Consider the following 72,089-nt stretch of genomic DNA (forward strand, 5'->3'; position numbering starts at 1 on the left):
CCTTTCTTAGACACGTGGTGTTGTCGCTTTTTAAAGCCCTACTGTGTAAAGATGGTGGTGACCATGATTAGCTGCTATTTGTATTTTGTGATAGCAGTTTGAAATGTAGGGCACTGATAATATACCAGGGGCAGGGACATCCTGAGCATAGAGCTCACGGGAAGGGGCAAGTGGCATGTCTACTAAGCCAGCCCTGGCTGCAGGACAAGAAACTTGAATGGATTGTAGAGTCTTCAGGCAGTGGGCTTTGTGCAATTTCCATGGAACTGCTGGGTGTCTGACATTTGCAATGTCTCCTGCAGGAGTTACATACATGCATTGACCACTAGAGTGCACCTCTGGAAGACTTCATTCACTAGAGAAAGAGGAGTCAGCAAGAAAAAGGTTTTCCTTGCACTTCCTCAGCTGGAGAGGTCACTGCTCAGTAAGGAAACGTTCCCCCATGCCAGAGCTGTGAGGGATTTCACAAATAGGTCTGAAAACAGCCTGGTGGCTCCAGGGCTGAATGTACAGTCAGCAGGCAGAAGCCAAGATGTGGCTTCTTAGTGACAGAATTAAAGTGCTACTCTTTACCTAAGAGAGTGTGCTCTGGATTATGCTCACTGTTAATAATAAAGCTAATTGGCTGATAGCTGGGCAAAAAGAGATTGAGTGTAAGAATCAGACTAGGAGAATTCTGGGAAGAAGAATGGCCAAGTTCCAGTTGCCAGCCAGATGTAGAGGAAGCAAGACGAGAATGTCGTACTGAGAAAAGGTACCAAGCCACGTGGCTAAATGTAGATAAAAATGATGGGTTAATTTAAGTGTCAGAGCTAGTTAGTGTATTTATAATTATTATAAGCCTCTGTGTGATAATTTGGAAAGCAGCTTCGGGGTATCTGAGAGTTGCTGGTGAGACAGAGGACTTCCATTTACAAGAGCGTTTTGGTTTGTGTCTTCAATGTCCCTCAAAGGGCAGTGTGAAGAAGGATTGGTCCCTACTGGGAGGTGGTAGACCTTCTAAGAAGTGATGATTTGGGTTGGAGAGATGAACTTGGAGTAGAATTTAACTTAAGGGAATGAGAGGGTTTTTTTTGTTGTTGTTGTTGTTTTTTTTTTTTTTTTTTTTTTTTTGTGTGTGTGTTTTTTTGTGTGTTTTGTTTTTGGTCAAAGAATAAAATAAGCAGAGAGAAGAATTCAAAGCTCATTTCTAATTTGGCTCCAAGAATTGGATTTGTAAATAATTCTAAACCAATGACACTGAGTATTTTGAGAATTGGCAACATCATTTCCATGGAGACCATAACAGTGAGTGCATATGGACTCTGTTGGCATGTTTAAGTCAGAAAATGTTCTTGGAGTTTCTCTCTCTCTCTCTCTCTCTCTCTCTCTCTCTCTCTCTCTCTCTCTCTCTCCTCGTGTGTGTGTGTGTGTGTGTGTGTGTGTGTGTGTGTGTGTGTGTGTGTGTGTTGTACATGCACGCGCTCGTATGAAGGCCAGAGGTGAATCTCAGATGCCATCTACCTTGTGTCTTGAGATGGGGCCTCTCATTGGCCTGGAGCTTGCTAAGTAGGCTAGGCTGGTGCCGAGTGAGTCCCAGGGATCCACATGTCTCCACTTTCCCAGAGCTAGGATTACAAGCATGCTCCACCACTCCTGGCCTTTTAGTGTGGCTTCTGGAGACCTAACACAGGTTCTTATGTTTGTGAGGCAAACACTATACTGACTGAGCTCTCATCTAGCCTGAACAGGTTTCTTTAGGAACCAGGATCTTGGCGTTAGCAAAAAGCCTGGAGTTTGTTATTCTAGACAGGTGACATCCCTCTCCAGAGATGAGCAGCTCCTTGCTCATATTCCCATGATGACCTCTGTCGAAGCCTTGACTGAAGCTTGATTGCCTGATAGCCCAGCACAGAACACCTAGAGCACATTGCTACCCCATTCTTTCCCATCTCGCTGTCTGACAGACCATCACCCCAACATGAATAAAGGATTTGGGTTTTGTTTTTGTTTTTAGAACCTTGTCTGTGTCGGACACCCAACAGTGCTCTTAGGCAGGGAATTATCACTCCATTCCACAGATCATAAGGTCAGGGTGGGGCTGGAGAGACGCTCAGTGGATTAGTGCACTGGTTGCTCTTGCAGAGGACCTGGGCTCAGTTCCCAGCAGCCACATGGTGGCTCACGCCATCTGTAACTCCAATTCCAGGGGATCTGATGCCTTCTTCTGGCCTCTGTGGGCACCCGCAGTTATGAGCACACAAAGCCACACACATAGACTTAGAAAAAAAGAAACATCTCAGGATTTGAACACAGATCTGGATTTGAACACAGACGTGCTAACCTCCAGATCTCCTGTGTATAAGAATACCAGACCTTGCTTCCTTTTGTTCCAGCTTTTCCTCCTTCCCCTGGAGTCCCCCAGGAGCTTAGCATATCCATTCCCAGCACAGGGCACATTCCATTGAAACCCATCTTCCATCCAGCTGGTCACTTCCCCTCTTTCTGTGTTTATCAACACAGATACTTGTCCTTCTGCCATATTTGTTTTATTGGAGGCCTACCTTGACCAAGCCCCTGAGGGCCCTGCCTCCATCCTGGAGGGCTTCCTCAACTTCCCCCTTCACACAGCCCCCAGCAGAGCCCATCTATAAATGCGTCACTCACTTGTTTACTGGCTTTTCCTGCCTGGCCCAGGGTTCCGCTGGCGGTTCTTCCCTGAGAGGTTCTCCTGAGGTAAGCTTTGATCTCCAGAGGGAAAGAGTGATGCTTAGAGTCAGTCAGCCTGTGACTCACCCTGTGAAAGAAACCAGAGAGGATGCCTGTGGTCACTGCATCCTTCCTTTCCTAGGGTCAGAAGTGTGACCGAAACAGAAACCCCACAAGGCAGAGGTGACTGCCCCCGGACCTTTCTCCGCGGTCTTAGGAGAATGAAATGTGAAAAGAATGTGAAATCAATGGGTAGACACTGCACAAAAATCCAGAGTTAAATCTTGAAGTGTTTTGAGTTGCACTATTGAAATTCTGTTGCCTCCTGACTATGTCACCGAAAGACAGAACATTCTCATGGCCCTTCTCTTAATTTTTCCTTTTCCACACAAATGTATATTGTTGATATATGTGCATGTTGATATGTGTGTGTGGCACACATGAGAGGGTATGTGTTCCTACATGCATATGGAGACCCAAGGTCGATTTGAGAATTATACTTAATTGATCTTTCACTTCATTAATTGAGGCTGGGTCTTTCAATCAAACCCAGAACTGACCAAAATAGCTACTCTCTAGTCAGCGTGCTCTGGGGATCCTTTGTGTCCCATCTTCCCAGGCTGGAATTCCAGGTGGGATGTCACACTCTCCTAGTATTTACATGGATTCTGGTCTCTTTGGCTCCCTGCTTGTGTCTCAAGCAAGCACTAGCTCCCTAGACCTGCGCCCTTTTCTTATTGCTGGCACGCCTGAACACTCCATCTCATTACTGAGCAAAGCGGCCTTGCTTTGGTGCCTGTTTGCTGCAAACATTTTGATTGTTAACTGTTCTGCACCGATAGTTAATTGCTCTATGTATAGAATACTTGAAACATACACAGGCTGGGGATAAAGTCCATTTGGTCCTTATGTACTTCCTACATGTTAAGGAACAGAACATTCCCCTAGGGAACCTCTCGGAATAGATCTCTAATTCAAACTTTCAACCTCCTCTCCAGACGCAAGTGGCATCTTGATGTTTGTGCCAATCCGTAAACGTTAGCCTTACCACCTGTTCCCAAAACAGCATGTTTCGAGTAGAAGCACAAACACAGCTAAGCATAAAGAGGTAATGTTTTAATAAAAGTACTCAAAAGTGTGTGTGTGTGTGTGTGTGTGGTGTGTGTGTGTGTGTGTGTGTGTGTGTGAGAGAGAGAGAGAGAGAGAGAGAGAGAGAGAGAGAGAGAGAGAGAGAGCCTGAACAGCCTCTGGGTAAATTGATTTCAGCTTCCATAAGGACACCTTCTGGGGTAGCATATGAATATGGTCATAAGCAATTCATCATAGTTGTGCATCTGGTAGGACTCTAGTGTAGGTCGGGAACTGAGAGTCTAGGGGGAAAATATAGACCCCAAAGCATGGCTCCATCTGTCCCCAACTTTTTTCTTTTAAGTTTTATTTTTAAATTATGTGCGTGCTTGTACATGTGGGTTTTTGCATGCTACGCCATGTCTAAAGAGGCCAGAAGAGGTACCAGCTTCCCCAGAGCTGGAGCTTCCAAGGTTGTATACTGTCCAACATGGGTGCTGGCAACTTGAACTCAGGCGCTTTGCAAGCACATTGGATGCTCAGAAACCCCTGAGCTTTCTCTCCAGCCTCAGCTCAAACTTCACTCAGCCCATTGCAAACTTTTGGAGCAGAGCAAAGCAAAAACACTTCTGCAGGGTGAAATGGGATCCTCTGATGGGACGGAAATCAAACCAGAAGTTGAGAAAAGTGGCAGCCTCATCAGGTAGACGGTGGTAAATCAAACCCTCTCAGCCAGACTCACCCAGGAATCCTGATCTGAAGATAACAGTAGGATCTGGGTGGTGACAGCTCTCCAAATATCTGCTTCTGAAATCTTGACAACTTGACCTTTATGGTGTGGGCAGCTGCTCTCACCATTACCATCCCCTGGGTATTTCTTTCTGGTGTTGAACTTGTGTATTCTGTATCTAATGACTGTCGTCTAGTCCTTGATTTATCATCTGTTTGTTGTGGACGGCATCCTCCAGTCATTTCCTGAGGAAGGGTGCGAGAGGAAATTAACCTGCTAAGACTCTGGAAATCCAGAGCTGTTGTTATTCTGTGGTGCTTGTCTAAGCACAGAGCTAAGTCAGGTGGGTCCCTTGTTCTGTTGGGGTTTTGAAGGCATTTCTCTATTTGTTTCTTGCTCCAGGGATTACCATTCTGATTCTAGACACCTGATATTCTCCCTGGTCATGTGTAGAACTGCTTTGCTCCCTCCAATCTGGAATTATACAATACTGTATGCACCCTCTAAATTTTCTTCTGTGTTTTATTAAGCCGAGTACTTAGTGAGTTCTATTCCGGGAAAATTCACGAATTATTTTTAGGATATTTTTTCCTTCCCCCTCTTCCTACCCCCTCCTTCCCTTTCTCTCTCCCTATCTTCCAAACAAGGTCTCATTATGCAGTCCTGGCTGTCCTGGAATTCACTGTAGACCAGGCTGGCCTCGAACTCACAGAGATCTGCCTGTTTCTGCCTCCTGAGTGCTGGGATTAAAGATGTGTGCTGCCACATCTGCCCCCTCCTTTCTCTCTCTCTCTCTCTCTCTCTCTCTCTCTCTCTCTTTCCTAAGCTTTTCCACCATTTTAGTATTTGTCATTCATGATTTGCCTTGCATTCTTTCAAATTTGTTTCCCCTTAGTTTCTTTCTAGATATTTTTGCTCTTTTGTGGGGTGGCAATGGGTGGTGGTGAAAAGGAGGTGAGATTTCTCAATGCTCTGCCTTCTCAGTTAGAGCTTTTCATTTCTCTTCACGTCCAAGTGTTCTGAGTAGTCTTTGAATGCTCCTGTTAAGATATGTCATTGTGGGGCTGGAGAGATGGCTTAGATGGATCGCTGTTCTTGCAGAGGACTTGAGTTTGGGTCCTAGCACCCATGTTAGGTGACTTGTAACCTCCTGTAACTCTGCCTCCAGAAGGAATGGGCACCCTCTTTAGGCATCTGTTCTCTCTCTCTCTCTCTCTCTCTCTCTCTCTCTCTCTCTCTCTCTCACACACACACACACACACACACACACACACACACACTAAAAATAAGCTGTGGTGGTGCATGCCTTTAATCCTAGCACTCTGGAGGCAGGAAGATCTCCGTGAGTTTGAGGCCAGCCTGGTCTACATGGTGAGTTCCTCAACAGCCAGAACTATGTAAAGAGACCCTGTCTGAAAAACAAAGCAAACCCCAAAATAAATAAATGAAATAAAAATTAAATTTTCTTGCTGAGTGTGATGGGGCAGACCTTTGATCCCAGCACCTGGGAGGCAGAGGCACAGATCTCTGAGTTCTAGGCCAGCCTGGTCTACAGAGCTAATTTCAGGGTAGCCAGGGCTACACGGAGAAACCTGTTTTGAAAAATGAAACGAAAGATACGTTATCTTGTTCTTGTTCCATGGCTGTTCTTCACTCTCTTAAGAATACTAATTGTAGGATTTTGTTTGGTGGAATTTTGCTTCCTTACGTAGCCTTTGCTTTCTCCAGTTTCTTTCTTCTGTTTGATGTCTAGTTTCACTCTCCCGTGTTAGAGCCTTGCCTCAGACACACAACTTGGCTACACGCTCTTGACAATGAATGGTAAACTTTAAGACGGGACTGGAAGTCCTGGGCAGGTAGGTGGGAGCCTGTCAGCTTTGAGCTTCAAAGCAGGGCACCTTGCTGGGCCTCAGGTTGAAAAGAGCACCTCACATCTTTAGGTGCTGTTATCCAGGTGGTCAGAAAAGCCAGTGAACGACTTTTCCTTATCTTACCATGCAGTAAGGGGCTAGAGGCTAAGGTCCCGGGAGCTGGGAGGAAATGGCATTCCAAAGAAGGAGCCCTCAGAATCAAGTTTATTTCATACACTGTTTCTTTTTTTCTTTTTGTTTGTTTTTCTAGACAGAGTTTCTCTGTGTAGCTTTGCGCCTTTCCTGGAACTCACTCTGTAGCCCAGGCTGGCCTTGAACTCACAGAGATCCGCCTGGCTCTGCCTCCCGAGTGCTGGGATCAAAGGCGTGTGCCACCACCGTCCAGCTCATACACTGTTTCTATGAGAGCCACAAGAATGGGAGGTGGGAGGGAACTGTTAGCCCATGCTTACAAGATGTGTTGTGGTGTTAGACACTAGCTTTTCCCTCGTGCAGCAGAAGACTGAGTTTACCGTGGTGCTGTAGGACTTGTTGCGTGCTTCTATTTCTTACCAACACAACAGTGCACACCTTGCCTTAGCTCATTTACCATTCCCAAGATGCCAGCACATTAAGCACTGGGGAGTTACTGGAGATAGGACCATCTTTTAGTTTATCAGTTAAGTAAATGATATCCAGAGACATTCAATTAACTGACTGAGGCCTGACAGTTTTGAAGTGGTATAGTTGGGGTTCAGATCCTATTTGGTTTCAAAGCTTTGCACAGTTGCTTTGTGTGTGTGTGTGTGTGTGTGTGTGTGTGTGTGTGTGTGTGTATGTATATATACATACATACATATATGTATATATACATACATACATACATACATACATATGTATATGTATATGTATATGTATATGTATATATATATATGAGACCAGGTCTCACTATGTAGCCCTGGGTGACCTGGAACTCCATATGCAGACAGGCTGGCCTCAAACTCACAGAGATCCACCTGCTCTGTCTCCCAACTGAAAGCTGGAACTAAAGCTGTATGCTACCACACTGGACCCTAAATGATCTATTTTTTTCCTAGTAAGGAAATTCATGCTTATTATGCAGAGGTAGAAAATATGTAAATTTTCAGTTAAATATTTAAAAAACAACCACCAGGCCACAAAAACCCTGGACCATAATTTGCAATTCATGGCAATACCAATGTCTTCGTGATTCTTCCCTCATGTAGCTCATTTATGTCGGTGAAGTTATTTCCAACTGCAACTGGAATGCTATCTCCAACTGCACAGCACCAAGCCAAGGGCGACGGGCATAGTCAGGCGCCTGGGTGGAGCCCTGCTGATTGAAAGGGGGCGTCGGACTGTGCAGAGAAGTCGTTCAGTACCACGGAGAGTTCCTGAGCATCTCTGGCTGGGAGCTTTTCCGCATTCTGAACGCTTCCCCTCTGGAATATTAAGAGAGAAAACACGGCTGGGGTTTGGGGTTCAGGGGTAGTCTTTCTTTGTCTCTGGGGATTGATCCTGACTCAAGAGCTCTGTGGGAGTGGACATGGGTCTCACTACTGTGCCTTTTCTCACACAGCCTTTCTCAGTACCCCTCCTCCCCCAAGGTGGCTGGGGATGCTTGGCTGTCTGTATTTACTCTTTAATCTATTTGATCATTACTTTTTTTCTAAACGCTTTCTGAGCTCTATAGACCTTCATCTTCAAAAACCCTCTACCATTCCTCTGCATCTCTCTCGACATTCTATGTACCACATTACGTTATAATCATCTGATTGTTCTAATTAGCCTACAAATTTCTCGAGTCAGGGACAGTGTCTCAATTTCCTTTGGTTCTAGTAAGTGCTCAACAAATAAAATAAAAAAAATTAAACAAGGTCAGGTCTGGAGCGATGGCTCAGTGGTGAAAAGTGGCCTTGTTGGAGGCGGTGTGGCCTTGTTGGAGGAGGTATGTCAGTGGGGGTGGGCTTTGAGGTTTCAAAAGCTCAAGCCATTCCCAGTTAGTGTACTCTTGCTCTGCCTCATGCTTGTGTAAAGCTGTGTAAGCTCCCAGCTACTGCTCCAGTGTCATGCCTGCCTGCCTGCCTGCCACTGTGGTCCCAGACACAGTCATGAACTCCTAACCCTTCGGAACCGTGAGACCCAAGTTAAATGCTTTCTTTTATAAGTTTCCTTGGCCATGGTGTTTTGTCACAGCCAAAGAAAAGAAACTAAGACGGTGTTCTTGTCATTGCTGCTGTGTTAGTTAGAGGGTGACTTAAGGGAGTCCATTGTTTACTTCCATCACATGGGTCCTGGGGACTGAACTCAGGCCATCAGGCAACCATCTTTACCCTCAGAATCATCTCACAGGCCCCAGTTATATTTCTTTTCTGTCCTTCAGATTCCTTATCGATAAACTGGAGCCACTAATCTCCAGCTTGCCAAGGGAGTTTATGGGGAATGATGTATGCAGAGTACATGGCTCACAGAGGCACCAAATAAGCATTCTACTATTACCATATGGTTTAGTCTCTGCCTGGGCAACTTCTGAAGACAGAAAGCTTTGTCCAGGGAATTAGTGGACTCAGTCAAGGGAGATGAATGATTGAACTGAAGAATCCACTTCTCTCAAGGTCCAACCAAGATCTAATGACTTTTTTCCAGACCCTTTACATGATGCACTGTGGTTGGGTTTGTGTAAAGCCTTGAGGTGCTCAGCTATGTGTTTAATCTTCAAGAGAGTGGAAGTGCTCTCTGTCACTGAGCAGCTTGGAGAAAGTTTCAAGCTTTTTGGCCTTTGCAATAACATGGGGGATTAGAATTTAGAGAGAATCACCCTACCTCTAATCCAAAGAGAGAAAATTCTTTCACTAGGTGCAGAGGGCATGAGGTCCTTGTGTTTATGGGAAACCAGAAAAGTTAAACATGCAGGGCTGTCTTTTCAAAGGAAGAGATATATAACCTGTTTTCCACCCAGAAGTCTGGGAATGGACGTAGTTAATAGCCTGGTGACCTCTGTGCTATCTGTACAGCCAGGCCACACCTGGCTCCCCAGACTCTTATGTTGATCCCCGACTCTTCCTCCCCAACCTTTGTCTCAAGCATTGTTTCTCAGTCAATAGAACCATCCTTATGGGGGATGTCACACATACTTTACAATGGAGCAGAGGTAGTTGATAGCCTGATGACCTCTGTGCTATCTATACAGCCAGGCCACATCTGGCTCCCCCTTCTCCCTAGATCCTTATCCTGAGTATTGTTTCTCAGTCAATAAAATCCATCTTTATGGAAGAGGTTGTATGTACTTTGAAAGGGTTTCAATGCAATCGTGTTTTAGCTTTGTTGTACACATGGGACTGAGTTAATTATCATCAGGAAACTATTTCTCAAAAATTTGCCATGCTTGAATATGCCTAAAATAAACTTCCCAGTGTCAAGACTCTAGAAGTTTGAATCAACAATGACTACTGAGTTGTGCTGAACCAGATTTTCTTCTTGCCTCATGAGGACTGTTATTCTGCTGGCCCTGGTGTTTACAGAGAACCTCCCCTACAACTAGAAAAGTTTAGTTGGTGGATCTGTAAATGAAGGGTGATAATAGATCTCTCTCTCAAGAGAGAATGGGGTCACAGCCAGCTCTCTGTCAGAATCACTGTAAGAATTTGCCACATGTAGGTCCCCTCTGTCTAGGCTCTGGCAGAGGCCTCGGGATAGTGTTTCCCTTTTCAAAAATTAAATTTTTATTTTTTATGTGTGTGTGCGCATATTTAGCCCATGAATGGTGGTCAGAGGGTTCCCTTCTTCCACTATGTGGTTCTTGGTGACTGAACTTGGGTTGTTGGGCACCTTTACCTGCCGAGCCATCTCACCACTGTGACTCTCTATTTCAAGTTAAAGTGTCAAGGAGAAACAGTTCAATGGTAGCATGCTTGCCTGGCATAGTGTAAAGCCCTATCTGTATTAGTTACTTGTGGGGTGATACTCACACTGAATATGGGATTGAGTTGTGGGCCTTGTATACTTCCTACTTCACAAATGAGTCTGTCAGATACGCTAAGCCTGTATGCCAAAGATGATGCCCCAACACTGCAGAGAAACCTCGGGTGACTGTCCAGGCAGCTGGCTGTTTCTGTCATAACTCATTTTTTGGAAGTCACTTGTTTGCATTTCCTGTTTTGCTAGGTAATATTATTTCCTTCTCGGGTCTCTGAGGGAGTTGAAGACTAGGTAGTTATAGTTACAGTTTTCCTTTTTACAAAATTCAGAAAAGAAACTAAGAGGTGTTAAGTGTATAAGTTTGAAAGACATCATAAGATAGTTTTCTAATGGTAATATAAGTTAGGATAGAAAGTGAATTAGGTACATGTAGATGTAACCGTCTTGTTAAATAAGAAACACAGAACCAGTTGCAGAGTTAAAAACCACGAGGTCAGAGCAAGAGCAGAAAACCTTACCCTTCACTGCTTCTGCTGTCCTTCCTCTCTGCAAGAGAGCTACTTCTGTGTGTCCTGTCTATTTATAGACTTTCTGTTCTGTTTTCTTATTGGTTGTAAACCCAGCCACATGACCTCCTCGTCAGTGCCTGTTTGTACAGACCTCCAGGTCTTCTATGGTTGGTATTGAGATTAAAGGTGTGTGTCGCCATGCTGGCTGTATCCTTGAACACACAGAGATCTGCCTAGCTCTGCCTATCAAGTGCTGGGATTAAAGGCATGCACCACTACCGCCTAGCTTCTGCTCTGGCTTGCTTTGACCTCAAGGCAACTTTATTAACATACAAATAAAATCACATTTCAATACAAATAAAATATCACTATATTTCCCCTTTTCTATTTTAATAAAAAGAAAAAAAGAAGTTATAACTAATATAAGAAAAACGATACGCAAAAGTACAATAACTATATATACCATATATACAAACAATAAATACCTAAACAATGTCTAGTCCACTTGCATTTGACAAATTCAGAGAAAATAATTCCATTACCTATCCTATTTTGGTAAGTCCAAAATGTACCTGATTCACCTTCTATCCTAACTTATATTGCTAACGGAACTGTCTTATAACGTCTTTCAAATTTATACACTTACAGCTCTTATTGAGTTTTTCTGAAATCCTTAACGAAGATAATTATAACTATAACTAACTGATCTTCAACTCCCTCAGAGACCCAAGAAGGAAATAATACTACCTAACAAAAAATAAAAACAGGAAGTGCATGCAAGCAGCTTCCAAAAAAAAAAAAAATGTGAGTTGACAGAAACAGCCAGCTGCCTGGACAGTCACCTAAGGTTTCTCCACATTGTTGGGGCATCATCTTCACCCTATAGGCTTAGCGTATCTGACAGACTCATTTGTGAACTAGGATGTATATAAGGTCAACAGTTTGACCTCACATTTAGTGAGAGCAGGCCATGTACCAGAAACACCTGAATTCCATTAGTGTCATGTCATGATTCAGGATTTTAAATTCTGGAAATTATTGATGTTTTTTCAATTCAGCTGTCCATTTTTCTTGGCTGTGTATATGTGGCTTCATCTTGGCATCCCGTTCTTCTCCACATCCCTCTATTAAATGCCAGTATGCTATTGAGAGGGGTGAGCTTAGTTATTCTTCAAGAATAACTGTTTCATCTGCTGTTCCATTGCACATCAGAAGCCATTGGCCCACTCCCTGTTCAGCTGCCTTTGAAGGAAAGGGCACGGTACCTTTTACAGATTGCAAAGGTCACTCACTTCAGGGATGGTGCCATATTGTCCTGGCTTCAGAAGATACCTTTTGTTAAAGCCACAACCACACTTGTTTTGGCAAGAATCGGTAGTCCTTTGTTTCTTGTCCTGTCAGTCCTGTTTGTCAGCAGTTGATTCGAGGATACTTTGTTGTCCAGTGGCTAACTTTTGCCACAATGAAAGTTAACTCCATATGCAGTTTCTTCAATGCCCATATTTTCTCTGAAGTAGATTGATACTGCCAGGAGCCGTCATGTCTCATAGTCATAGCAAAAAAGAAAAATTCCTAAGTTATTAAAACATTTTAAATGCCATATTCTGTAGATCTCTGAAGGATTTGAAGATGACCTGTCTATCTAAAATATATCTGTTTGATCTTGAAAACACACCTAATATGACTACAAGTTCAATTGTAATGTCTAAACACTAACTTTCATTTCTGTATATCCTAAAAGTTGGTAATACTAACATTCAAGGATTAGCATTACATTGTTAAATGAATGGTATAAATACAATATCTCGAGCAAGATTAGAAATATGTGTATAGCATATTCTAACAATCTCAATCTCAATAGTAATAATAATTTGTATACAATATAAAACAATCCAATCCAATGTAAAGTATTTAAAACTAGTAATTGTCTTTTTCTTTTTTCTTTTTTTTTTTTTTAAACAAGCACCTTTTGCCTAGCCCTTTTCCTAACCCTTAACAACAACTTGTAACCAACCCTCCTAAACAATGAAAACTATCCCAGACCCAATACCCATAAAAAGACCAAAAAATCACCCACCCCACACCACCCCTTTGGGAATGTGGGCATCTTATTCTTAAAATTGCTTCCTGCTGGGTATGGGCAAAGTTATCTTTATTATGAAAAGAAAAATTTTGGGTTAATTGACAAATTCTAGGAAAGGTAACTATATTCTTTGTTATCCATAATGCCAAAGTTCAGGGTTTATCTCAAGTTCTTATTCAAGTAGTCTTTGAAACTGGATCATCTCAGCTAGCCATCTCAGAATTGCTCTAAGTACTTTGCAGTCCAAAGCTGATCTGTAGATGATGTTTGTCAGCTTAGTGATATTATTTTTCCACGTGGAATTGTCGTTGTGGGGCCCCATCTTCTTCCTGGAGATTTCAGTTGATGTTAGGCCTGGCCGTGATTTCCTGCAGAAAACTGAAAAGAGACTCGAACACAAAGACATGTATAGGCAGCTAATCGAAGCCTTTTCTCTAGAATTAATTAGTACTCTATATGACCATTATTATCAAAGAATTGATATAATAGTAATAATTAATTAATTAATTAATTTGGTTTTTCTCCTGTCCCATGTCAGAAGATGGCTCTTTCTTCTGGTATGATACAGGGAGTTTTCATTTTCCTTTTAACAACATGCTTGAGTTTAAAGGAGGAGAGAGCCATTCTCCAACTCCAAAGTCAGCTTTAAACTTTAATTGAACTGGGACTACAAGAAGACCAATAGTATTAATTTTTTAGAGAAGAGCAGAAACAAACATTTAGGAAGATTTATGAAATTGGGCACCAGGTACATTTTGGACTCACCAAGATAGGGTAAATAATGGAATATTTTCTCTTCATTTGTCAATGCAAATGGACTAGACATTATTGTGTACTTATCACTTGTATATATTGTGTATAGTTATTGTACTTATTGTATAACAAGTTTTTTTTATTATTTTTCTTGTATTAGTTATAACTTTTTTATTTTTATTAGACAAAAAAAAAGGGAAAATGTGGTGATACTTTATTTTTGCTTTAATAAATAAAGTTTGCCTGGAGATCAGAGGAAACAGCAAGCCATTTTAAGCGATAGCACACCCCCTTAATCCTATCACTTAGCAGGCAGGATCTCTGTGCGTTCAAGGCCACACTAGGGAACAGAGCCAAGTGTAGTGACATATGCCTTTAATTCCAGTACTAACCATAGAGTTCTGGAGGCCTGTACAGACAGACAGAAAGTGACAGAGCTGGCCATGAAGAGGAAGTGATGTAGCTAGACAGAGAGCAAATCAGATGTCAGAACAGCAAGGCATATAAGTCTGGGTAGACAGGAAGTCACTCTCTTTGGAAGCTGCAAAGTTGGTGAGGTGAGGTTGGCTGGAGGTTTTCCCTATGTCCCTGATCTCTCTAAGGCTTTTGCCCCTATGTTTGGCTTTTTTATTTAATAAGATCATTTAGAAATTCGCCTACAATTGGGACAATGTATCTGACAGAAGAAATCTAAGGGAGGAGAGGCTCACCTGGGCTCGAAGTTTAGTATAATTTATTGTGGTGAGGAAGGTATTGAGTGGCTGGAGCAGCATGGGAGGCATTGCCCAGGAGATGGCTGCTGAGGCTAGAGCTTGTTCACATCATGATAGATGAGGAAACAGAGAGCTCAGACTGGAAGCAGATGTGGAAATCATCTTCCAGGCCCAATTCTAGTAATCTACTTCTGCTAGTGAGGCCATAGTCTCAGAGGACCCAGCCTCCTCAGACAGCATCACTGGCTGACAGTCAGGTGTTCAAACACACGAATCCCTGGGACCATCCTCAGAACTGAGGTTGGGGGAGGAAGGAAGGAGAGGGAGAAAAAAAGAGATGGAGAGAAGAAGGAAGGAAAAAGGGGAGGGAGAGAGGAGCTAGAGGGAAGAGACAGAGATGGGAGGAGAGGAAGAGGGGGAGGGAGAGATGGGTAGAGAGGAGGAAAGGAGGGAGGAGGAAGGAAGGAAGGAAGAAAAGAAGGAAGGGAGGGAGGAAGGAAGGAAGGGAGGGAGGAAGGGAGGAAGGAAGGAAGGGAGGGAGGGAGGGAAGGGAGGGAAAGTGAACCGAGGCAACGGTGGTTACCAGTAGACTTAGAAACTACTCAGCTGGTGGCTTGTGCCCTGGTCCCTTCTTTAGAGATGATTCACTGATGAGTGGCTCTTCTATTCCACCTCCCTTGGTAGAGATCTGGCCCAGGTCTCTCACTTACATAAGAAGAAAGGTCTTCAGAGACTCTTAAAGCTGACTCCCACTTCAGTGATTGGGAGTATGTGTCAGAGAAATGTCACTGTCTGACAGCGAAGGCCACTGTTGTCAGCAGCTGTGTTTTTGGCATTCAATTCCTGTACAACGAGACCCAGATTCAACTTTCCAACCCCTGCAACTGCCTATCCACCACTCAGGGATCTCACCTAGGACTGTTCTCCTTCTCTCCTCACCTCCCTGTAGTCTGCACTGACTGCTTCATTCACAGCGGTAGCATGAACAAGTGGCTAAAATGCAGTTTTGGAATGAAGGCATGCTGGCATTCCAGTGTGGCTGTGAGCCAACCTACACTGAGTCTGTCCATACCATTGGGATGGAAGAGCAATAAGACAGAAGGGGCCTGGGTCAATCCCAATGACATATTCATACGATGCCTAGGTGGAAACATAGGCTGTGATTTCATTCCAGCTACTATTATTTCTTTGCCTCTATTCAGAAATCTGAAACTGTATCCTATCAGTTAGTGAGCAAACCACTAAAAAGCAGGTGACAAAGAATTGTCTGTTGCCTGGAGAGTATCTGCTCTGTCTGTTTCATTCAGAAGACATAAGACATTCATCCATAGTTTATGGCATTATTTATCATCTGAGGACAATCTGAGTATCATTCCTCAGGTGGCATCGATCTTTATTTTTAATTGAGACAGATCTTGCATTAGCCTGGTGCTCAGGCCGCCTAGGTTGACCATTGAACCCAAAGGTCCCCTTGCCATCACCCCCTCAAGCTGGGATTGCAAGACCAGACCACCACACCCAGCTTCCATGACACCTAGCTTCCATGACACCCACTTTTCGCCATATCCAGTCCTTCTTATGTGGACTCTGGAAATTGAACTCAGGCCCTTGTACCTGAGAGTTTAGAACTTGACTATCCCCCCAGCCCACTCCTCTGGTTTTATAAATGTTCTTTAAGGCTCAAGGATCATAAGTCACCCATTTATCTTCTTAAACATTTGAAAGACATAGAATAGTGGGGTTGTGGACTCTGTGGTCAGACTCCCTGGATTCAAGTACAGTCCTGTGTGATGCTTGCTGTGTGAACTCAGACTGTACAATCTCTGTCTAACTGACTTCTGGAGGGGTGAGAAAATCAAAGTGCAAAACATTTCTGTCGGATGGGTAGCACAGAGTCCGGTACCTATTAGTCACTCCACTAAGGCCAGCTACTATTAGAAACTCGGCAAGTATTCTTCATTGGCGGCTAATGAATTAACTTGTCCTCAAGGTAAACAAGCATTCTTTAAAAGATGAACTGGAAATAGGCCAAGGAAAAGGACCACCCACGTTGGGCAGGAAGCTGACTCTAGGGACTGCTTCGCTCCCACTCCATCATGTCCACCTTGCAACAGAGTACAGCAGTGACTCTCCAGGGTGCAGGGCTTTGGAATGACTAACAGACAAGCAGGAACACAGAGAAGAGTTAGGGGCCCAGGCTCTGAGGCAGGGTTCCTATTGTCAAGAAGGGGACAGTTTTGCTTCTTGGCCTCAGCAGCAGCTAATGCTGTTAGGATGAAAGATGGGCCCTTTGGAGCCCCAGACCCTGGCATCTTCAGCAAGGCTCTTGAAGGTCAGAGGTTGGAGACAAGGGTTGAAACATCATTTTCTTTTTTTCTTTCTTTCTTTCTTTCTTTCTTTCTTTCTTTCTTTCTTTCTTTCTTTCTTTCTTTCTTTCAGATTTATTTATTTATTATGTATACAGTATTCTGTTTGCATGTATCCCTGCAGGCCAGAAGAGAGAGTCAGATCTCATTACAGATGGTTATGAGCCACCATGTGGGTGCTGGGAATTGAACTCAGGACCCCTGGAAGAACAGTCAGTGCTCTTAACCTCTGAGCCATCTCTCCAGCCCCAAAACATCATTTTCTAGGGAGGTAGCTGAACAGCCCATTTTGTCAGGAGTCAGGAAACGCTCTGAGTCCTGTGATTATATTCTAGCAAAAACAGCCAGGTTCTAATAAGGAGCTTACAGGGCCAGAGCTAGTGTGCTCTCCAGTTTTATTGCCATCTGTAACTGTGGAGCAGGATCTCCTGGAGCAAACGATGGGTTTCAGGGAGAGCTGTGTGGTGGGGGTTGACATAATCATCCTTACTTCTCATTCTTCTGAGGCTGCCCAGGAAGCTGGTGGCACTCACCTCAGCCTAAGTCCCAAGGAGGAGCAAGGTGGCCAGAGTACTTACCCACCAATCCCATCCAAAGTTGAAGGTTATTGGTTTTGTGTGTGTGTGTGTGTGTGTGTGTGTGTGTGTGTGTGTGTGTGTTATGCTCTCCCAACACTTATTTTTCTCACATATTTGCAAGTGTGTATATGGAGGCCAGAGACGGACATCATATGTTTTCCTCTGTTGCTCCCCACCTTATATTTACCTGGCAGTTACATGGGTGCTGGGAATCTGAATCTCAGGCCTCATTCTTGCACGGTAGGTGCTTTACCCACAGAGTCGTCTCCCCAGCACCTCCCTACAAAGGCTTCTATTCTGTTTCTTACACTAGTTTGAGCCAACGTTCCTGCAGCCAGAGAAAGGCTGTAGACTGCATCAGCGCACGCAGCAAGACTGCAGTTTTTGTGAATACTGACGGCAGCACTTCTGCTTCACGGGAATAGCATGCACTTACTGGACCCTGGCAAGGTGAAATTCCAGGCCCTTGCTGTCAATCCCAGGCTTGTTGGTTTACTTTCTGTCTCTACTCCCAAGTCTGGTAGGAAATTTTACGTGCTCAGTTGTCAGATTTCTTGCAAGGGTCTCAAAGGAGACCCAGTGGCCACAAACTTACCTACTATTTAGATAATGAAACTATATATATATTTGGTTTTTCAAGACAGGGTTTTTCCGTGTAGTTTTGGTGCCTATCCTGGATCTCGCTCTGTAGCCCAGGCTGGCCTTGAACTCACAGAGATCTGCCTGCCTCTGCCTCCTGAGTGCTAGGATTAAAGGCTTGTGCCACCGCCACCTAGCCTCTTTTTTTTTTTTTTTTAAATTCCAAATTTGTGATGTCATAATTCCCAATTCAGTTTTGGCATTTGAAGACCCAACAACATGATTCTCCTATCTCATCCACAATAACATTCTTCCTTTTCTAAAAGATTTACTTTTCATTATGTGTATGCCTGTTTTTCTGTGTGTGAGTATGTGCAGGTAGGTACCTACAGATGCCAAAACAGTGTATTGGATCCCTTGGAGCTGGAGTTACATCATGTGGTTGTGAGCCATTTGTGGGTTCTGGGAATTGATCTGAGCTCCTCTGCAAGAGTAGGAAGCACCTTTAACCCTGGGGCCACCTCGCCAGCCCCAAGTGGTACATTCTGGCCGAGAGTGTCTAAAACTGCCTGAAGTTATTTCACACGGACTCTCCTGTTGCTCAGATCATCCACGGCCTTTATCATTCTTTTTTTTTTTTTCCAGCTGCCCAAGTACCAAAAAATTATGCTTCCGAAATCTCTTGATGTCGATTCCGCACGCAGAGTGATCGAGTTGTTCTACGTGTGCCACTCACGACAGAAGCCCTTTTTTTGCCTTTATCATTCTTACAGCAACATGTTTTCAGCAAAACTGTCTCATCAGAGTATTCATCACTGCCTGGAATTATGCTAATCCCATAAAAAACAGGGCAGCTTCGAATGAAAAAGCATCTGGTCATAAGCTCAAAGGTGCCAAGGCTGGGGAGATGGCTCAGTGACTAAGAGCACTCACTGCTTTTGCAGAGCACCAGGGTTCTGTTCCCAGAATCCACATGGAAGCTCACAACCATCCATAATTCCAGTTCCAGGGGCTCTTATGCCTTCTTACCTCCGCAAGCACCAGGCATACACACAGGCAAAATAGTCTTACAAATAAATAGATCTAAAAATATTTTTTTTCAAGAACCAAGCTGAGAAACCCTGAGCTAACATCATCATCTAGGCCATTCCCCACTAGAAGTCCCATGGCTTGTCACAGCAAGCATGATGCTCAAAATTTAGGAAGTGCCTGCAAGGACGGGAGCAGAAAGGTTGTGAGGGCAGGAGAGATGCTTCGGTGGGTGAAGTACCTTACTGTACGAGCAGAAGGACTGAAGATCAGATCCCAAGAACCCTCATAAAGATGGAGGTGGTTGTGCACATCTGTAACCCCAGCCCCTATGGTGAGGTTAAAGGCTGAGGCAGGAGAATCTTGGGATGTCCCTGGTTAGTGAGTGTAACATATTCAGGGGCAATGAGACCCTGTCTCAAACAAGGTGGAAGGCAGAGATCAATATCTGAAATGTCTTTTGACCTTGGTATGTGCGCTATTTTGGCACTTGTGGGCCCAAGTTCACACACACACACACACACACACACACACACACACACACACACACACACACACACACACACACACGCACACGCACACACACACGCACACACACACACACACACACGCACGCACACACACACACGCACACACACACGCACACACACACACACACACACACACGCACACACACACGCACACACACACGTATGATGAGAGCCACAGGCATTCTTTCTCACTGTGACATTGAAAGCAGCTAAACATCCACCATGTACCTCCAATCCCATCCAGTCTGGGGTCAGGGAAAAACTCCAAGTTAGCTAGAAACAGCTGCTCTTAAGCCAATGACTAAGAAGCAAGAACCGAGTTATAAAAACACAAATGAAAATCTAGAAGAAGGCAGAATTCCCTCTGAGTATCTCCACAATGTTTTAATCATAATAAAGGGAATCCAATTCATTTCAGTTTGCTACACTAAAGATATAAGCATAGGTCATCCCTATGCAATTCTTGCCACTTGAATGTGTGATCAATTCCGTTCCTATTTTCACCCGACACTCCTAAAATGTTGACATCTTTCTTGACCTTTGGTTGGGGAGGGTAAAGATGAGCTGGCCAGCTACAGACCCATTTAATTATAGCTTATGTTTATTTACCTAGTTAAAGAAAACTCTAGGTCAGCTGCTGAGTTCTACAATGCTATTCAAACTGTTCTAAACAGTGGGGTGGGGACATGGAGGCAGCCTTTAGCTTATTTCATAAAACTAGCATAATCTTAAAATCCAATTCTTTTTTTTTTTTTTTTGTGGAGCTGAGGATCGAACCCAGGGCCTTGTGCTTGCTAGGCAAATGCTTTACCACTGAGCTAACCCCAGATCCGATTCTTTTAAAGCAAAGTACATGAAAATTACAGGAATAGTTTATTAAGGAACATAGAGACAAAATTCCAATAAACGATTGCACTGAACCCTGCTTTGAATTTCATAAAATGACTGAGTTTATTCCAAGAATGAAAAAGATAGCTTAACAGGACTGGAGAGATGGCTCAGGGGTTGAGAGGACTTGTTGCTCTTGCAGATGACCCAGGTTCGATTCCAAGCACCCATGTGGTGGCTTACAACCATCTGTAACTTAGGTTCCAGGTGATCTGAAGCCCTCTTCTGTGGGCACCAGGAATGCATGTGGTGCACAGGCATATATGCAGGCAAGACATTCATACATGCTGGGTGGTGGTTGCACATGCCTTTAATCCCAGCACTCGGGAGGCAGAGCCAGTCGGATCTCTGTGAGTTCAAGGCCAGCCTGTGAGATCTCACAGAGTGAGACCCAGGACAGGCACCAAAACTACACAGAGAAACCCTGTCTCAGAAAAACAAAACAAAACAAAAACAAAAACAAAAAAACCCATTCATACATAAAATAAGTAAATCTAAAAACAATTTTTTAAAAAGATGATTTCACAACAGAAAATCAGTTAACTGAGTGGAGTGGTGAGAAAAAATCAGGAATGGCAGAGGACCACAAAAGACTTCAAACGTATTCATCTTCAACATTAGTGGGTCTGTACCGGTCAGCTTTTGCTGTGCAATCAGTAACTACAAGCTCCCAGTCCTATAAAAAAGTTTATAAAAATATCAATTCTTATACATTTTGGGTAAGCCAGGGGTCAGCTATTTTGGGTGGGGTTCAGCTGGACAGTTCAGCTTGAAAATGAAGGTCTATGGGTTGGCGGAGTAACCACGGCCCAGCTGTGTCTCATTATTTCTGGACCAGTTGACTAGGTGTTGCAAATTCTCCTCATGGCAATGTGGAGTACTAAGAGGGTTTGCTTACAAACAGAACTCATTTCAAGTTCCTGCTTGGATATCCTTGGATACAAAGCAACTTTCAAGACTTGGATTTAAGCTTAAAAAAAAAAAAAAAAAAAAAGGAGAGGCAGGGGCTGGATGATGGCTCAGCAGTTAAGAGCACATGCCCTTGCAGAATACATGGGTTCAGTTTCCGGCACCCACATCAGGCAGCTTGCAATGTAACTCCAGCTCTTGGGGATCTGGGAGATTCTGGCCTCTACAGGCACCTGTACTCATATGCACATAGACTCACACACACAGATCCACTCACATACACATAATTAAAAATAAAAATAAACCTAAAAACAAAAGACTGGAGAAGTACACACAAACTATAATGGTATGGATACAGAGTGAGTATAGACAATAATGACCAGAAAGATATCTGTACAAGTTCACTATGGGCACACACACACACACACACACACACACACACACACACACACATATATACACAGTACACACACACAAACATGTATACACAGTACACACACACACATGTATACACAGTACACACACACACATACACACACATGTATACACAGAACACAACACACATGTATACACAGTACACACACACATGTATACATAGTACACACATGTATACACAGTATACACACATGTATACACAGTACACACACACAAACATGTATACACAGTACACACACACATGTATACACAGCACACACACACATGTATACACAGAACACAACACACATGTATACACAGTACACACACACATACACACACATTTATACACAGTACACACACACATGTATACACAGTACACACACATGTATACACAGTACACACACATGTATACATAGTACACACACATGTATACACAGTACACACACACGTATACACAGTACACACACATGTATACACAGTACACACATACACATGTATACACAGCACACACACACATACACACACATGTATACACAGAACACAACACACATGTATACACAGAACACACACATGTATACACAGTACACACACACATACACACACATTTATATACAGTACACACACACATGTATACACAGTACACACACACATGTATACACAGTACACACACATGTATACACAGTACACACACACACATACACACATGTATACACAGTACACACACATTTATACACAGTACACCCACACATGTATACACAGTACACACACACATGTATACACAGTACACACACATGTATACACAGTACACACACACATACACGCATGTATACACAGTACACACACACATATACACAGTACACACACATGTATACACAGTACACACACACATATACACAGTACACACACATGTATACACAGTACACACACATGTATACACAGTACACACACACGTATACACAGTACACACACACATGAATACACAGTACACACACACACATGTATACACAGTACACACACACGTATACACAGTACACACACATGTATACACAGTACACACACACATACACACATGTATACACAGTACACACACACATGTATACACAGTACACACACACATGTATACACAGTACACACACATGTATACACAGTACACACACATGTATACACAGTACATACACACACACACACACTTCTTTTTAGGCCCACCTTCAAGAAACTATCACTCTCTCTGCTTAAATGGGTTTTCAGCCCTGGAACAATTAGCATATTGGACCAAATACTTCTTTGCTGTCCAGGCTGGTTCTATGTATTGTAGGGAATTTATCAGTCCTGGCTTCCGGGACTAGGTGACAGTAGTGAGGCCCGCTCACTCCTGTTTTCCCAAGAGAAAGTAAATTCATAAAAATCACACATTAAATGCTTTTTAGAGGATAATTATTTAAAAAATGTAAGTTTATTTTATGATTGTTTGCCTGCATGTGCCCGAGAAAGTCAGAAGAGGATGCTGAGCTCCCCTGGAACTGGAGTTACAGATGGTTGTATAACCGTGTAGGAGCTGGGAATCAAACCCAGGTCCTTTGTAGGAGTAACGAGTGTTCTAAACCTCGGAGCCATCTCTCCAGCCTCCAGGAGACACTTATTCTCACACAATCCCTCTTCTCTTTAAAGATTCATTTTATTATTTTAATTGTATCTATGTGTGTGACTGTGTATGTGCATGTTCATATGGGTACCCGAGGAGGCAAGAGGAGGGCATTGGATTTCCCGGGCCTGGAGTTACAGGTGACTGTGAGCAGCGAGATGAGGATGGCAAGATTCAGCCTCCAGTCCTCTACAAGAGCAGGAATGCTCTTAACCCCTGAGCCCCGTCCTGGGCGCCCATCCCACAGGCTCTCTGGAGAGGAAGGGAAGTTGGCTGGGCAGGAGTCCTGCTTCATGATCATCTCTTTCATCTTATCATTTGTCTCATCTTTCAACCTCTTCCAACAAGGACTTAAAGAAGTTTACAAAGCACCGAGACAAATCCATAATATGGAAAAGTACAGCAGATGGAGAACGGGTCACCAATCAAGACAGAACAGGGACAAAGCCAGCACTCGCCCGGAAAGTCGGTGTTTGCCTCAGCTGGTCCTGTTCCCACTCTTTCCTCCCTACTCTGTGCTCCTTCACAGGCAATCTTGTCTCCTCCTATTCCAGCTCCAGATGCTGGCAAGATATCCTCTGAACCATCCCTTATTGGTTCCCTAATTCTGCCACATCTTCCTAATCAACCCTCCTCACTTAATCATTTGAAGGCACCACACTTCCTATCAAGGACACTGCTTACAACAGTCCGTTGAGTGGCCATTTATTAATTCTATATGCCTTCTAGATGTGGACCATAAACACAGCTCCAGGGTTTTAGTGTCAAGTGATGAACACAAAGACTAAAAAAGACTTGCAGTCTCTAGGGAGAAGCAGACCTACTGCTTCTGACAGGCAAGAAATTTCCCATGGCTTCTTAAGATGTCAGTGGCTCAGAAACTCCATTTTGGGGCTTGGAGAGAAGGCTCAGCAGTTAAGAGCGCTTACTGCTCTTGCAGAGGACCTGAGTTCAGGTCCTAGCCTGAACCCACATCCAGCCACTCGTAACTCCCTCTTCTGGTCTCCGCAAGCAACTGCATTCACATACACAGACAGTACACACCCATAGTTTAACACCTAAAAACAAAACCAAACCAACTATTTTCCCCTATCTTACCATCTCCAATGCACTCATGGTTCAGTCTCCACATAAATTTGTGGTGCGCTGTAGTTGGAAGTTTTCCTGTGTCCTGGGCGCCATTTGTAGATGGAAGGTTTCTCCAGCCTGCCCAGCCCACAGTCCCACAGCCCCTTATAAAGTAATTACTCAGAGGCTTATATTAATTATCAATTGCATGGCATAGGGCAGGCTTCTTGCTAGCTAGCTCTTACAATTTAAATTAACCCATTTCTATTAATCTATGTTTTGCCATGTGTTCTGTGGCTTCCCGGTCTGGGGACATGCTGTTCCTTGGGCGTCAGGCTGGCATCTCTCTGCCTCTCCTTTCTCTTCCTGTCTATCTCCCTTGGATTTTCCCACCTGGCTCCACCCTGCTCTGCCATAGGCCAAATGGCTTTATCTATCAACCAATCAGAGCAACACATATTCACAGTGTATAGAAAGACATCCCACAGTTGTGCACAGTTGTCGTTTAGCTGATTTCGGCCTCAGTGATTAAATATCACACACAGCCAATTGTTCCCATTACAGGTCTCCATTTATTTTTTCTTCCTAAATTCAGTTTTCACTACCCAATATCCTTCATCTGGATATACAGCAGGCATCCCAGACCCATTGCCAAAACTTTCAATGTTTATTCCATTATCCTTCTGCTAGTATCCCTCCAGAAAAGAAGCCCCCATTATCATTCACCTGGTTGTCCAGGTTAGTAATGAGTAGAAATAGAAAATAATATTGAAGGCAATTTGTTTAGACTGAGCTCCTAACCAACAGTAATGTGGGGATTTAACAAGGCAACTCCACACCGTTAAAAAGGTTTAATTTGGGGTAACTTACAGCCAGAAAGGGGTTGGTTATAGGATCTGGGAGAGGTGAGGTACAGTCCAGCGGTATTCTCTGGAAAACTCTTGATTCAGTCTGCCATCCAGTATCCAGGATCACAAGGATCCTGGCACATCCGGATCTCAGGTCTTAAGGGCTTCAGTCTGGGCCCCACCCCAGGGGCAAGTCGAGGCAGGTGTGGCAGTTACCAGAAGCCTCACTAGGGGTAGTACTTCCAGGTCAAAGCTGAAACAGCTACCCACTACACAACAGACCAAATCAAATCAAGTGGCAGACTAGACACTCTCTTTCTCCTCCTGTTGTAGTCATTTCAAGGTTCTGTGAGGTCAAGCACACTAGCTGTAGTCTTAGAACCCTTAACTTGATGTTTCTTCTTCACTGCCAGGGGCCCCTCAAACAGATCAAGCTCCACAACTGTGTCCTGTCGGCAGAGGGTCTAGTTCAGTCCCATGCAGGTTCCACTGCTGTCAGTCCAGTTTGTGAGTTCCTTTGGCTTTGGTTCAGTTGTCCCATGATCTTGACTCCCCTTGCTCATATAGTCCCTCTGTCCTCTCTTCAACTGGACTCCCGGAGCTTGGCCTGGTGCTTGGTTCCATCAGTTACTGGATGAAGGCTCCATGACAGTTAGGGTATTCACCAATCTGATTACCAGGGTAGGCCAGTTCAGGCACCCTCACCATTGTTGCTAGCAGTCTAATCTGGGGTTGTCTTTGTGGATTCCTAGGAATTTCCCTAGCACTAGGTTTCTCCCTTACTTCATAATGCCTACCTCTATCAAGATATCTCGTTCATTGCTCTCCCACTCTGTCCCTTCCCCAGCTTGACCATCCCCTTCCCTCTATTGTCCTCTCATCCCCAGTTTACTCATGGAGGTCGCCTCTGTGGACTGAAGCACTCTTGACCAGACAGCTATATGCCTCAGCCACTCATCTCATTTAGCCTCTGCTTAGATAGCAACCTCTTTCCAAAGTTCTTGATCACTGGTCAAGGCTGCACTGTCCCTGTTACTTGCTTTGCTTTGCTTCAGAGCATTTGTCAGTATTTGACATGACATTAAAGATGAAGTGGCTTATTTGTATATGGCTTATCTTTCCAATTAGAATGGTCTGTAATACAACACCCCCTCCCCCACCTGCCTCCAGCCCTACATCCTTAATGCTTGGTACAGTACTCAACACATAGCCCTAGACAAACTGGTTAAATAATGGGACTCCATTTTCTAGCCTTTTGACTCAAACCCAGCAATATCCAAAAAGTATTTGAGACTCAATTCTGCAAGTGGCACTTAGCTTAGAGCTCTGAAAATTCGTAAAACAGTCAAATCTGAAGTTGTATTTTTTGGGTAAATACTAGTTGGGAGAAGGAACAAGAAAATCCAGAGTTCTAGGAATGTTCTTTCCTGGGTAGTAGTTACACAAGTGCACAGCTGAGACTACAGTTAAGATCTGCATATTTTATTTTTGTTAATTTTTGACAAGTTCACACACGCATACAACGTATTTTAGTCACATTCACGCCCACTCCTCTCCCTAACTCCTCCCACATTAATCTCCTCCCACTTCCTCCTCTTTTTATTTATTTATTTATTTAAATAGCCCACGGATTCCCATTCGTGTGCTACCCACCGCGGTGTGATTGACCCACCAGAGCCCACGACGTTAAACTAACTCTCCCTCTCCCAGAAGGTAGCACCCATCAGGAGCTCCTCAGTTGGGTTGGGGCTTGCGAGCCTATCCTGGAATGTTGGCTAGCTTGATCTTGTGCAGGCAACCGTAGCCGCGGGGAGTTCGGGAGCGCCGTGGTCCCGCGATGGCCAGAAGACACTGTCTGCGTCCGGCCCCTCCTACCTCTGGCTCTTACACTCCTTTGAGTCCCTCTTCTAGACTTGTGTTAAGTTGAGCCCCAGTAGGTTCGTTTGTTTTACATTTCTGACTTGTCACGCACCTCTCTAGTGTAGCGAGCAAACTACACAATACACACATAATAAATAAATGGAGGTGTGCACAGCCTTCAGCGAGCCTGGTAACGGAAGAAGGTAGGAAGCACCGTGCCTTCCTGACGTGGGCGACTTCCCGGAGACCACAGGCCTCCTCCCACGTTCTCCACCGAACCCGAGGCGGGACGGCGGGGACTAGCGTGCTGAGGTGAGGCGCAAGCACGTTCTGCGGCCCGAGCAAGAGCCAGGAACACACACGGCGGTCCTCCAAAGTTTAGCCCGAGAAGATGGACGCGTCGTCCACGAGCGTCGGAAGAGAGACTCGCTCCAGGTGCAGCGCGTCACAATCCCTGGGAAAATTCCGGCCGGGCGGCCGCAATGCGCAGGCGCAACCGAGGTCCACCTGCGCAGGCGCACGGCGGCCGAGGCCGGGCCCCGAGCACGCGCCCGGAGAGCGGGCGGGCGCGCGCCATGGAACAGAGGTTAGCTGAGTTCCGGGAGGCCCGCAAACGGGCCGCGCTGGTGGCCCGGCCCTCCACGACGAGCCAGAGCGAGCAGACCGCAGCAGCGAAGGCGGAGCCAGCGGCGGCGACCCCAAAGACAGCGCCGGGCTGGCTGAGACGCTTCCTGACGTGGCAAGCAAGCCCTGCCATTACGCGGACCCGGCCCTACCAGGTTCAGGTGAGGAGAGAGGCCCTCACCTTGAAGCTCCGCCTCCGCGCCGGGCCACGCCCCACTCCGCGCAAGCCACGCCCACGGCTTCTGTCGCTCAAAGCCCTTTCCTATGGTGTGAGCTCTCTCCGCGCCTGCCCAGTAGCTGAACACCGCATTTCCTCCATGGGTGTCAGCACGTGACACATGGCCTTGATGTTTTTCTTCTCAGACACGGTCCTGTGCAGCAACTAATTGCAAAGCGAACGCGAAGGTTTGGGACCTCGAAGAAAGAAGCATCTCCACTCTTGAGTTGTTCACAGCGAGTTAATAGTAGCGATGCCACGTGGCTTTGAGAAACAGCTGCAGTCCACTGCTAGTGGGGGGTAAAAGGTCTAATTGGTTATTGATCAAAAGTGGCAGTGATTAAGGCCTCGCTTTATTCACACCTTGGGTAGAGGTAGCCAGTGTCTCCGGTAGCTTGTGTTTTAGAAATGGAATTTGGAGGGAGGAAAAGGAAGTTTGAGGCTATGGCCATACCACTCGGAATGCAACTGATATCGGAAGCTAAGCAGGGTCGGTCAGGTCTGGGGGAAATGGGGTTTGACTACAAAACTTTCCGAAGTGTGGTCACTGTCACTGCCTGTGGTGGTGTACATGGGCTTGCATGCCGCCCTTGGACTAGAGAAGGGTATTCAAGTTTAATCGTGAGTATAATAGCCCACTTGAATCTCTTTGTGCCATCTTGTAGTTCACACTCAAGAGTGTCCTGGCAGGGAGGCTTGCCTGTGAGATGGGAAAGTCTGGGTGGAAATATGAAACGCTCTAAGGGGGAAATCTGTGTCCTAGCTTGGTTTCTGTTACTGTGATAAACACCATAACCAAAAGCCACCTGGGGAGGAAAAGGGCTTATTTTAGCTTACAGGATATAGACTTGCCTGCAGGCAATCTCATTTCTCAATTGAGATTCCTTCTTCCCAGAAGACTCTAGTTTGGGTCGAGTTGACAAGAAACTAACCATCACACAATCCTTTTCAGCAGTCACAAGGCTTTAGCTTCTTATAAGCATAAAAAGAGCCAGATACATACATACGGCTGGGTCTGGCAGCTGCAAGTTAGCCCAGGAAATGGAAGAGTAGACCCAGTTTGGCCTCTGAACAATGAGAGCAGACTTTTAGTGGTCTAAGAAGTTGGCACACCTGAACTCTGCAGCTCAGTGTCTGAGGGCACAGGGGAACATGCCATGGAGGGCCAAGGAGGTGGGAGAGCCGGCTTTGCCAGTTTCTGGATAAACTGCTTTTTTAGTTTTTGGAATCAGTTTGCTTGTACAACCTCTGGGCTTAGGTTGAGACCTCTGGGTTCCAGTGCATGTTATGGGGGTGGGCAGCTTTCCTGAATTCCATGGGTGGCTGGTGTTTTAAAGTCTTGGCCTGTTTTATGGCCCTGGTTTGGGATGGGGGATTTCCTTTAATAGTGAAGGCCTGTAATCCTAGCTACTTAGGAGACCGAGGCAGGGGATTGCAAGTTCAAGGCCTGACTTTAACCCTGTCTCAGAATTTTTTTAAAAAGTTTAAGAGCTGGAGTTGTAACTCAGTGGTGGAATGCTGCTTTTACATGCATGATGTGCTAGGTTCCACCTCCAGCACTGCCAAAAAAGATGAGTAAATGAATAAATACAGGAATATAAATCAGTAGAAGAACCCTTGCCTAACATGTTTACAGCCCCAGGTTCTATGTTCAGGATCACCCCCCAAAAACCAAAATGGTAGAGTAGCAGAGTACATACATGGCTGTAATCATAGCACTCAGGAGTCTGAGGCAGGAGGACTGTAATGATACATCACACGGGAGGCCTTGGCAGGTAGGGCCAAGGTGGGTGAGGGATAGACGAGGGTACGCACACACTGTGGGCAGTGGTGTGATGTGGTGGGAATTCACTCATACCATGTAGACACAGCATCCATGTAGAGAGTTTATTATATATAGATGATAGATAGGTAGATAGGTAGATAGGTAGATAGACAGATAGATAGATAGAAAGAAAGAAAGAAAGAAAGAAAGAAAAGAAGGAGAAGAGGGAAAGCTGAGGTGTGCACACCTCATGGCAAGAAAGGGGAAGAGGAAGAAGGAAGAGGTTTTCCTTAAAGGAGACTTTACATCAGGATGCAGGGTGGGTCCCCAAGGGGTGGGCCAGAATGCCAAGGATTGTTAACATGAAGCTGGTCTGGGCTATGTAAGCAAGACACCACTTCAAAAACAAAGACTCCACTCCACCCCCGATTCACATTATAGCAGAAACAGCTTACTATCTTGTTCACATTAAAATTATTTCCTATCTAGGTGGTGATGATAGGAAATATTTAATTTTAAAATATTATTAAAACACACACCTTTAATCCCAGCACTGGGGAGGCAGAGACAGATCTCTGTGAGTTCAAGGCTAACCTGGTCTACAGAGCTAGTTCCAGGACACCCAGGAAACTCTGTCTGGAAACCACCCCCCAAATGATTTCAAGTTGATCTATTATTGCATGAGGGGGGGTCCCTCAGGTGTCATGGCAGGAAGGTAGATGAACTTTGAAAAGATGAGAATGAAAACCGTTCTGGTTGACTCTATCAACATGGGTCACATTTTTGGAAATCTGATGCCAGGTGGTTTATTGTAGGCATATTTAAACACAATAGAATTTGGAGAAAGGTTTCCAGGCAACAATCATTCCAATTCCAGGTACACAGTAAAGCTTAAGGTGTGACTACATAAAAACTCCTTTACAAAGTACATGTGACCATGAAGCTGGGTTCTCTATCTTAAGAGCCTAGGACCTGGTGTGGTCTCTAATTGAGGTCAGCAGGCTATAAAGTACCTGTGACGACTCCCCTAAGGATGGGTTATTTTAACTGGAAGCTAAAGATAAAGGTCTAGGGTGGGAGAGTCTGAGATCATTGTTCTGGGGATTTTAGATGACTCTGTCTCTCCAAGTAGCAGAAGGTCACCAGGTCGTTAAAAATACTCACAGCTTTCTGGATGGGATGCCAGTATTTATGTCCTCCACTGAGGAGACGCCCCTGCATGTTTAAGATTTCTGGCTTTTCTAGTGCCCCCAACAACTGCACTATATCTAGTTTAAGGAAATTCCTTTTAATAGCATATGGCTGCTCAGTTTTGACTCCATATTCTCTCTACAGTACTCAGGTTTCCCACTCACAGCCACTCAACCATCCATCTCCTTTGGTGCAGTTTGTACAGCTCAGTTGTCTATGCATAACTGTTGACTAGGCCTCAGTAAACAGGCTTGAGAATGCATCTCCCCTCCTCTCTTCCACTCCTTCCCTGCTCCAGTCTAAAGGCAACATCTGACCCACACAAGCACTCTTGACTGGTGTCTCATTTCTGAAGGAAAATGAAATCACTGAGTTGAGCCTAGAGAAGCTTAGCTCAAGAGAAAGCCTCCTTCATTAAACACAGAAATTGATGAGAGGAAATGCTGGGGTGGACTGGCACTAATCTCTGCCTTTCTTTTCTTTCTTTCTTTCTTTTTTTTTTTTTTTTCCGGCTTTTTGAGACAGTGTTTCTCTGTAGCTTTGGAGCCTGTCCTGGACTTGCTCTGTAGACCAGGCTGGCCTCGAACTCACAGAGATCTGCCTGCCTCCCGACTGCTGGGATTAAAGGCTTGCGCCACCACCGCCCGGCACCAATCTCTGTCTTTCTTAAGGGACTCGGCTTTAGGTTCATTTTCACTGACTATATTACCTTTCCTGGGTTTGCCGTGGTATAAAATTCTCATTACAGTTTTATAAGTTGCAACCCATCGCTACCTAGTAATTGTGTTGTTCACCAGGCCCACTGAAGATTTCTTTAGTCTTCTGTTTTCTAATAGCTTCCTTTCAGTATTCTTTGATAAATATCCATGCCCTTCATCTCCCTATGCCCAAGTTTTCTTGGAGGAAAGTAGTTCCCCAAATGATAGGGTCCTGTCATTTTGTGATTGAAAGGAGTGTAACTGTTTAATCCCCTGGAAACTTGCTCCCTTCTCTGGCCCTATCCTAGAAAGCCCCTAGTTCGCCAGGCAGTGGTGGCGCACGCCTGTAATCCCAGCACTCGGGAGGCAGGTGAATCTCTGTGAGTTCGAGGCCAGCCTGGTCTACAGAGCAAGTCCAGGACAGGTTCCAAAGCTACAGAGAAACCCTGTTTCGAAAACAACAACAACAAAAAGCTCCTAGTTCAGCCATTCAGCCCTGGGGGTTCATTCTCCATCCTGGTCTGCAATTCCTGACCTCCCAGTCCTGGTTCAGAGGAACTACTGCTCAAATGTTCTTTCTGGATCTAAGGAGCTAGCTCGTGCAAGCATGAGGACTGTGCAGTCCCTGCACCCACATAATAAAGCTCAGCTTGTCTTAGCACTGAGAAGGCAGAGACAGGAGAGTCCCCGGAGTTCTTTGGCCGGCCGGTCTATCCTAATTGGTGATATCCAGGTGCAGTGAGAGACCCTGTGTCAAAAATAAACGTGGAAAGCCATTGAATTGACACCTGATGCCATCTGGTGTGCCCCGCCCCTAATCTTACTCTCTGTCTCTCTGCCTTTGTCTCCCTCTGCAAAGGGCCCTCAGGTAGGAAGCAGCTTGCTCCTGGGGGCATGGAGACCTGTTCCCTGAGCCATGAGTGTGAATAACATACAACCACAAATGCTCTGCACATTGCGGTTATCGACAAGGCAAACTGAATGAGCACTAGACACAATTCTCATCAGTAACAGGACTTTGTATATTTGCCCCTGGGTTTGTCCCCTTTGACAGTTAGTCCCATTAACTCTCTGTCTCACACCTTTTCCCTACCATCCCCTCTGGAGCACCTAATTAAATAAAAAGTTTTTCAAGATGCAAGTCATGACCCATTCACGGATGGTAAAATCACCATAGGCTCTTGTTTCCTTTAAGAGTTGTTGAAGAATGATTTGGAATGCAAGAATGTTTTTCCAGGCAGATAGTGCTGACGTTGGTTACCACTGCACCCATTTACTGGGCTGTAGTATAAAACCCATTTCTTGCTATGTATCAAAAAAAGACTCTCAAAAACTTAGAAAATAGTGGAGGCAAAGCCCCTAAAGCCACCTACACCCCAGGGGCTTCCCTTGGCATCTGGCTCTGGGTCTTCCCTCCTAAGAACTCTGAAGTTTAACGTGCAGGCAATAGGATTTTACTGCACATGTGTGGGCTGCAGGATGACGATAATCTTGAGAACTCATCAAGCAGTTGTGTGCAGGCTGGCTTGGGGACTGGAGAGAGATAGGAGGCAAGGAGCCTAGTTAGAAGATGCTTCCCAGGCCTGGGAATGAGCGTTGAGGACCTGGGTATGATAGTGTGGTATAGGACAGCCATAATGTCATCATGGTTTGTTCAAACACGGGAAAGGGATTTTTGTTTCTGTTTTGGGTGTGGTCTCCATTTTAGAACCGAGTCACCTTGGATATTTCAACCCGTCTAATCAAATCTGCAAAAGTGTGTTGACTGTCACTGGGACATAAGTGCTGCTGCATTATCAATTACTGGTCAGGTTCTGTTGGGGGCACAAAGTAGGTTTTGTTAGCAGCTAGCTAATCTGAAGAAGTGGTTCCCATGAATGGTTTTTGTGGGGTCACATCTTGCTGGGTGCCCATCAGTGCTGATTTGTTTGGACCGGGGTGCCTAAGCTCTCTGGCAATGGCTGCTTTAAAGAGGAAGGCAACAAGTAGAAACCTGTGAGCCAGCAGCCTTCCTAGAGCAGTAAGCTCTGCCTTTTCCAATTAACTGGGTCCTCTCAGCTCCATTGCCCTCCCGTTCTTACTTCTGCTTGCCTCTGTGTCCTAGGAAGCAGCCCAGCAGCCCCCACAGAGCACAGCGGTCCCTCTGTCTTCGTCCCGACACCTGTCTCTCCTGACCAACGTCACCTTCTTGAAGGTTCTCCTCTGGTTGGTCCTGCTGGGTCTGTTTGTGGAACTGGAATTTGGCCTGGCTTACTTTGTCCTGTCTATGTTCTATTGGATGTACGTAGGGACTCGGGGTCCTGGAGAGAAGAAAGAAGGGGAGCAGAGCGCCTACTCAGTGTTCAACCCCGGCTGTGAAGCCATCCAGGGCACCCTGACTGCGGAGCAGCTGGAGCGCGAGTTACAGCTCCGGCCCCCACGGGGGAGGTAGGGCCCACCTCAGTGGTCCTCCCAGCCTCGAGCATGGACTCTGGAGGACAGAGGACAGCTTGCAGGGTGGCCTTGTGACCGCCACATTCTCTACTTCCCCTCATCTGCTGCAGTTTCGTTTTTGAACAACTCTTTGATTTCGGTGACATTTTCTAAAAGACACTCACTGTGAGGCTGGTGCAGTTTATAAAGCCATGGAAGAAGGAGGCTGGTTTGTCTCATTATTGGAGGGTGGTGATAGTGGCATGTTACAGATGCACTGTGCGGTCCTCTGCTTTCCCCAGTGATTTGATGGGTGAGTAGGCACACGGGGGCTCTGTATAACACCCAAATGCTCTTTTAAGATATTTAAATGTTTACTTAGCCATATTCCAGGCCAGCCAGGGGGACTGGTCTCAGTCTTTTTCTTTTTAAATGTGTGAGTGTTTTGCCTGCATGTGCCTGGTACCCTCAGAGGTCAAAAGGGGGCATCAGATCCTCTGGAACTTGAATTATGGATGGTGGTGAGCTACCATACAGGGATCTGAACCTAGGTTCTCTGCAAAAACAATAAATGCCTAACCACTGAGCCATCTCTTTAGCCCTTCAAGAAAATTCACAGAATTATTTTTCCAAAAGCTTTAAGTTGCAAGTTTTAGGAAGTTTGTTTGTGTCTTGCATCTCCCCTTTTCAGCTATCAATGCTTTTGAAATATGAAATGTCTTTAGGATACTTTCCATAAACAGGTCCCAACACTGCCCATCACGTCTTTCATCATGTCACTGCCCTGTCCCTACTTGGGAAAGAAGAGACAGAGTCTCAGCAAGACAAAGTCAATATTTAGAGAGAAGAAAATACTTAACTTGTATAAGTGTTTGTCCGCATGCATGTATGTGCACCACATATGTGCCTGGTGCTTGTGGAGGCCAAGAAGAGGGTGTCCAGTCCTCTGGAATTGGAGTTACGGATGGTTGTGAGCTGCCTTGTGGGTTCTGGGAACTGGGTCATCTGCAAGAGCAGCCAGTGATTTTAAGTGCTGAGCCATCTTTCCAGGCCCAGTGTTGGAGATTTGATAAGAGGTTATTAATGCCAAGTCCATCAAGAGAAATTCTTGAGTGTGCAGAGGGAAGGGCTAGGTAATAGGACTCTCTGGACTGACTTACTGCATGGGTCATGTTTCATTTTCTTTTAGGTATTTTTGAAGGGGTCTCCTGTGGCCCAGGCTGGCCTTAAACTCACACATTTGTGGTTCTGGTTTATATACTGGGGCCTTGTACACCTTTAGTGAGCATTCTGCCTCTCATGTGCTGATGTAGAGTCAGCAGTCTCTGCCCATGGCTCTGCTCGGCAGCTGTGGAGACAGCAGCATTCTTGCCTGGTGTGGGTGCTGTTTCCTCTTCCTGCACAGTGGTGGAGTTTAGGTTCATTGAACTTGGGCCACACACACCTTTGCTGTGAGTCACACTGTTGAATAAAAAGACTCCAGTTTTGTTCAAACTCAAGGTTTTAAGAAATCCCTGGTTCCTTCAGTGTTGCAGAGTATTCCATTACACTGTGTAAAGATAGGACACTGAGATTGGTTTAATAAAAAGCCAAAGCGGTGTGTGTGTGTGTGTGTGTGTGTGTGTGTGTTACAGTCAACAGCTAGGCAGGAGGTACAGCAGGGACTTCTGGACAGAGCGCTCTGGGAAGAAGAAAGGTGGAGTCACCAGCTAGATGGAGAGGAAACAGGGTGGGCATAATGGAGATGAGGTAACGAGCGTGTGGAAGAACAGATTAAAAAATACGGGTTAATTTAGGTTATAAGAGCTAGTTAGAAACAAGCCTAAGCTAAGGCTGAGCTTTCATAATTAATAAGTCTCCATGTCATTTTTTTGTGAGCTGGTAGCTCACAAAAATCCATCTACACTTCATTAATTTTTTACTAAGCTATAAGTAAACATTATGTAAGCTATAACTCTTACATTATGAAGGTAACTTTATTTGTGTCTGTGTGTGCACATGTGTTTGCTGGTGCCCACAGAGGCCAAAGGAGGACATTGGGTCCCTCAGTTTTAGAATTACAGGCTGTTGTGAGCCTCCCAGTGAGGGTGCTGAGGAGAAGACTTGGATCTTCTGGAAGAGCAGCAGGCTCTCCTCACTGCTGAGCCGTCCATCTCTCCAGCTCCCAAAGGTAACTTCAATACCTGTGAAATATTAGTTAAATAATGCAGGTCTAGTGTTAGTTCTTTTGTTCTTCCTTATATGTTCTATTTATGAGACACATTCTTAGTTTTATCTAAGTTTATCTTTATTTATTGAGTCCTGGCACCCTCCTAGGCTCTTGGCTATGATAGGAAGCACGCAGACTTTGCCAGTCACAGCCCCATTGCATACTCTTGCTCACCTCTCCCTGAAAGTTGTCTATACTGGCTTTGCCCTCTAGGGGCAAAACAGTCACACACCTGGCAGGGAGGAGAGGAGAAGCAAGGACAGTGCGTGGTGGCTGTTCTTGTCAGACCGTCAAGCTTTTTTGATACAGTCTCATTTTCTGAATTTAGACCTGTGAGGTCTCAGACTTTCCACTCAAGGCTTTACCAATAGTCCTGAATGAGACTGCCATTAAAGGCAGCTCTGTCACCAGGGAAAAAGACTCCAGAGAAAGGACGTCACTGCCGGAGTTGCATGTGGGAATGGTTGTCTCTGTCACCTTCAGTGTCTTACAGGCACATTGGTTTTGTTCTTTCTCACAGTATCTGTCCTGGTCTGTCCATGGGCAGGGCCACATTTATTCCCAAGTAAAGATGATTGGTTACTAGTGTGAGCCCAGGAGGAGTCCAGTCACAAGGCACAGGTGCTTCTTCAGGAATGTGTGTCCTGGGAGAACTTCAGCTGCTCTGCCTGCCACCAAGGTTCATTCCTCCTCACTCCAATCTCAGGGCACCTGGGAGCCCCTGGACTCTGTCCTACAAGCTGGTGGGCCACTGAGTTCTCTCTTCTTCCTCTCTCAGGCTCAAAGGAATGATGTCCCAGGAACAGTCTCCTTCATTCAGCATGGGCCCTTTCTGGGGGCTTCAGGTTGGGGAGCTTTTACCAAGAATGATTTTACGCTGCTGGGACTATGCATCGAGCATGGGAGGCTGTCACTATGGCCTTTGGTTGCTTTGCACCATCAGGGTAGGCACCTGGGTCTGCCACAGAGAGGAAGTTACACAGTTGGGAGAGCCTGCATCCTCATTTGGGCAGAAGCAAGGAAAATGGGAACAATGCATTAGGTTCTTGACACTCCAGCAAATATTTGGAGGTTCTCTGGTCATGACACACAAAGAGCATATTGGGATGGAGAAGAGCTGCAGAATGCATACAGGGGTAGGGCAGAAGCCCGAGGATCATGGTGCCACCAGGGGGCAGTACAGAGCTGCTGCAGCCTGGCTTACAAACTTGATCATTTATGTTAAGAGGAAAACCCTCTGGGAACTTTCTTAGAACCAATGTGCTGTTTTTGTTTTTTTCTTCAGACAGTTTTTTTCCCACTTCAAGGTTTGAGTAAAGACCTCTTCATAGGTTCTGGGTAGGCTCTAAAAGCTCCCAGCAGTGATTTATTATATACATATTTTAAGATAAGACAGCAGCCCCTCCCTAGGGTTAGCAGGCAGCCTTGTCCAATTAAGAGCCTCTGGCTCTTCAAAAGGGCTTTTTATAACAATGCCAAGGAGAGAGGCAAAAGACCTCCCCCTTGCTAGATCAAAGCATACCACATAGCCACGCGTAGACCCTTCCAAACACCTGTAGTCCTTAAGTAGCCCTGCTGGGTAAAGCAAGCTCAGATTCTTGGACCCTGAGTTAAATTCTCACTAGGAAACCTTTGTGGGTCTCTATACATGCTCCACCTCCCAGGTGCTGAGATTACAGGTGTGGGCAACCACTCTGACAATACATGTTCTGAAAAGTGGTCTGTTGGGCCTACAGCTCAGTTGGTAGAGGGCTTGCCTAGTGTATCAGCTACTTTCCTGCAGCTATGATGAAACACAATGGCCAAAAATGGCTTAAGATTAAAGTTTATTTTGGCTTATGATTCCAAAGGGAGAGTCCACAATGGCAGGAGAGGCATGGTGGCAGATAACCAGAGCAGGAAGCAGAAAGGTCCCATCACAACCACACACACAAGAAGCAGAGAACAGAAAGTAGAAATTGGGTAAGGCTACAAACTTTCAAAGCCCACTCCCAGTGACATATGTCCTCTAGCAAGGCTCCCATTCTAAAAGTTCCATATCCTCCCCAGATGTCACCATCCGGGGACCAAATGTTTAAATACGTAAGCCTATGGGGCCATTCTCTCTCAACCACTAGACCTAGCATGTTCCAGGCCATGAACTTGACTTCTAGGACCACATAAAATTAGGCACTGATGGTACATGCCCATAATCTCAGCACTTGGAGGGGGGGTGGGGGAGGCAGGAGGATCAGAAACTTAAGGTCATTCTCAGGTATATAGAGAGTTTAAGGGAAGCCTAGGATACATGAGACACTGTCAGAGAGAGACAGAAAGAGAGAGACAGAGAGAGAGAGGAAGAGAAATACAGAGTGTGTATGAGGGACTGGAGAGATGGCTTAGTGGGTAAGCATTTGCTATATAAGCATGAGGATTTAAGTTTGAACCCCAGTACCCACATATAAAGCTGGATAACCCTTGTGGTGTGAGGTGCAAAGACAGGAGGGATAACTGCCAACCTAGCTCCAAGTTCAGTGAGAAACTCTTAATATTCTGGAGTAGGAATATACTGGAGAATAATAGAGAGGACTCCTTACATTGTCTTCTGGCCCCCCGCATGCCTGTGACTGAGCATGAATACCTATATATGCATGTGCATACACACTACACACACACATACACACACACACAAACACACACACACACACACACACAAGCGTGCGTGCGCACACAGACATTTTAAAAAAGAAGAAAGGAACGAAGAAGGAAAGAAAAACCAGAAAAAGAAAGAAAAGAAAATTGGCCCCTTCAGAAGACTCCTTTAGTCCTGTTCAATGTGGCTCTGGGACCTGACTCACACCACTGAACACTTGCCTCCTCTCTACCTCCCTGGCTTGAAGGCTTCAGTGCACTACAGCTCCCAACAACAATTGGAAATGTGCAATAGGAAGCAGACCCGAGGAGGATGGCATCTAAGTAAAGAGCTATTTTAGAAGGGGCCACAGGCTTGTCATTTTCTAGCTGTTCATCTGGACCAGCACAGGCAACTTTAAAACAAGGAGGTTCCCAGAGACTGTAACTAAAGGCACTTTACTTCCTCAGTTTTCAATTCAGAACATTCTAGAAATACAGAAAGTACAAATTTGACTGTTGAGTTTGTGTACCTATATATCAGGAACCAAGAGATTCCTAGGTGCTTGTGAAGGGCCTCCCGTTCTTTTGTCTTTAAGCTCAAACTCAAGAGCATCCTATTAACACAGTGCCCTGTGCTTGCTCCTTTTTTAGGAGTTGGGTTCATGCACGCGCTTATGAGGTTTTATGTAGGGAATTGAGGGTTTGAGCCTCTCCCAGGCTGTAGTGGGGAGTGCCTCTTATCATTCATATCCTTTCCCATTTATGCCTTTACCTCTAGAGCATATGACCTTCCCAGGCTGGTGCTGGGCTCTGGGCTCCCCCAGTCAACATGGAGGAGCTGAACTTGTCAGCAGGGAGGAGGCTGGTCTCCTAGCCTGCTCCCAGGCAGATGGGGAAGGTAGCCCAGAGTAAGACAGCTATAGTGCAGTGTGTGAAGTCTGGAAGGATTCCTGGAGGCAGGGACATTGTACTAAATAAACTTGAGGGGGGACCAGATACTGCCAGAAAAAGTGTGGGAGCAAAGAGGTAACACTTGGGCCCAAGGAAACTTCTTGTGAGAAGGTTGATAATCACTGAGAGATTGGCATACCCAAGAAAATGGATGCATTCTGGGGACTTTGATGTTAAGACAAAAAAATGAAGGACTTGTTGAGAGGCAATGTCAGGAATGTTTGATGCCTCCTGCTTATTTCCTTATTTTCTTCCCTTCCCTTCTCTCTTCCCTCATCCCCCCTCCTTCATTTCTTTCCCTACTCCTCTTTGCCTCCCATTTTCTTCCTTCCTTTCTTTTCCAGGCTGGCTCTCACCTAACATTACCCAGGTGGCCTTGAACTTGTGGGCTCAAGTGATTATCCACCTCTCACATAGCTAGCACCCAGGCCTACACCACTGCATCCAACTTGCTTTCAGTTTTATTTATTATTATGTATGTATATAGTGTTCTGTCTGCACATATCCCTGCAGGTTAGAAGAGAGCACCAGATCTCATTACAGATGGTTGTGAGCTACCATGTGGTTGCTGGGAATTGAACTCAGGACCTCTGGAAGAGCAGTCAGTGCTCTTAACCTCTGAGCCATCTCTCCAGCCCTTGCTTTTTTTTTTTTTTAAGCTAATAACATTTCTTAGTAATTGTTCAGTATCAACATGTTTTTATAGTTTTTTTTTTTTTAAATAGTTTCCTGTCCTAGTTTTTGGAGCCTGGGGCTGTGAGCTGGAGTTCTCTATGTTTGGTGGGGACAATAGTCACTGTTCGTACTACATGAGAGAGGTGGTGGGCACCCAGCAGGGTCCCCTGCTCTGTTGTGTGTGCATGTCCAGCTGAGCACTGGAGATTCCTGCAGAGTGCGGAGCAATGTATGAGTGGTCCCAGTTGTTCCTGGGATGTTCCAGTCCATTGTCTGAGGACAACTTTAGTCAGTGTTCTTTTGCTGTGAAGAAACACCATGACCAAGACGACGCTTATAAAAGGAAGCATTTAACTAGGGGCTTGCTTACAGTTTCAGAGGCTGAGTTCATGTGGCTAAAAGCATGGCCGCATGCAGGCACACTGCTGGAGAAGTAGCTGAGAGCTACATTTTGAACCATAAGCAGAGGGAGAGAGCGAGAAAGATACTGGACTTGGAATTGGAAACCTATCTACTCAAGGCCGAGGCTGTCCTCCTAGTCCTAATCCTTTCAAATAGTGCTATTCCCTGGTGACCAAGCATTCAAATGTATGAGCCTATTGGGGCTGCCCTAGTCCAAGCCACCACAATACCCAACTATGGCAATATTCTGCAATAAAACTTAAAATTGATAGCAAAAGAAAAAAGTAAATATGCAAACTTGTTGAGATGAAAAACACTCATTACTAAATGATGAATGGGCCAAAGAAGAAATCAAGAAAAAAAACCTTCCTGGAACTAAATGAAAATGAAAACACAGCAAACTCTTTAAGACACAGGAGAGCTGTCCCATGAAGGCATTTTATAGCTCTAAAAACATGCATTTAAAAATCAGAAAAAACATAAATAAATGGAAAACTAGCTGTCCACATACAAAAGAGTGAAACCTGACAAGTATTTTTCACCTTGCACAAAAATTAACTGCAAATGGTTCAAAGACCTAGACTTGAAACCTGAAACATTGAAATCTCTAGAAGAAGAAGAGATGGACAGTACCTTACATAATATAGGTACAGAGCCCTATATATATAAGGGCTCTGTACATAGGACATTAGCCCAGGAACTAAGGCCAACAGTTGGCAAGTGGGACTTCCTAAAACTAAAAGGCTTCTGTAAAAAAAAAAAAAAAATCAACCAGGTGAAGAGGAAGGCCCCAGAGTGGGATAGAGTCTTTGCCAGATATACAGCTGACAGAGGATTGATATCCAGAATATACAATTAACTAAAAAAGCAAGGAAAATGGGCTTAGGTCCTGAACAAAGAGTTCTCACAAGAAGAAAATAATGCCTGAAAAATATCTCAAAAATGTTCACCGTACCCAGTAATTAGGGAAATGCAAATCAAAAGAACTTTGAGATTTCATCTTACCCTAGTCAGAATGGCAAAGATCAGCTGAACAACTGCCAACAAACGCTGGAAGGGATCTGGGGAAGGGGGACCCTCATTCACAGTTGGAGGGATTGGGGAAATCATTGTGGAAAACTGTCGAGCTAAATACACCTACCGTATGACCCTTGCTACACCATTCCTCAGCATATGCCCCAAAGACCCTACCCCATGTATATTTTCTCCCCCAGGTTCATGGCTGATCTATTCACAATAACTAGGAAATGGTACCAACCTAAATGTTCCACAGCCAATGAATGGCTAATGAAGATGTCATGTATACACACTGTAGACTACCATTCAGCTGAGAATACCAAAGTCATGAATTTTGTAGGTACATGGATAGAACTAGAAAATATCATAGTGGATGAGGTAATTCAGACAAAAAGACACATGTCACATGTTTTCTCTCCCTGGAGGCTCCTAGCTCCAAATCTTGAGATGTGAGTATGTAGCTTATAACTACAGAAATCAAGAACGTGAAATGGGACCATGGCCAAGGTAGGGAGGTTGGGGAGCAAGAAAAGAGAGATTAGTAGGGAACAAGTGATCTGATCAGGGAAGTGGGCAAGGGGCCTCTTTAGGAAGAGGGGGAGGTAAAAAAAATACAGAGGATGATAGACAGGAAAAGGAGGGAACAGCATAGTATAAGGGATCTGATAGGGAAAAGGGAAAAGGGAGGACTCTGGTGAGGGGAAGGAAGGAAGAAGGAAGGAAGGAAGGTGGGCACAATAACTATAAGGATGTCTGAAAAGCCACAATCGATCATACTATTAACTATTTTCCTAAAAGAAAAAATATAATAATGCAATTCCATGCATAAATATACACATACAGTTTTTAAACATTTTTTTCATAATTCTTTATTGATGCTTTGGGAATTTCACATCATACACTCTAATTCTGCTCACCTCCCAGTCCCTCCATATCTGCCCCCTGAAAGGAACCCCCCCCAATTAATTAAAAACAAACAAAACCCCCCACCTTGCTCTTTCGTCTTCCTGTCTCTTTAACGTCTCTTATTTGTCCCAGTGGCATTGGGAGCTATGGTGTGTCATGCAGTATACCCTTTTCTCCAATCAGTCCCACCCACAAATGTTCATTGCAATGAGTCATTAGTTTGGTTGCCTCATGGGACCTTCAATGAAACTCCTCTTGGGTATCCTGCTGTTACCCAGAATCAGGGTGATCTCGTGGCTATATTTCCACAGACCAGTCCTTTCACGTACTCCAGCAAGTCATAGATGGGGTAGATGTTAGTGTGGGTCAACCCAAGGCCCAGGATGTGCGTCTGGGTGGTAGCTGAGCTGATTAGTCTCGGGTCACTGGGATCACCCCCACTAAGGTGAGGGAAGGAACCAACTCTCTCCTAGGCCTATGCCATAGGGGCTGGCTCTCCCACATTAGTGGTGAGGGGTGGGACCATCTCTCCTGAGTACGGGTTAAGAGGCAGCTCTCCCATGAGGGGCGGGACCAGCTCTCCTGCTGCAGTGTCCAGTGAGGGGCAGAGCCAGCTATTCCAGGGCCAGTCAAGGGCCGCCGGCTCAGCATGGCCCTCGGATTTCAACATGTATGGTTCCTATGACTCCCTGTGGTAACACGGGCCATAGACATCAACATAGACCTCAACTGCACCAGGACCACAGACCCAGACATGGCCCTTGGCAGCAGCTCAGTCCCAGATGTCACCACGGCCTGGGTGACAGCAGAGGCCACACAGACCAGTATGGCCCTGGCGGCAGCATGTCCCTCAGACACCAACATGATCTCAGGTAGCTGACCTGACCCCAGGCATCTGCCTGGCCTGCAGTGGTAGCAGGAGCCACGGACATCAACTCAGACCCTTGTCAGCAGCTAAGACCTGGATGTCATCATTACCATGGGTGGCAGCACAGGCCGCTCAGATCAGCATGGCCCTCAGACACCAGCATGGCCGTAGGTGGCAGACCAGTACCTGGGCATCCTTGTAGCCTTTAGTGGCAACCTAGGTCATGGGTGTCAATACAGACCCAGCTGCGGAAGGACCACGGACCCAGACATGGCCCTTGGCAGCATCCTGGACCCAGATGTTACCCTGGCCTGAGGTGGAAAGCAGGCCACCCACATTAGTCTGTCCCTCACCCAGTTCACATCTTCAATTCTTCCCCTTTCCATAGCACATGAACTATTGTGCTTTTCTCTCTCTCCCATCTCTCCACTATATATTTGCTCATCCTAATGACACCTACCCGCCTGGCAGGCACCACAAGGAGCCACTCAGGCCTGTGGATGTCTTCAGTCAGCCGGGACTGTGAGGACCCAGGCTGGTCCGTGGGTGTCTTTCACCCGCCTGAGCCAACTGGAGCAAAGTGGGCCTGTGGATGTCTTCAGCTAGCCCAGACTATGAGCTACACATATAGTTTTAATGAACTTTTCTCATTTGGGCTGATGGCTAAAAATCACCTAACAAGAATCCTTGATACCATACGTAAGAAGCCCTCTTCTGAGTCCAGGATTGTCCAAGAAACTCCCAAAACTTACAGCCTGTTGATGGTGTCCTTGGTTACCCCTCTGGGTAGAAGGTTAGTCCCTATTGCCTAAAACACCATGAACTTCAGAAAAGGGACCTAGAGACCCGTGAGCTGAAACTGACTGGAATGCCCCCTCCATGAGGATTAACTTTCATGGGACCTGAAGGCACCAAAGTGGGAGGCCACCAATAGTCCTGTCCAGATAGGATGCCTACGAACCACATCAATGACTACTGGGGCACAATGACCCTAAGGGTGCAGCAGTGCTGTGCATACCTTGCCAACAGCTCTCTAATTGGACTTAAGACCCACTCAACAAGAGGGAAGTCATGTCTGTTATTAGAAACCTAACTAGCTTCTAAGTGCTAGTGAAGTTGAATCTGCAACTTCAACTTGCCAAACCAGCATAATCCCTAACAACCTAAACAGTTATACTTATAATCACAGGTAAGAGCAGCCTTCACCCCTCGTTAAGGGAACAACTTTATAGTGGCAGAGACAACTATAAAGAGCCACAATCAATTGAAATGCAGTTTTAGAGCACAGTCCCAACAGATGCATCTGCAAACACTTCCGCACCTGAGGCTGGCTGTGGAAGACGGATGTGAAGACTGGGGGAGCCAGAGGTTCAAGGAGTCTGCTGTGAGGTTGTGTCTCCTTCTAACACCAGAATCTGCACCCGTGAAGTCTCAGCAATGTCACTGCCCAAATGTGAGTGGAACAAGGACAACATCAATGAGTTTGCCACACTAGATGGGGAAAAGCCCATGAGGCCTCAACCCTACACAGAGAACTACAGCCAACCGAGGAAAGCTGGGAGAGGGAGAGGTGGTCCTCCTCTGGGAAGAGCACACCCGATTGGTCAGTGCCAAACAGTCATCTCTGAAAAATAGGCAAGTAATATATATGGATGGAGCAGGTTATAACTATTTAGGAATATTTACATGCTTATATGCATGCAAGAACAATAATCGAAGAAAGCGCCCATGAATTTGAAGGAGAAAGGGGAAGGGATATGAAAGGGTTTGGAGGGAGGAATTGGAACAAAGAAATATAATTATATATACTGTATCTCAAACATTGAAAAGAAACTTAGTAAAAATAAGCATCATCTGGGCTGGGCATGGTGATGCATGCTTTTAATCCCAGTACTAGGGGGGTGGAGAGAGGCAGGTACCTGGAAGTTTGAGGCCAGGCTGTTCCACATAAGTTCCAGGCCAGCCAAGGACGCATAGCCAAACCATGTCTCCAGTAGATCACTAAGGCCAGTGAGTGAGATGGCTCAAAGGGTAAAGACACTGGCCGGAGACCCTCAGGTGCATTCCTGAGCCCCATATGTTAGAAGCAGAGACAGGACACCTATTTGTCCTCTGAATCTCACATACACACTGCAGACCCCCTTCTCCCCCCACCGCGCACACACATAAAATAAAAGAAGGGACTCCAGCCCAGAAATATGCTGAGCACAGCCCTGTGCCACTCGTAAAGAAGGGTCTCGTCCACCGGGTGGAAAACCAAAGATGGTGTTTGGGGGCCCTCTTCTGGCAAAGGGGTCTTCATGCACTCGTCCCGAGGAAATGAGAAGATTCATAGCAGGCTAGCATGCCACCTAGTTTCTGTCACTTTTGTCAAATGTCTTTGGACAACCTTAGAGTGGTTCCTATTTGTGCACTAACTGAGAGGTAGCCCTGCTGTGCCCACTGCTTCCTTCTGTCAGCCGGAGAGGGAAAACCATGATGAAATAGACGGGTATGAGTGTATTCACATGCCATGGTTAGGTCTGGTGGGAGTTCATGGTTGATTATAGGACTATGCCATTTTTAAAAAAATAGATGGAGTAGCCCTGGGAATCATTTTGTTAGAATTCCCTCTCTCTCTCTCTCTCTCTCTCTCTCTCTCTCTCTGTGTGTGTGTGTGTGTGTGTGTGTGTGTGTGTGTGTGTGTATTCTTCTGCATGGAAAACACCAACAGTAAAAGCCAGGTGGTATGGAAAAGGCTACAAAAAGGGTGCAGAGGAAGAGCTGAGATGAAGAGAGTTGGGGCCACAGGGAAAGAGTTGGGGCAGAGGCTGCAGAGAGATCTCAGCAGTTAGGAGCGCTGCATGGTCTTCCAGAGGACCTGAGTTTGCTTTCCAGTACTCACATGGCAGTTCACAGGCACATGTAACCAGTTTCAGGAGATCCAACATCCTCCTCCAGTCTCTGCAGGTACCTGGTGTAGCACGAATCTTAAATGGTCTTATTAATAAGAACAAACTCAAGGCCAGTTATTGGGGTGAATACTGGAAGATCAGAGAAGCAGAACAAGCCACAGCCTCCTCACCTTGTCAGTTCCTCAGCTGATCCTGTTTCCTCAGACTGGAAGCCTCTGAGTCCTCATCCAAATAGATCTCAGCTGAACTGCTTCTAGAAGCCTAAAAGCTTAACTTGCTCTAGACCCAGATAAGTTTATTAGGGTGCACAGTATTTTGGGGAACACAATATCACCACAACCTGGCATGAACATGGTGTACCCACCAACATACATACACATATAGGCAAAACACTCATGGGTATAAATATATATATATATATATATATATATGTGTGTGTGTGTGTGTGTGTGTATAATATATATTATATATGTGTGTATAATATCTATAAATATATATTAAATATAATATATAGATTGACTCTATATTGTTTGATATATACCTGTTATGTTTTACATATTATTTATATAAATATAATATAGTGCTAATATATTGTTTGTATAATACATTATATTAAATATTATATATATATATATATATATATATATATATATATATATATAGAGAGAGAGAGAGAGAGAGAGAGAGAGAGAGAAATAGGTAAAAAAAAAAAAAACCCCGCTTTTTCTGTTCTCTTCGGTTCTCACCGCTGTGCGGTCTCCAGTGCTGAGCGTCCGTCGCCATGCCTCGGAAAATTGAGGAAATCAAGGACTTTCTGCTCATAGCCCGGCAGAAGGATGACAAATCTGTCAAGATCAAGAAAAACAAGGATAATGTGAAGTTCAAGGTTTGCTGCAGCAGGTACCTTTACACCCTGGTCATCACAGACAAGGAGAAGGCTGAGAAGCTGAAACGGTCCTTGCCCCCTGGTTTGGCAGTGAAGGAGCTGAAATGAACCAGACCTCTCTGTTTTGACCATTAAAACCCCTGAAAAGGCAAAAAAAAAAAAAAAAAAAAAATCCCCAAAGTTCCTCTTTACCCAACTAGAGCCACAGAATGAAAGAATTATGCAGCCAACCAGAATTAGCTGTCAACTGATACCATAGAAATGCCCTCATTTACATGGCAAGAGTCTAGGGGTGAGCATGGATCTCACTGGAGAGCGAGTGTGCTTGTCTTTCTTGGCTAGGCTTCATGTGGGGCTTGAAGAAGACCGGCCCCTTAGGCTCACAGATGTGAATGCTTGGTCTCCCTGGAGCGGCACTGTTAGAAGGTGTGGCCTTGTGGGAGGCCATTTGTCACTGGGGGTGGCACTGAGGTTTTCAGATGCTCAAACCAGGCCCAGTGCCAGTGTCTTCCTGCTGCCAGTGGACCCAGATGTAGAACCCTTACCACCTCTCCAGCACTGGTATGGAGCCGGCATGATGGTGAGGGACGTTCAGTAACGGCTCTGAGTGTAAGCTGGCCTCAGTGAAATGTTTTCCTCCATAAGAATTGCCGTGTCATGGCATCTCTTCACAGAAACAAGACACTGACAAAGACAGTTGGGTCTCTGTCCGAGAGATAAAATGTACTATGGTGAGGGTGACCAGGTCTATCTCACTCAGCTTTGGAATGAACAAAGGTGACTCTGGCCTAGGATGCAGCTCAGATGCACTAAATTTTTACTTCCACAAGGTGGCACCCTACGCCTGGTATGCACTTCCTCATGGCTTAAGGACAAACACATGGAGACTTTGCCAGAAGAGGTGGCAGAAACACCATCCTTCCTTTCCCTACCTGTTGAGAGGGGACTGTCTTTATAAGCTGTGGTCAGAATGGAGGAAGGTGATATTTTAAGCCCTTCACTCTACCATGAATTAGAAGATGGTGTGGGACCCTATGCTATCATACAACTGTATATAGAAAGCTTTAGTTAATTAATTAGTTCCCTGATATAATATAATATAGTTAATATATATTACTCCCAAATATAATATATAATTAAAATATGATACTTCTAGTGTAATATAATACAATACAGGAAGAGAATAATTTATAATATATATTTCTACTTTACCCTTTTGTGGCAGAAGTACTGTCAAAGCAGAGGCGGGCAGGAGGGTGGCTCTGAGATAGTGTGGGTAACAAGGCAAGGGTCAGAGAGCAGTGTCCATAGGGTGTTGTCATTTGTGGAGAAAGGCTGGGTATATGTAGTTGCGGTTCTTCCTGGGTCTATAAAATAATGGCAGGAAATCCTAAAAAGAAACCAAAATGATCCATGGAACAGGGAAAGGTGCATAAGAAAGGCAGAGAGAGCAAATGAAGGTTTCCAGACCATAGATGTTCTGTGGTTTAGAATTTAGAATTAGGGCCTGCAGAGATGGCTCAGTGGTTTAAGAGCACGTGATGCTTTTGAGAAACCCCTATGATAAACTATAAACCTAACAACCTAAAGTATAACCCAAGTATTAAACCCTAGGGTAACCATAAACCGAACCTTAACCTAACCTAACCCTGATCTAACATTAACCATAGCACATGCCCCATTATTATATGCTGTCTTAACCTCAACTCTAACTCGAGGATCAAATCTAAGCCTAACACTATGTCTAACCCTAACCTTAACCCTAACCCTAACTTTAACCCTAACCCTAACCTTAACCCTAACTCTGCACCCAAACCTAGCTGTAATCCTAACACAACTCAATAGCCTAAACCTAAACCTAAGCTTAGGCCTAACCCAAACTGGAACCTAGATTAGCTCTATCCCAATCTAAACCTAGACCTAATTCTAAATGTAGCTCATGCCATAATTACAAACCTATCTCTATCCTTAACCATAGCCTTAACCCTGACATCAGTGTCAGATACAACCCTAATCTAACAATAACACCAACCGTACACTGTTCTTAAACAACACACATTATATCAGAGCACCACTTCTTCAGAGCTTTCTCCTCTTCATACAGGCACTAGCCATAACATTAACACAAAACGACCAAAATTAAAACCATGGACATCACATTATAAATATAACCCTAGAAACAACAATAAAACTAACACAGCCAAAGCTCTAACATGAACAATAGCTATAATATGGTACCTAAGTCTAAATTTAAACATATCCCTAGACCCATCCATACCCAATACCCCAGCTGTAACTAGGATACACTTGTACCTAAGAACTCAGTCTATCTCTAGGGCTCATGCAAACAATAGCCTTAACTCTAAACCTGTTTAAAGGCCCAAGAAAAACAATTCCATGAATCCTAAATCAAAACATTGCAACTACCTGAAGGTTTAAAGCTTAAACGTTAAACCTAACTTTACCCAAGGTCTGGACCATTGTAAATATAAACCCAAGAAGTAAACCTAAATAAAAGTGTAACACAAATCCTACACTTAACCTTAACCCTAATTCTAGCCCTAACCCTAACCTAATCCTAATCCTAGCCCAAGAGCTGAACCTAAGCCAAGCCCTTACCTTAACCCTAGATCCGAACCTAAGCATAGGCGTAGCCCTAACCCTAGTGTTAACCCTGAACCTAACCATCGCCATAGCCCTAACCCCGGCATTAACCATAAACCTAGCTGTCACCTCTGGCAGGTTTCCCTCTTCCTCTTTGATCCTTCAGCTTTGGGGGCTGGTACAATACGAATGTTCCTTTTAGAACAGAACGATTCCCAGCACTGTGGCCAGTTGTGGGCCTGTGTTAAATCACCATTGACAGCAAATAGAAGCTTCTCCAATAAGGGCTGAGAGATGCACTGATCTATGGATATGATAATAAGTCATTAGGCATCATTTTCATATTATATCGATTTAACAACACAGTAGTAGTAAGTTCTCCCTAAGGGCCTGTGATATATTGGGACATATATTCTTGGTCTGATAATGGTGCTAGATACAGGTTTCATTGTTTTGCAGTGGGACATAAATCCAGTCAGAAAGTGGTTGGTTGATCCTGTGATGTTCATGCCAGTGGAAATTTCTTGCCAAGCCAGTCATTGTTGTAGCTCACAGAGTTAATAGCTCATCATGATGGATGATACTTTTCTCCCCCAGTAGCCTTCAAAGACTCTCCTAACACTAGGAAAACCAGCCAGAAAGGATGAAGCATCCAGGTCCACACCAGCTTGATTTTCAATGTGGTATTTCAGTGAAAGGGTCTTGCCGTCAAATTCTGGAGGGTAGCTAAGAGCAGTGGCAATAGCTTGTAATATTTGAGCCTCAATTGGACCCCAGTGGTCAACAAATTAAAAAAAAAAAAAAAAGTAACCCATTCCTGGCACGGGCTTTTTGTTCATTAGCCTCAGGTGTCTTGTTGCCCCTGTTATAAAGTAACTCAATTGCCAAACTTCTTTTTTTTTTTTTTCCTTTTTTTTTCTTTTTAAATGTGGAGCTGAGGATCAAAACCAGGGCCTTGCACTTGCTAGGCAAGTGCTCTACCACTGAGCTAAATCCCCAAGCCCCAAACTTCTTAATGTAGATTGATACCAACTTGAGGTTCAACTTAAAAGAAATGGACCAGTCTCTTTGGTAGAGGAGTAATCTGTAAGTATCACTTCTCCATGGCCTCTGCATCAGTTCCTGCCTTGAGTTTCTGCCCTGACGTCCCTGGATGATAGACTGCAAGCTGTAATATTAACTAAACCTTTTCCTCCACAAACTGCTTTTGGTCATGGTGTTTTATTAGGAAAATAAAAATCCTAACCAAGACACTCTCTTTTCTCGAAAGCCCCTCTCCATGGCCCCGGAGTGACTTTCAGACCTATATGGATATTTCAAATGAAGCCCACATATCTGAAAATTCAAAGCTAACATCCACAGATGAGAGAAAACACTTGACATCTGTCTTTCTGGGTCTGAGCTACCTGACTCTGAATTATTGTGGCCAGCTCCATCCATTTACATGTGGATTTCATATTTTTCTTTTTCCCTTTTTTAAATAGGAGGTTTTAATACAAAGCGGGTGGGGCAGGGCCGGGAAGGCATTTAAACAAGGAAGGATGAGTGTGAGGAGCCAGCAACAGGGGTGCAGGAACTCTGTGGAGTGGGATGATTGGGAGGATGTAGATTGAATTTTGAGACTCTTTGATCCTCCATCATTGGCCAAGTCTGTGCTCCTGTCCCACTCCAGCTACCAAGAAGTCCCAGCACTGGAGAACTTGTGGCTGTTGATAAAACCCACCCCGGGGGATTGTCACAGAGCGTCAAGCTGCCAGAAGCCTTTTCCACACTGCCAAAGCCACACACAGGCACTGTGGGGTCCTTGGGCCACAAGGTCTGTATCAAGTAGGGCTGCCACCGATCCTATCCAGAAGGGCTGTTCCAGGCCTGGCTCCCTATGCAGCCCACGAGCTTCACGCTGGAGGGCAGGTGGCCGTTTCTTGGAGAGGCCGCACAAGACTTCAGAGCTGTCATCCGAACAGGACACTGCGTGCTCCTCATTGATCAGATGGATACAGTCAGTGAGTCCTGGTAGCCATAGAAGACTAGCTGGGTTTCCTCTGGTATCTTCTGCACACCGCACTTTTGGCTCAGGGCATCTAATGCAGCCACAGTATCCTGGTGCCTGAACAGTGTCTCCTCAGAGGAATTCTTTGCTACATTCCATGTCCCCATAGAGCAGTGATGGGAAGTGCTGGAGAGCAGGTGGTTACCTCTTTGATTCCCAGTCCCTGCCACTGCCCCAGTGTCCTGTGAAGGTGTACAGGTTCTGGCAGCTTTGGGGCTCCCAAATTAGAATGAGCTTGCTGCGGTTGCCAGAGGCAAGGTACTTGCCATCAGAGGAGAGAGCCATGCAGATGCTGTGGCAGCTGTGGCCTGAAGGCTGCCCCTGGGTACCCCACTTGGCTCAAAGAATCACACGAAGCTTCCACCCCACTGTCAATGCTCTACAATCTTTGGAGGCAGAGAAGATGGTCAGGTCATTAGGGGTGATAACCAAACACGTGATGGAGAGCTAGTGGCCCCCTAAAACTCGAATGGTGGCGGGAGCTGGGGTCTGGATCTCTTTTGCCACCAATTTCTGCAACCTGCCTCTCGGTTCAACTATGTCCTCCTTCAAGTGCTGCACCACCGGATCCTCCTCAAATGCACCTGCTTCAGCCTTCTCGTCTTGCTGCCTGGGCTGTTCAAGCTAGAGTTCGGCTAAGCATAGCTTTTTCTCCTACTCAATCTCCTCCAGTTCCTCCTCTTCTTCCTCGGTTTTCCTCGGAGCCAAGCTCTGGCTTCATTCAACTGGCTGCCACTTTTGAACTTGCTCTTGTCCCCAGCAGAGTTGGTTTTTCCCCATGGCTTGCCAGCCCCTGTAGCTGCTCAGGTCCTAGGACCAGTTTTGCCCGCTTACGAGCTGCCACGACAGATAAGATGCTCATCAAGGTGCTGTGGGAGAACTCACGTGACTGCTAAACCCTGCCCTTTTATTTTTCTTAATCCTTGAATAATATACTGTTATGTAAACGCCATCAGTTGATGGGCATCTAAGCTGTTTTCACTTCTTGGTTATTGTGAGTACACGGATGAGCATGCGTCTGGAGTCCTTTGGATATGTACTCTAGAATAGTGTAGAATCTACCCTGTAGATGAATCATACCGTAGATCTATTTTTAGCTTTTCGAGGAACCATCACACTAATTTCCATAGTAGCTACAGCAGTTTGCATTCCCTTCTGTGGTGACTAAGTGTTCCCTTTTCCCACATCTATGCCAACCCTTAACATTTGTTATTTCTTACCTCAGCCCTTCTGACTGGGAATGAGCTGGAAGCTCAAAGTGTGCATTTTCCTGACAGCTAAGGATGAGGAGCATCTTAAAAAGAGTTTCTCAGCCATTTGTATTTCATGTTTTGAGAACCTCTGTTTAGTTCTATGTCCCATTTTTCATTGAGTTGTCCATTTTATTGTTGTTTAATTTTTGAATTTTTACATAGTATAGATACTGCTCTGTCAGATGCATAGCTTGTTAATATTTTTTCCTAATTCTGTAGGCTGCCTCTTTATCCAGTGCTTCATGAAGTCCCATTTATTAACTGTTGGTCTTAATGCCTGTGCTCATAGCATGCTGTTCAGAAAGTCCTTTCTTGTGCCAATGAGTACAAGCATATTAATTTTCTCAACTCTCAGAGTCAGGCTATCAGGTCTTATATCGAGGTCCTGGATCCATTTGGTGTTGAGTGTTGTGGACAGTGAGGAATGAAATTTGAGTTTCTTCTACATGTAGCTATCTAGTTTTAGCAGCACAGTCTGTTGTATTGTTGGCTTCTTTGTCAAAAATCAGGCTTGTTTGACCCGTTCATCATCCAATAATGAGTTGTTTATCCCCCATGAGTGTGTGTAATCTCGAGGGCTTTGCCGTTAATTTTGCTTCACTGCATTATGATCAGATAGGATACACTGAGTTATTTAGATTTTTCTGAACTTGTTAAGTCTTGTTTTGTGTACCAAGATGGGGTTTAATTTTAGAAAAGCTTGTATGTGCGACTGTGTAGAATGTATATTCTTTGCTGTTTGTGTGGGATGGTTTATGGAAGTCTGTTAGGTCTATTTGAGGCATGATGTCATTTAAACCTGGTGTTTCTCCATTTTTAAAATTTTGTTTAGATGATCTGTCAGTTGGAGAAAATGGGGGATTAGAATCACTTATTAAAATGTATTGATGCTGGTCTGTGTCTTTAGTTCCAGTAATATGCTTCTTATGAAATCGGGTGCACCGGAGTTTGGTATATGTATGCTTAGGATTGCAAGATCTCAGTTAATTGTTCCCCTGATTAGAACATGTTTAGTTTTAGTTTGGATTCTACTTTCTCAATCCTAAAATGGCAGCATCTGCTTGCTTCTTGGTCCTATTTTCTTGGAATATTTTTCCATCCTTTTACTTTAAAGTAGTGTTTATTTTTAAAGCTGAGTTTCTTTTGACAAAAAAAAAAAATGATGGATTTTGCATCTTAATCCATCAACTAACTATGTATTTTGATTAGGGATCTGAGGCCATTATTGTTACTCATTATTTAGAAGCATCTGTTGGTTGCAGTAGCTTTATTGTTTTTTTTTTTTCTGTTTTTGTTCTTATTCATAATTTGTGTTTCAGTGATTATAGGCTTTTTTTTAAATTTTTTTCTGTCCCTTGGCTATACTTACTTCTCTCTTAGTCATAAAAATTGCTTCCAGTATTCACTGTTGTAGGTAGTTGGATGAACATGAGTTCTTTTATCCCATTTGGATCATGGAATTTTTTTCTTTCTCCTTCAACAATGGCAGATAACTTGCTGGGTACAGTAGTGTAGGTTGCCACCTGTGTCTTTTAGGACTTGGAATATATTACTTTAGGTTCTTCTGGCTTTTAAAGCTTCCATTGAGAAATGTTGTTTTTCTGATGGGTTTTTCTTTATATGTGAATTTTGTTTATTCTCTTAAGGCTTTCAATAATCATAGTTTTTTTTCTATATATTTAGTCTTTTAAGTATAATATGCCATGGAGCGTTTATTTGCTTCTTGTATCTGTGTGGGTAAGTCTTTCCTCAATTTGGGGAAGGTTTCTCCTCCTATGGGTTGTGGTTGTATTTGTGGCTGAGGTTAGGGTTGGGGTTGCGTTGTGGCTGGGATAATGTTTGGGGTTGGACAAATTAAGTTAGCTCAGGGTGGGGTTGGACATAAGGTTGACGTGCACTCAAAAGTTTTACTCAACATCAGGGCTGGAGTAATAGTTGAAGTAGCAGTTGAGGTTGGGCTTGGGGATGGAGTTTTGGTTAGAATTAAGGTTGGGATTCACTCAGTTTGTGGCTGATGTTGGGTTTAATGTGTTTGGGGTTCATGGTTAATGTTGGGGTTCAGCTGTGGTTATTGTTTAGATTAGGAATAGGGTTGAGTTTGGGGTTTAAATTGAGGGGTAGGATGGGGCTAGTGTTAGAGGTGTGGTTAGGATTGAGTTTATAATCACAATTGGGGCTGGATTAAAGTTGGGGTTATAGAGCTGGGCGTGTTGGAGCTTGTCTTTAATCTCAGCACTCAGGAGGCAGAGGCAGGCAGATCTCTGAGTTCAAGGCCAGCCTGGTAGTTACAGGACAGCCAGGGCTATATAGAGAAACCTTGTCTTGAAACAAAACAAAAAATCTGGGATTGTGTTTGGGTATGTGGTTGGAATTAAAATTGAAGTTGGGTTTGTGTTTGGGTATGTGGTTTGAATTAAGATTAAATTTGGGTTTGTGTTTGGGTATGTGGTTTGAATTAAGATTAAAGTTGGGTTTGAGTTTGGTACCAGGGTTGTTGTTTGTTTGGGGGATGGGCTTAGAACATAAGCTGGGGAAAAGAAAGTATATCCAACAAATGGTGCCGGGAATATTGGATGTCCACATGCAGAAGATGTAACTATACTAAAATCTATCTCCTTGTATAAAAACTAACTCCAAATGGACCAAAGACCTAAACTTGAAACCTGGAACTGAAATTGCTAGAAGAAAACACAGCAGTATGCTAGATGATGTATATGTGGGAAAGGACGTTCTGTTGTTCTTTCTTTCTTTTTCTTTTATTTTTTATTTTTTATTTTTTTGTTTTTTTCAAGACAGGCATTCTCTGTATAACCCTGGCTATCCTGGAACTCCAGGCTATGAACATCTGAAGATGTGGAGACCAGGCTGGCCTGAAACACACAGAGATCTGCCTGCCTCTTCTTCCCAAGTGCTGGGATTAAAGGTGTGTGCCACCACTACCCAGCTGGAAAGAACTTTCTGGGTAGGATTCCATTTACTGAGAATTAAGGACAACAATTGACAAGTGACGCTTCATAAAACTAAGAAACTCCAGCACAGCTAAAGAAACAGTCAGCCAGACGAAGAGGAAGCCCACAGAATGGGCTATCTGCCAGCTTTACATCCGACAGGGGATTCACGTACAGAATATATTAAGAACTCAAAGAAACAAAGAGTCAAAAATACAAATGACCCATTCTAATAATGGACCTGGAGTCTGAACAGACAGTTCTCAAAAGAAGGGAAAAACGACTGAAAGATTATCTCCAAAGTGTTCATTTTCTCTAGAGAAATGAGAATCATAACAACTTTGGGATTTCATCTCACACCAGTTAGAATAGCCAAAACCAACAAAACAACCGACAGCAAGTGCTAGAGGAGATGCAGGCGAAGGGGCTCATTCACTGCTGGTGGGATCCCCAGATGGCATAACCAATATGAAAACCAGTGTGGAGAATTCTCAAAAAGCTGAAAATAAGCCTACCATATGATTCAGCATAGGCCCAAAGGACTCAACATTGAAAATATAGTATACATAGAGTATGGAATAATATTTGCTGTAAAAATGAAAGAATTAACTTTGAAGGTAAATAAATAGAACTAGAGAAGATCATAGTGAGTGAGGTAACCAAGACCTAGAAAGATGTCACATATTCTCTCTCATCAGAGGCTCCTGACTCCACATCTTCAGATGTTCATAGCCTGGAGCTATTGCAGAAACCAGGAAAGGAAAAGGGAGCCATTACCAGGACAGGGGGGTCAGGAGCCATGGAGAGAGAGGATCACATGGTACAAGTGCTTGGTCAGGGAAATGGGAAAGGAGGGATCTTTAGAAAAGAGGAGATATCAATACAGAAGAAGGAGGGTAAAATAAAGATGTCTGAAAAGGTCATAAGGAATCATACTATTAACTATATACCTAAAGCCCCTATAATAAATGTAATTCTACGCAAATATACATACACCGTTTTATTGAATGTTTCTCATCTGAGCTAATGATGTTCCCTACAAGATCCAAAAAATATCACCTAACAAAAACTCCAATACCAGGCATGAGAAGGCCTCTTTGATATGTTGGTCAGGGTTGTCCCAGACACTGCCAAAACACACAGCCTACTGCTACTGCCCTTGGTTGCTCCACAGAAGTGGAAGGTAAATCCATATTGCAGAAGATACCATGTACTTCAGATGCAGAGCCCAGAGGTCCCTGACCTGGAACTGACCTGAATGTCTCCTCCCTGAGGACTAGCTTTCATGGTACCAGAAGACACCTTCTAGCTTGCAAAGTAAAGAGACAACCAACAGCCCCACCCAGCTATGATGCCTATAAATCACATCAATAACCAGCATAACATGATTACCTTAGTGGTACAGTAGTGGTACAAATACCTAAGTAGTTCCCAGCAGCTTCTAATTGGGCTTAGGTCCTGCTCTACAGGAGCAAAATTGTATCTGGTACTGGAAACCTTGCTAACTTCTCACTGTTAATGAAGTCATGGCTATTGGAGGAGAATGTAGAGACATTACTAAACCCACATAATCCCAACAACAATCTAAACATTCGTTCTTCTACCCCTCGTCAAGGAAACTTCCCTTTACAACAGATGGAGACCACAACAGAAAACTACAACCAATCAAAATGCAGAGTTGTAGAACCCAGTTCTAGTGAATACATTATACAACATTTCCACACCTAAGACTCAGGGAACACAGTGGAAGAGAGTGCATGAAGAGTGTAAGACCAGGGAGTTTGCCATGAGATTGTGTCTCCTAGTAACGTCATAAAATACATCCATAAAGTCACATCAATATGATTGCCTAAACGTGAGTTGAATAAGGATGATGTCAATAGACATGCCCAAATAGATGGGGGAAATTCCACTGGGCATTAACCCTGCAGAAGAACTACAGGCTCTAAGGGATGTGGAGAGTGGGAGAAACAGTCTTCCTAGGGAAGGGCACAATAATTGGTTACCCCTGAGTTGGTCAGCCCTGAAAATATGATATATACTAGGAACATCACACAGTCTGAGCAAGTTGTATTTAGGAATATATATGTATATGCTTATACACATATACAGGTTCTAAAAATTGATAAAAAAACAAAGGCCATGGGTTTGAAAGAAAGCAGGGAGTGGAATATGGGAAGGTTTGGAGGGAGTAAATGGATGGGAGCAATGTTGTAATTATAATCTCAAAAATAAAAAATTGACGACGAAGAAAGACAAGAAATACAAATGGCTGAGCGGAGCAATATTTAAAATGTTTGCTTGATCCCAAGTTACAATCATAATGTTCCTCACACAGAAGTCATTGGGTATGCTGTTCAAGTATTGCTGAATGGAGCAAAGTCTGAGCAAACCATTTTTGCTGTTTATGATTCTTAACGCTATGTAGACATGCTGTTGGAGCTTTTGCAGATGTATGAGAAAAGCAACCAAGGAACCTGCAGAGAATAGAGTAGTTTTTTTTTAAAATAGAAAATTGTTGTTTATTGGCTGAGCTGTTTAAGACAACACATCACACTTCTGACGCACAAAGTGTATCCACAGTTGTTGACTGTGTTTCTAATCTCTACAGACTTACAGTTCTGAAGCATAAAATGAGTATGAAAAGATTATCTGGTAAGCAAAAGCAGGAAAAACTTCCCTTTATTCCAGAAAGAGCTGCGTGGTCCACAGCAGTTTCAAGGTAAGCAGCTAAACAAACCCCACAATTCTGTGTACAATGGACACATCCAGTAAGTATTTCTATTCCTAAAGAGGAGCAGAATGGTGTGAACATCTTGAACAAGAGAATACTGGGGAAATCCAAACAAATGACAATGTAGCATTGCTGAGACCTAGTTATCCACTAAATCCCCTGTGTGGAGTTGCTAAGAAGAGAGGCTAGGAGTCTTTCTATGATTATATCACTTTCATTTTCCATATTAAGGAAAATCATACATTGTGTGTTGACTGTCCAAAGTCCCTCTTCACTAAAATACCAACATTCACTCTTCCCGTAATTACCTTGATTTTGTAAATTTCTCCTCTCTAAGACTTCTGCTATGTAAGACTTTGTATCAGGTTTTGGGGTCTGCTGTGACAAATTGCCAGAAGCTTGGTGGCTTTAAGAAATCATTGCTGGTACACAATATTCACATTGAATCCTGAAGAATGAAAAAGTTAAAAAAAAGTTGGAGAAGATGTGGCAGAATGGGGAGGCATACTGAATTAGGGGTTTTGTTTTGGGTAAGCCTGGGAAACCTCTGACATAAAAGCAAACTAAGCCATTAGAAAGTCAGCTGTGTGGTTGAGCAGGCGAGCCAAGTCAGCAAGAGGAATCAGGATTCCGTTGACTTCAGGCTCTCCAGAGCATTAAGGGTGAGTGAAGCTGACCACGGATTAGAGTCACATTCCATAATGTCACTGAGATCGTTTTATTGTTTGCATCTATCACAGTGGGTCTTCTTATCTGTGGCCAGCTTCTCTAATTACCAAATGGACAAGAAGATAGAAATGCATATAGGATTTCTATGAGAGGATACAGGAGCCCCCTCCACCCATTTTTCTCACTCATCAATGGCGTGTATGATTATAAACTCCACTTCAGAAGTTCCCGAGAGGGTGTAGAGACATTTGCAAAGAAGAAAGGCAGGACATCGCTGGTGTTATGGAGTGAGACAGGATGGTAGGCAGTTTCAGCCACCCGCTGCAAGCCTCGAGTTGATGGAAGATGCCTGGCAGGTTCTGCAACTTTTCATTACCAGCTTTCATCCACCCAGCAATGAATGGAAAAGCACGTCTGTGCAGGTTGGCACTTTCCAGATGAGCCGCATAGAAGGCGTGGCACTGGTGGCTTTGTCAAGGGCATCACAGACTGGCAAACCTAAGCTAGCTAAAGAGGAGAGTGGGCGCTGCATTCTGATGGACGGCAGTGCATGATACAGTTGAATGAGTTGTAGGCCTCATTGGGAAGGTGATTTTGTTGAGAGGCTTATTAAACATGTGACCCGGTGGAGTCCGAGATGGAGGCTACAGAATAGAATTCGAAGTTGGAGATCTCAGTGGCATGCAGTTTCTCATGATAGAGTCTAGTTAGTGAGCGTGTTGAGAAAAAACGATTGAGTGGCTGAGGAAATACAGGAAGAAAGTGTGGAGGGTCTGGTGGGGAACGATGTTGACCAAGCTGTTGCCTCTGGTCGCATGTGAATGCTGATGTCACTAAGGATAGTAGCAAGGTATGAAAAAGAATTGACCAACTTCATAAAGAACATCACATTAGGTAAGAAGCATAAGCAAAGAGGACAGAATCATGTTTTGGAAATAGTGTATAGTAGTAATAAACTATGAATTGATGCTCTCCCACTAGTTTGCAGAGAGTTGTAAGGGAAATGGTGTATTCAGAGTGGCCACATTTTATCTGATAAAAAGATGAAGGGTGTTCGGTTTAAGAGAAGAATTTATTAATGTCACTTAAAAAAATACACAGACTTAAGCCACAAGAGAAGGATTTTATTAATGTCACTTTGAAACAGACTTAAGCTCCATTGGATTTTGAGAAATAATGTGGAAGAAATCATAAACTCACTGCAACATATTCAAGTGGTTATTGGATATACTTTAGGCATTTCTTTTCAGTAAGTGGAATCATTTTTCAGTGTGGGACTATAAAATGAAGTTTTAGCCAATCATAAACACTTGGAAAATTTTCTGTACAGTAAAAACTTTTAGATTGTGAGTTTCTACTAATAAAATAAATAATTGTTTATTAAATTGAATAACAAATAATTCTCTCATGTGAAATATTTGTGTCTGTCAACTTAAAACATGTTTAGTTTGAATTTAATCCTATTCCTAAAGGAAAAAGAATAGGCTAGGTTATTATGCTTGCTGTAGACATAAGTTGAGGCATGTTTTTAAAGCAATTATTGGAAACCGAAGATCAATCTCCCTGCTTAGAAGGATATAAAATGACTCCAGGAAGCTGTGTGTCATAGCTTCCTTTGCTGCGACAAAATACCCTGACAAAAGCAATTATGGGAGAGAGATTTTACTTTGGTTCTCAGCAGCACAAAGACAACAATGCACTTGGATGTACTAGTACAGCAGTGCATTTGGCTATATTAGTACAACAGAGCACTTGTATGCGCTAGTACATTAGCACACATGAATATAGTAGTACAGCAAAGTAATTGGATGACGTAGCACTTACACATTTGCTGTATAGCAGTGATCACGGATGTACTGGTACAACAGCACACATGGGTGAACTAGTATAGCCATACCCACAGGCATACTATTACAGAAGTGCAAGCCAATGTACAATGACAGTAGGTCAGTAAGTGCTCAAACACTAGCGCATGTGGATGTATTACTGCAGTAACACACATGGGTGTGCTAGGGGAGCACTACACAAGGTTCTTTTACTAAAGCAATGCACATCAGTGTAATAGCGGAAGAACCAAAAGAGACATTCTGCTACCATAGTACAAACGATTGTGGACGCATGAGAACACCAAACACCGTTACTTTACGACATCCACATGCAGCACTGTTCTACCCCATCCATGTGCACTTTTCTGCTAGTACGTCAATGACATGCACTACTGACACATCCACGTCAACAGCAATAGTAGTACGTGCACTGCACTATTAACACACCCAGTCTTTGAATGTCTGTTAGATTCTGCTTGAATCCATCTGGCCATGGCTTTTTTTAAAGGCTAGATGGCTAATTATTACTGTTTTGATATCCTCATTTTGGTGGGGGGGGGATCTCTTTATGTATTTTACTTCTTTTTTGGTTTAACTTTGGTGGTTTGGCAGAATCTAGAAATTCATACATTTCTTTTAGTTTTCCAGCTTAATGCAGTACAGACATTTAAAATATTCCCAAGCAATAGTCTGCTTTCTTTGGGGTCTGTTGTGATGTTTCACTGTCCATCTCTGATCTGTTCATTTGAGTTCTCTCTCTCTCTCTCTCTCTCTCTCTCTCTCTCTCTTTCTCTCTCTCTCTTTCTCTTTTGGTTTGGTTAGTTGGGCCAAGGGTCTGCCAATTCCTTGGTTCTTTCTGCTGTTTCTTACATTTTTTTTTAAGCTGAGGATCGAACCCAGGGCCGGCAGCTCTACCACTGAGCTAAACCCCCAACCCTCTGCTGTCTCTTTGTTTCTATTTTAGTCTGATGTTTATTAGCTCTCCCACTGACAGGGTTTTGATTTGGTTTTAAACCAATTACATGTGCTCTTTCTGGTTTATTTTATTTATTTATTTATTTTTATTGCAGGCAATTAAAGCTATAGATTTCTCTCTTAGGACTGCACTCAATGTGTCCCAGAGATTTAGTTGAATTGTGTTTTTATTTTCATTTAATTCCAGGTAGTTTTTGTTTCTTCCTTAATTTCTTGTGTGATCAATTCATTCTTCAGAAATGAACTGTTTAATCTCCATGGGTTTGTGTATTTACTAGAGATTCCTTTTCTGTCCACTTTAAGTTTTGTTGAATTGTAGTCAGATAGGATACAAGGAGTGATACCAATAATTTCAAATTTGTAAAGGCTTGTTTTGTGTCCAGGATGTGGTCCAACTTAGAAAAGCTTCCATGTGCTGCTGAGTAGACTGTGTATTTTTTGATGTTTGGGTGGAATATTCTGTAGATACCTGTTAAATCCACTTGATGTTTGGCATCAATTAATCCTGACGTTTCTCTCTTTTTTTTTTTTTGTCCAATTGACCTATCTATTGGAGAAAGTGGGTATTGAACTCACTATTACTCGATTGATGTTAATCCATGTCTTTCATTCCAGTAGAGATTTTTCATGAATGGGGCATCCCTGATTTGGTGCATAAATGTTGAGGATAGCAATTTCTTCTTTGGTTAACTGTTCCCTTGGCCAGAAGGAGAGTGTCCCTCTGTATCTCTTCTGATTAATTTCAGCTCAAAGTCTAATTTGTCAGACATCAGGATAGTGATGCCTGTTTGCTTCCTGGTCTCATTTGATTGAAAGGAATACTTTCAGCCACACTTTTACTCTAAAGTGGGGCCTATCTTTAGAACTAAGATATATCTCTTGTAGACAACAGATGGATAGATTTTGTTTCTTGGTCCATTCAGCCAGCCTGCATCTTTTCATTGGAGAATTGAGGCCACTAATACATGAAGTTATTATTGAAATGTGTGTGTTAATTGTGGTCATCCTGTTGTTGATTTTTGGCATTGTGTTCTCAATGGTATTTTGTGTTTTAATAATTATGGATTCCTATTTCTTTCCACATCTCTCTGCTACGTTCAGTCCTCTCTCCAGTCTGAAATAATGATTCTTGTATTTTCTTCAGGTTTCTTTATGTTGTGGTAAAGTATTTCTTTCTTTCTTTCTTTTTTCTTTTCTTTTTTTTCTTTTTTCTTTTTTTTTTTTTTTTGGTTTTTCGAGACAGGGTTTCTCTGTGTTGCTTTGCACCTTTCCTGGAACTCGATTTGGAGACCAGGCTAGCCTCCTGAGTACTGGGATTAAAGGCGTGTGCCACCACTGCCCAGTTGGTAAAGTATTTCTTTCCTCATCAATTATGGCAGATGGTTTAGCTAGGTATATTAGTCTAAGTTGGCCTTTGTAGTCTTTTAGGATTTGGAATGCATTGCTCCAGGCTCTTCTGGCTTTTAAAGTTTCCATTGAGAAATGAAATCAGCTCTTATTCTGATTTTTCTTTATATGTGACTTGCATTAATTTTTTTTTTTGTGTGTGTTTTTTTCTTTTGGAGCTTTCAATGTACTTGTTATGTGTATTTAATGTTTTAACTATGGTATGCTGTGATTTTCTTTTCTGGTCTTGTTTATTTGGTGTTCTGTGTGCTTCTTGTATTTGTATGGGTGTAATTCCTTGGTTTGGGGAAGTTTTCTTTTATGACCCCAACATCAACCCAAACAGCAACACCAATGCCAACCCCTACTGTATTACTGTATTATTCAGGATTCTCTAGAGTAATAGACCTGATTGACTACATATATGGAATTTATTAGAGTGGTTTACAGGCTGTGGTCCAGCTGGCTCCCCAATGGCTGTCTATCAGTGGAAAGTACAAGATCCAGTAGTCGTTCAGACCCTGAGGCTGAGTGTCTCAGCTGGTCTTCAGTATATGTTGGATCCTGAAGAAACAGCCTCTACTGTCAGTGAAGGAACAGACTCATGAGTGAGAGTTAAGGCATTCAGGCAAAGAGCAAGTGCTTCCTTCTTCCATGTCCTTTATATAGTCTGCCACCAGAAGGCATTTCCCAGATTTAGGGTGAGTCTTCCCAATTCAAATGATTTAATTAAGAAAAATCCCCCATAGATGAACCCAGTCACTTAGGTTTTAGTTAATTCCAAATGCAGTCAAATTGAAAATGAAAAAATAGCCATTACACCATTAAACCACAAACCCAAACCCAGTCTAACTCTAATCCTAACCACAAAACTAGACCCAGTCCCAGCTTGCACCCCAAATCTAACCTGAACCCAACACTTAACCCAAACTCAGTCCGAACACCAAGCATATCAAATCCCATCTAGAAACCAAAACTAACACCCCCAAACCAATACCAATCCTATCCACAACCTCCAACACCAAATTCAATCCCAACTTTTATCCCATTTCAGAGCCCAACCCAGCCACAACACCAACCTTAGGCACCATGACTTCAACCCTAACTGCAACAACCCAAACCCAAACCCAACACCAGTCCCAACCCCGATTCCATCCTCAACCACATCTACAAAACCCATCCCAGACCTGACACTATCCATAACCCAACCCTCAACTCCAACCAAGACCCCAAACTTGAACCCAACCTTGACCGCAACTCTAACCCTAACTGGTATCCCAACAATAACCCCAAACCACAAGCCTAACACTAACACCAACCTAAACCCAACTACAGCCCCAATTTGAACTCCAGTCTAGATACCAAACCCAATCACAACCCCTAACCACAACCTAAGCACATCTAATCACAATTCCAAACCCAAACTCAGCCCAGACTCTGTGTTATTAATCTTCACTGGCCTCGGGACAATGCAAAGAAGTGATATAAACACTCCAAATATTAAACTAGTGTTTTCAATTGTAAGGACTTCTTATGCAATGAAATCACTTGACAGGACCACACAAATCCAGAATCCACCTGCACATCGGCTGATGAGCCGGCTTTTCCATGGTGCACAGTTAAGATGTTTCTTAGCTTCCTACACTGGAGTACAATTCATTAAAAACATCTCTTCCTGCCTCCCAATTATGGTCACAGCTCTCTGACTAGGAAGCCAATTACAGTGAGCTAATAGCCTTACAGGCCTGGCTCTAGCACATTAATATAGCCCGTGTGGGGCTGCCACTCCAAACCCAAGGCCTCTCCATCCCGCTGGACACCAGTACCTGAAGTGAAAACAATTCATCCAGTCTTACCTTCAAATGGAAGACTCTCATGTGCTTGCTGGAAGTGAGCTAAGAGTGTGAAACAAGGGAGAGTTCCACTATTTCATGTTCAAGTGTTATATTCTAAATCTCGAGCTTATCGCTGACCCTAGAAGATCACCTTTCCCCAAATTGACAGTAATTACCATAAGCCGGGCCAGGCACACACAGCACTGCTGTCAGCACGCAAAGCAGATAAGGTCCGTTCTTGGAGCTCATGTTGTCAGTCAGAGGTGCACAACATCTAAAAATGCAAACCGTGTGGGGCAGGTGATGTCAAGACTTTTTACAAAACAGTAAAGCAGAGCGCCTCAAGGCTGCATAGTAGCTGAGATGGTGTATGGAAAAATAAGACGAAGACTCCAGTTGTCTCTGCCTATGAAGGAGAAAAGGAAAAGAGAGTGCCTTCACATTAGTTAACTATGATTGAGCTTACTTAGGAAATACTAGGTTACCTAGGAATAAGGAACTCTTCCCGTGAGCTGAGACCACAGTGTGAAAGCCGAGCTGCTGGCTTCTGCTTCTGTGAACCTGCTTGCCTCTTTCTCTGTTTCTCTGCTTCTCCCTCGGGAAGTGAGCATCACCAACATCCACTCAGATAGCAGGTCCTGTTTGCTAAAGATAAAACTGTCCTAACAGGAAACCTGCAAATGTCAGCTTCTGTAAAACTCTCTTAGTTCTGGGAAATCCCTCTTTTGGGCTGGGAGAAAAAGACCACCATAGGTGGTCACATGACTATGCCAATGCCTAACCCTATATAAACCATGAAATATTTCTGATCAGCATCATGCCTGTTTAAGCAATTTCTGGAAGCCGAAGTAGCAAACCAATTAAAGAAAAATTTCCTTTATTTCCGAGGGCTGAGACTTTCTCACTGGGGAAGGTTGAGGCCTGACCTCAATACCTATGCCACAGTTAAGGAAAGAGCAGTTAGAAGGCAGGAATAACTGAGAAGCAACTGAAAACCCTCCTGAGTCCCCTTGAAGAACATCAACTGGAACACAAAAGGCTGGCTACAATGACTACTGTTCCCATCCATTTCTCTCTGTGTCCTACATACTCTGGGTAGAGAGTAGGGGCTGACAACCCATGCTGATCTTTTTTGCCCTGGATGTAGGTGGCTTGGACCATGCTTTGCTGCAGACATAGGATAGACTAGTCACCTTTTTCCCCTGCTCATGCAGACCATAACACTGTCGTATCCAGTGCCTACATGGTACTGATGGCTTTGCTGCCTTTTTGAAATGCTTTAACTACTCTAGGAGGTGGTTGTAACTCACGGCAATTTTACAGATGAAGAAAATAGTGCACACGGGAGCCAAGCAGCCAGCCAGATTTGCACAGCTGGTATACAGTGGAACCAGCTCCTGTTGCCATGGAAACCTTCCCTCAAGGCAGAGAGCCTTGGACTAAGAACACAGCCTTCCAGACTGAGCAGGCCAGGAGCCTGTTTTAGAAGAAAGGCTTCAGTGATAATAGGAGTTCACACTCTCCTTTATTTCCACTCTAGTTCTTAACGTTACTACATTGTCATAGGTTTTCAAGTTAAACCTACACTTGTCTGTGCAGACCATCTCCTCTCCCTCACGTAAGCCATTGAAGATAGGGATTATCAGAGATCGGATACTGGGGTTAGTGAACCGGCCTGGAAGAAAAGGTGTTTGCAAGTGATGATGCAAGCCTGACCAGCTGAGTTGGATTCTTGGGAACTATATGAAGGTTAGAAGGAAAGATGTGGCTCCATACAAGTCCTCCTTCGCATGCTCATCATGGCATGTATACCCACACACATATTGTAGGCACATACACACAATAATACTTAAAAAAAGAATTTGGCATTGTTCAGATGAATTTTAACATCACTTGTGTTGTGTAGCAGTTTCCTCTGAGATTAAAACCTTCCCCTTTGGAGGGAAGCTCTTCAAGGTAAAGGATGTTAAAGGGGAGATAAAATGACATGATGTTCTAAGGGGAGGTGAACGATCCCATCCTGTAGCTCAGGGAGTATACAACTCAGTAGCCCCTAAAATTGACCAGATTCACTGGGTCCCTCCTTCCCCAAGCATACATAAGCATGAGGACTGCTAAGACTCTCAGATGGGCTGAGTTGCTTCGAAAGAGCCTCAGACCAACTAAACTACCTGGAAAGAATACTCCAACCTGTAGAGCTGCCTTCAGGCTGTGCAGTGTGCTCTAGGCTTCCAGCTTCCATGACCTGTGACCTGTGATCGGGGTGGGTCATTGATACTGCTGTCTTTGAGTCATTTCTGCTCCTAAAAGTAATCCCAACCCTCCCATATTTTGGTAAATAACCCCAATAAAACTATTGGTGTACCAAGTTGGACTTTGATAACATCCTTTGGCCTGTCATCCATTATGTTGTAGGGTAAAAGGTTCGAATCTACTTCTGTGTTTGAAAATTTACCAAACCCCACCAATCCCTGAGTATGAAATTCCCCTAATCCCTGGGCTTGGCTTGAAATCTCACCAATCCTTACCCTGGAAATCTCTACCTGAAAAACTCCTCCCCTCTCCCCAAAACCTATATAAATCTGTCCCCTGCTCAGTTCTCAGCTGCTTCCTGCCTGAGCAGAGACAGCCACCCTCCTGCATCTTTCCCAATAAACCTCTTGTGTGAGGTTTGTTGTGCTGTGTGACTTTGTGGTGTTCCTCGGCTACCGATTGCCAGGAGACCTTTCCCTCAGAGCTGTAACACTTGCATCTGTATCGGCGTTGAGGGGATGTTTGTTCACATCTCCTCAGGAACAGTGTCACACAACACTCACTAAATACCTGTTTCTCTCTCCCATGTCCCCTTTGCTCTAGTATTCTATATACACACTCGGAGCTTGAGGTAAAGAGTGAAGACACATGGGTAGTTTCATTTCAGAATTTGGGGCATGAACTCTGCTTTCCGCTTTCATCCCTTCTGCTTCACTCGGCAAGTTTGTGTTGCAAAACAAATAATAACAGCAGGAGGACTCATTAGAGAACGTTCAGATGAATTATGGCAGCCCAACAGCAATTTGGCCCCAAAGCAATTATCAGACTTAATGCATTACTATGACCGTTCTCTGTGAGTGCATCTGAAGCCACGCCCCCTTCCTTTTCTTAGAAAGAGCAACGATTAAGCCGTCTATGAACAAATGCAACAGAAAAAAGCGAACTAAGCAGCCACAGAACGTGACAAATGGTCAGTCAGAGACTGCATTGCCCTGGAGGTCTGCTCTCTGCTCGCAGAGATTCTGTCACACAGGGCAGTCACTGCTGGCTCTGCTGTCCAGACTGCTGCTGCAGGGCAGGGTGTGTTGTGCGTCAAGATTGGAACCACCGGCATCCAGAAACCTGTGGACAGAGTTGGTTGTTCCAGCACGCTCTGCATCTGGAAAGCACCATTATATTAAAAGAAAGAACCTTCAGTCTTGGGAGTCCCAGGCTTGAGCAGGTGAAGCTGAAGTGAAGTTGCTAAGTCAGGAAGGCTGTCCTTTGGATGATTGTAAGCTTCACATTAGGCAGTAGACGTGGAGTTCTGGCCCTCTGGAAATAGAGGTTCTGTCATAGGATGAGCAATTTCAAAGCCAAGAAGCACTTAGCATCTTCCCCTAAAACATTCCTCCTGTGATGCCCAGGTGTCTTAGGAGAAGAGGACTCCTTAGGGATTATATGAACCATCTTCTAATGCCCCTACTTTGGAGTCTAAACCCCAGACTTCACCTGACTCCTTTGAGCCACCAAATGGAATAGATAACGTCCATAGCACTTAACCAAGCTAGTCATCATCCCAGGAATTTCGATGAGCCCATTTAACTCTTAAAGCCCTAGGTGGCCGAGTTGGGTATAGTAACTAGTTCGAGATTCCAGAGTATGTCGGGGTAGAACTGTGAATGAGATCTAGATGAGCACACACATGATGAGAGGGAGAACGGAGGCTTGACCGAGGGGGAACGCCATCCAGCGTGAGACAGAAAGGCAGTGTGGGGGAGGGCAGCGAGGGAGGGGAAGAAACGGGAGTGAAGGATCGTGACATGTATGTACAAAGACGCCAGGGTGAAACCTCCTACTTGGAATGGAGCTTCAAACATTAGTAACATTTCAGAAGTAAAAGAAAACCCCAGAGAGTTCCAGCCCTGGAGCCCTCTCCTCAAACACTGCATCATCTAGACCTGAAGGAAGCCCTGGAGGAAAGAACAAAGGAAGAGGAAGTGTGTTGAAGAAGGGATGGCCACAGCCTCCCTGACACAGCTCCTTAAAAAGATGAGTGCCCGGGACCTGCTCGGGCCCACAGCATGTGGCACAAGCTTACTGTGTGTGCTACAGGCTTCTGTTTACTTCAGTTTTAACCATTTTCGAAACCAGCATTTGTAAGGAAGTCCACGCTGTTTCCTGAAGGAGACAGAGGCCATGTGGAGAATCTCTGAGATGAGAGCCCTTGGAAAGAGCCACCATGTGGAGAAGATTCTGAGGATGAGACATGGTGTGGAGGGTGAGCCCATGTGAGAGAACACTGATGCTTCCTGAGGACAGAACGTTAGAGAGGCCTTGATGGATTCCAAGTCCAGTCCAGCTACAGCCAGATGGGGCCACCTGAGGAACAGCAACTGAGGAACAGGAAACCTGCCCAGTCACTCAAAGAATTCTGAGGAATAGCAAATCATTCTCTTAAGGCTGTCAGTTTGGCAGTGGTTTGTTACACTGTGGTTGGTAGCTTGTACAGATGACTAGTGAATTACTCAGGCTTGGGGAAAGAACAGAGTGCCGTGGTAGGGACAGACCAAAAAAAAAAAAAAAAAAAAATGAGGTTAGGAACAGAGGGGGAAGGTCCTTATTTTCACACTAAGCACTTTGGACTTAACCTGTTAAGTTCTGAAGATTTGTAAGGAGGAAGTGGATGCAGTGGTAGGTTTTTAGGGATGCTAGTGTACAGAAATGTAAACACACAGATGTGAGGAAGAAAGGCTTGGGGAGGGCTGACTGCTGAGCTAGACGCTGTTGAAAATCACTGAGCAATAAGGCAGTAAATGCGGAATCAGGCATACAGTCTTTGAGGCACAGATGTTTCCTGACAAATCCTAGCCGCTCTCATTTCTTTACCCAGTTTTCCAGCTAGGGCAGTTCTTCCTTTCAAAGATCCATAGACGGAAACGGTGTGCGGTGAAGAGCCGAGCCTGAGGTCTAAAATGAGAAACCAGCATCTCAGTCCATCCTCTTTGACTGTCTAGTTGTGCTCCTCTGGGCAAGGCCTTGAACCAGCTGGGTCTTGACTTCTCTTCTATAGAATAGATGCAGCAACACTTGCTTCACATGGGCATTGTAAGTGTCAAAAGAGACGGGGTCTGATGAATGATTGGGGTAAATGGCTACACACCCAAATATCAGTCCTCAGACGATTGCTTCTCTTTGTGTGACTGAGCTTCAAGCTGGTGGGTGGTTCTTCACATTTTCATGCAAGAATGCATGTGAGAGCTGTCTTCAGGTTGTGCCTTCCGAGGTTAAGCAAGCCATCACCATTCTACATGTAGTTGGAAAGGGCATGAAAGGCTATGGTCAAGGAGTGTCCCCTTCCACTCACGCTACAGTGTCAAGAACCTCGGCACTGGAACAGAGGCTTCCAAAAGGGCCGGGAAGTCCTCAATGAAGACAAAGGGAAGAGAAAACTGTATATTCTTTAGCTTTAGTAAGCCAGTAAATAACCTAGAAGGATACACCATCACACTGCATTTCATGTGAGCTGAGTCAGGTCCCCAGGATGCAGCCTGGGCATTGTGACTTCATCATTCATCAGTCTCTCCCAGTGACTAACACACTGCCATTTGAGAAACAATAGTTTGAGCCACTGTTACTTGGGTTTTCTGTCACTTGAAGCTGAAATCATTTCTAATTTATAGGTTTGGATCATGCATCCCAGCCATATGTGAACATGAGAATTTCCTGGAGGAAAATTTAAACCCTTCAATTCCCAGGCTGTAGGGTGGAGCAAATTGCATCAGGTTTCCTTGGAATGGGACTCAGGCATCCATAGTTTAGGAAATTTCGATGTATAGGTAAATTTGAGAGATATTGCATTTGGAGAAAAATACAATGTTTGGGATTTATCTCTTGCCTGCCTCTCTGCCTTGTGAGTTAAGTCTATGTATTTCTCATGCTTGCATAGGGATAGCAATCACCAAGCATGCTTGTTAAATACAGACTCGGATTCAGGAAGACCCAGGTCAATACCTCCAAGTTACACACCTGTCTTAGTTAGGGTTTCTGTTGCTGTGAAGAGACACCATGGCCACAGCAACTCTTGTAAAGGAAAACATTTCCTTTCTTCAGAGATTTAGTCCATTATCATCATGGTGGGAAATGTGGTGGCATGCAGGCAGGCATAGTGCTGGAGATGGAACTAAGAGTCCTACATCTTG

General features: G+C 44.2%; 2 protein-coding genes, 1 non-coding gene and 1 pseudogene across 3 annotated transcripts; 2 read left to right on the plus strand and 2 right to left on the minus strand.

The window, feature by feature from the left end:
* Positions 1 to 18,407: 18,407 nt before the first annotated feature.
* Positions 18,408 to 18,608, minus strand: LOC118591675. The gene has a single exon (XR_004945973.1). It is a non-coding gene; the product is annotated as a U11 spliceosomal RNA (small nuclear RNA).
* Positions 18,609 to 27,569: 8,961 nt separating this feature from the next.
* On the plus strand, positions 27,570 to 34,176 carry Saysd1 (SAYSVFN motif domain containing 1). The gene is made up of 2 exons (XM_036198585.1): positions 27,570 to 27,832; positions 33,647 to 34,176. The coding sequence occupies exons 1-2, from the start codon at positions 27,623 to 27,625 to the stop codon at positions 33,971 to 33,973; spliced, it is 537 nt and encodes a 178-aa protein (XP_036054478.1). The 5' UTR covers positions 27,570 to 27,622; the 3' UTR covers positions 33,974 to 34,176.
* A 13,064-nt stretch (positions 34,177 to 47,240) lies between these two features.
* LOC118590898 (60S ribosomal protein L38-like) lies at positions 47,241 to 47,517 on the plus strand. The gene has a single exon (XM_036198698.1). The coding sequence runs from the start codon at positions 47,271 to 47,273 to the stop codon at positions 47,481 to 47,483; it is 213 nt and encodes a 70-aa protein (XP_036054591.1). The 5' UTR covers positions 47,241 to 47,270; the 3' UTR covers positions 47,484 to 47,517.
* A 3,989-nt stretch (positions 47,518 to 51,506) lies between these two features.
* On the minus strand, positions 51,507 to 53,157 carry LOC118591222 (annotated as a pseudogene).
* Positions 53,158 to 72,089: the final 18,932 nt, after the last annotated feature.

The sequence above is a fragment of the Onychomys torridus genome, chromosome 9 (genome assembly GCF_903995425.1).
Source record: "Onychomys torridus chromosome 9, mOncTor1.1, whole genome shotgun sequence".
NCBI classification, from domain to species: Eukaryota; Metazoa; Chordata; class Mammalia; order Rodentia; family Cricetidae; genus Onychomys; species Onychomys torridus.

Coding starts and splice junctions, on each gene's coding strand:
- Saysd1 (XM_036198585.1), top strand. CDS start 27,623: ATGGAACAGAGGTTAGCTGAGTTCCGGGAGGCCCGCAAACGGGCCGCG. Junction 27,833..33,646: donor CCCGGCCCTACCAGGTTCAG/GTGAGGAGAGAG, acceptor TCTGTGTCCTAG/GAAGCAGCCCAGCAGCCCCC.
- LOC118590898 (XM_036198698.1), top strand. CDS start 47,271: ATGCCTCGGAAAATTGAGGAAATCAAGGACTTTCTGCTCATAGCCCGG.